Raw genomic sequence first — 72089 nt, 5'->3', positions numbered from 1 at the left:
AGGGGGAAAACCCTAGACCTCTCTTGAACCCTATCTTCCAAAACCATGGTTGAGAGGGGGGAAAGAATAAGCAAATGTGCAACCATGAGTTAATCTTTAACCAAACCTTGAGTAACTTTATAACCAGCAATTGTAGGAAGGAAATGTTGCAAAAAGACCCCTGGAGAAACCCCAAACCCATTCCCTAAGTAGAGAGAGAGCTAGAGCTCTCTAATTTTCTCTAAGTCAAAAACTACACCTACACTAAAGATCAATCGTGTTCACCTCGAAGCTGGCACCAAAACCACCTATGTTCTATAACAAAAATGTGGCATACCACCTAGGGCACCCACTGGAAAAAGCTGAGCCCGAGACCTTGACGTTTGACATGCCTTGGCATGGTTTTTGTCGCGAGGTGGGCAGAGTGACATACCTGATTTGGCGACCGAAGATCTCCCTACCTAGGCCATATCTGCCATGGCAACTCACAGATGAGAGACAGCCCTAGGTGCCAAGAAAAGACTCGCGCCGGATTTTTGCCAAGATTCGCACGTTTGCGACTTGGGTGAGCTGTGGAACACGGGCAGAAGAAAAGCTCCACGTGTTCGACGCGCTCTGTGTGCGCCAGAGCACGCCCACGCGTGCCCCGCGTCGCGCCAATGGCCAGCCGATGCCATGGCCCGCGCCCGCGCCTATAAAGCCCACTCAGGCGTCGACCACACTCTTTCGCACACGCTCAAACCTCACCGAAGCTCAGCTCACCGTCGTTTGCCCGAGCACGGCGTGTCCGCGGCCACCCGAGCCCCTGCCGCCGTAGACCGGCCAGCCCAGCCTTTCCCAACCCCGTCCGACCCTCGAAGACGAGCGAGCACACCTTGGTGAAGCTCCCCGAGCGAGGAATCGAAGCCTGCTTCGCCGGAGAGGCCAGTCCACGGTCGCCGGAGTTCACAACCCCGCCGGAGTGCGTGGACCGGGTAATCAACCGAACCAATTTCCGATTCCTTGTGCACACAGTCTCTACGTCACCCCGTGGAGCTCACCGTGGCCTTGGATTGAACCAGATCGCCGTGATTTGGCCGGCACACCCGCCGCCGACGAGGACACCCGCCTGCGCTCGTGGACCGAGCGATTCCGGCCGTCCCCGCCGTCGAGCCGTACATCGCTGTGACCGCCAGAGCCTCCCCGAGCCAACCCCGCCCCTCGCCGGACCTATCTCGCCGCCGGTAAGCCGCACCACCCTTTCTTTCTTGCGGGCACTGTTTAAACCTAGGGAAGGACCGCGGGGGAGAAGGAAAGAAGTCTGGGGGGTTTTGTGAAATGTCAGTGACTCAAATGAATAGTAGCGCGGGGGTATAACTGAGAGAGTTAGTTTGGAAATAACCCAGGGTCCTCGGTGTAAACTGTTTTTCCAGAAAACCTTTATTAAATCTGATTTTAAATTTGAACAGAAACTTTAATAATTCATAACTTCTATTTAGTTCATCCAAATTTAGTCAAACCAATTTTGTCAGACTCTAAATGATGTAAACTACTTAGGAAAAATATAAAACCCCTATGTACTACAGAAAACTTTAGGGTTCTGATTTAATTGTTGTTTTGACCAAAAGCTAAATAATAGGGATAAAAATAGTTGCACTATTTGACTAAGGTTAGAAAAATTTGGAAAAGATTATATCCACCTACTGACCTGTTTAAAAATGTTAAACCTCTCTGTCCAACCCATTAAGTTAGCTTTTGCCATTTAATTTACAATATGCTTAAGGTTAAGAAAAATAGAAAAGGTGATTTAAATAATAAACCAGAGGGCACCTTTATTTTTGTTAGAGTACTTATTCAATGTAGTTTACTAGAAAAATCTATTATACCCTGGTTTAGTATGAAATAAGTAGGATCCCTTTTATTTCAAGAAAACAACAAAAACTTAGAAAAACCCTACAAAAATAACCCCAAGGTGAAAGCACCCCAACCCTTGGGATAATTAATGTTTGGTTATTAAGAACTTAGGAAAAATATGAAATCTGCTGTTTGACATTTTTCAAATGATGATGTAGTAGAAAGTGCCTTTTTGGCATTTAACTTTAGAAAATCATAGCTAAATGACCACCCCTTAGCTTTCTGTGATTTTTGGCACAGAAGCCCATTATTACTGTTAGATGCCAACAAAAATAACCCTTAGGGCAGAACTCACCTCTAATTAAGAGATGTAGTGCAAAGTGGCCCATTTTACACAACTTTTGTTATTTTTGTCTAAAGCATAGTCTTTTTATTTTAAACCTCAAATTCCTAGAACAGGCTATAATGACCAATGGCAACCCACTGTAATTTTTACAGAATTTTTGGAAAATATTAAACCACTGTCATAGTTCAAACCTACACTAGAAACCATAAATAGAGAATAAAGAAAGGGAAATATGAATAATAGAAAATTAGTGTCATCCTAAAAATCTTTATAACTTGTCCACTGAAATATATAAAGGCAATACCTAGACCTAGAAGTGATAAGCATAAACCATTAAAAGCCACATATGACCCGGAAACCCTAAGTTACTCATTAACTTAGTTTTTCTTCTCTTAGCATAATGTTATTAAATCCTGCATAATCATGACATACATGTTCATTGCATTTCTATAGACTGTAACCTTGCTGACGGAGAGTACGTCCTCGTGCCGGAGCAAGGAGCTGCTCAGGAGGTAGCCCCAGATCCAGCACCAGAGCCTGCACCAGAGGACCTGCCTGCCACTGCTTTGGAAGGCAAGCCCCAGTTTTATGCATAATCTGCTATTTATACTATTTTACTATACTTAATTATTGTAGGTTTGATTGTGCACTTAAGTGTAGGAGTTGTTTGAAACCCTAGTTGCATGATCTCAGGAATCCCATTGAGATGAATACTAGCATGCTAAGTCGAGTAGCTGCTTTATTAATTAGGATCTCGGTAGAAGTCGAGTGATTTTTCTAGCACTCGCGCGAGGTCAGGAATTGGCTGTATCCACTTTCTTATCATACTGATGTTGGTTTGTGGGCAACAATCCATGGGGATTGGTTGTCTACGGGATAAACTTGGAATAAGGATTAAGGTGTGGTACCGTGTGTCAAGCGTTTGAACGTACTAAACACATAGAGAGAAATATGGTAAATCGGTAAGCCTAGTACCTGAGTGAACCTGCCCGCAGACTTTGCCCCTCACGTGACCTGAGACGTGGTCTCCCATTCCGGTTATGGTGGGTACAAGTGCGGTCACTGCACGACGGCAGTCGGGGTCAGTGAGGCATTGTACGCCAAGGCGGTGAGCCCTGATCTGTTGCCAGGGAATCGATGGGGACGGTTGATGTGTGTGGGGACGGAGTGCCTCGCCATGTCGTGTGTTTAGGTTTACCTTGCAAGGATAAAAAACTCGATTCGAATCGTCTGCTTCTCGCAGCTAATGAGACTGCTTGATCCATGCTGCTACATTGAGTAACAAGTGGAATTGTGATGAGATGATACAAAATGTTGATTGCTAAAAATGTTTGCTACCATGTATGAGTAGATAGTACATCTTTAGCCTTAAGAGAGTCACACTTAATTTGACAAAGTTAAAAACTTGATTTAGAAACTCGGCTAGTGCTTTTGGCAACCAAACCCCACAGCCAAACAGCTGCATGTCTAGAGGTAGAGGAGTAGACTCCTCACACCGGGTAAGTCTAGCTGAGTATTAGTATACTCAGCCTTGCTTGTGGCACAATTTTTACAGGTTCCTTGGAGGACATGGTTGCTGGAGTGACTTGGTCGTCCATCTTGCCACCGGGTTGGACTGTCGAGTGGGACCCCACCTCGGCTGAGGAGGAGCATGAGGAGTGATGGGACAGGCTTCCCCATCTCTCTGTTTATTTACCGTTAGTTTTATTCCGCTGCACTTCGAACAATGATGACTACTTTTGCAAAACTTCGATGATGATGTAATAATTTAATACTCTTTAATGCATGGTTTTATGCTTTATTGTATTTGCTCTGTGACTCACCATCGAGTGAGATTGTGGTACTTGATCCTGTCAGTGGCCTTGTCGGACTAGATCCGAGGAATTGACGGGTTATTCCCATTTAAGTGTGGTCTAGCCTCTGAGGTGGGACTTAGGCACTTAAGTTGGAATAATTCGGGCAGTTCCGCCACAGCTGGTATCGGAGCTTGTACCACCACAGAGGAATCAATAAAATATAAATACCATCCTTTTCGAAGTAAAACTTGATAGAAACAAATGTTGGATAGATCGTAGGACGATCAGGATAGACCTAGGACCTGAAGCCTTAGGATGATAGAGGGGTAGTTAGGTGGCTAAGTGATTAGGCCCTACAGGCCACTTTAAAGGATGGGAGTTCTTCCCTATTCCCTTTACAATGTTGTGAGGTCGTTCAGGACGAGCATGCATGCATTTTCAATTAAACAAATGGAAAATTTAGTAAGGACTTAAATTATTACCAACTAAAGTTCCCCAGTACCATTTTGTTTTAATTAGAGAGGAGCTGAGTCTTATTTTTTCTTGTTCTTTTTATAATTCTTTTCTTTTACTTACGCTTAACCGTACACAGATGGCTTCCCACGGATCCTCAGACGACGGAAATGCACTATCCCACACTGACGGGCTTGCACGAGAGGGCTTTCCCCGCATTTTGTGGGAGGTACTTCAGGGGGCCGGATACACGACACCCCCTCAGTATGCGGTGCAGCAGTTCGAGAAGCACCGAGTGCCCCGCTGTAGGGTGAGGATGACTCTGGAGCCTCATCCCCTACAGCCAGGCTGGCATTCATTGGACTCTGAGTCTTTTGGATACCGGGCTGAGGACACGATAGAGGCGATTGCTCTGCACGGGTTGACCACTTTCTGCGGATTCCATCCCTTGGAGCTGGCTACCCACCCCATTGGCTTGTTCCCCGCTGAAAGGGAGGACGACCCAATGTGGAAGGATCGGGTGGAGCATGCCAAGGACATCTGGGCCATCTACCCAGGTCAGACTGCGCACGTGACTGTACGGTGCATGAATGCTCTGTACCGTCTGCAAGTGATGCGCGGTGAGGCGATGTCCCATCCGATGGCATTGTTGGAGGCAACAAAGATCACCCTGGACAACAGAGAGGAGCTCGTGGTTGATTTGTCCACTGAGATGGTGGAAAAGGATTTGCAGGTGGAGCAGCTATCCAATGAGATCCAAGAGCTGGAGGAATTAGTGGGTACCAGGGAGAACACCATCGAGGTTCTCGAGGATCAGCTCCTTAACACTCAGCAGCAGCTGGCTGATGCTAATGAGCACCTGGATATGCATCACCAGGAGATCCAGGATATGGAGGCCAACGAGGACGTCGACATCGAGGGAGGAGAGGAGCCTGCCTCCAGCGTGGACACTGCTAGCTCCGGGAGACCACCTTCCCCTGAGTCGAGTGTTGCCTCGTTCGCTCACTAGGTGTCAGGGATAGCGTTAGAAGTTGGTGATAGTAGGACTCCTCGCCGCTAGCTTAGCTTTTGCACCCTTAGGGTACTAGGCTAGGTAGAGTTGAGTCTTTTTGGGACCATTGATGTAACCGTGATAAACTCTTTTGGAAGTTTGGTGGATGGATGATGTCAGTTTTAAATTTGGACGAAAAGTTTATGCTTTTTGGTTTATGTCGGAATCTATCAATTTGCTTTTGACTCTTTCGCTGCGATTAAACCGTGAACTTGAAGATGTGTATTAAGTATATATGTGATTTTTCAGATGGCCGGGAGACAGCGTCGCGGTCAGAATGAGCGCGCTCCTCCACCGCCGCCACCGCCTCCCACTCTGCAGGAGCTAATGGCTCAGCAGAATGAGATCTTGAGGCAGCTAGCTCAGCGTCAGCCACCACCTCAACACTATGGTGGTAGAGACCATCAACGTCACCCCGCGACAGCTACCTACCAGGAGTTCCTCAGTACTCAGCCTCCATTGTTCACGAGGGCAGAGGACCCACTTGATGCAGATGTGTGGTTGAGAGTAGTGGAATCCAAATTCCCGCTACTCCATGGAGCTTGTTCAGAGGTCACTAAAGTCAGGTTTGCCACCCAGCAACTTCGCGGACCCGCAAGGACTTGGTGGGACCATTTCCTTTCCATGCAGCCAGAGGATCGAGAGGTGGAATGGAGAGAGTTCAAGGTAGCCTTCCGGGGACACCACATACCAGCCGGGATTATGGATCGAAAGCTCAACGAATTTCTGGCACTCACTCAGGGCAACAGGACCATATTGCAGTATGCTCAGGCTTTTAATGACCTGTGCCAGTATGCTGGGTATCATGCAGATACAGACGAGAAGAAGAGAGACAGGTTCAGGAGGGGGCTCAGCACTAAGCTCCGTGACCGTCTCAACACCGTCAGGGCCAACAGCTACAATGAGTTGGTCAACATGGCTATCTCCCAGGAGGACTGCATTACAGCTCGACAGGCAGAAAAAAAGAGGAAGACCCCTGTGGCAGGACCCTCAGCTCAGCCACAGCGCTTCAGGATTGTGTCTGACACTCAGAACAGGGGCCCCCAGCAGCAGCAAGGGCGATGGGTGATCCGACCACAGCAGCAGCAGCAGGCACCCAACCGCACCCAGTTTCCAGCTCAGAGGAACAATCAGCAGCAGCAGCAGTATCGCCAGACAAATGACAACAGGTGTTTCACATGCGGCAACACCGAACATTATGCCAAGAATTGCCCCAGGAACCAGCAGAGACAGGGGCAAAATGTTAATCAGAATCAAGGCAAGAGACAGAAGGTGCAAGTGAGGCAGGGCAGGCTAAACTTCACCACCATGGCTGATATTCCAGAGGGAGCACCCGTCTTGACTGGTATCTTTACAGTTTTGAATTATCCTGCTATTGTTCTTTTTGATTCTGGTGCATCACACAGTTTTATCAGTACCAAATTTAGTGCCAAGTGTCAGTTGCCTTTTCACCACACCAATGGGGGTATTACAATCTCAACACCAGGAGGCAGGGTTGCCACCTATCAGATCAATAGACACGTACCAATTAAGCTGGGTAGTTTCATTTTCAAAACCACTCTCTTGATAATGGGATTGGATAGTGTGGATATCATCCTAGGGACTGATTGGTTATCACGAAACCACGCGGTGATTGATGTCGCAGCCAGAGCCATAGAAATTCACTCCCCTTTGGATGGCGAGATCACCTTATATCTACCCGACCAGGGTTGTACCCGTTCTTGTGCCTTCGTTATGATAGAATCCCCAGTGGAAAAGATCCCAGTGGTCTGTGACTACCCAGATGTTTTCCCAGATGAATTGCCAGGGATGCCACCTGACCGAGACATCGAGTTCGCAATCGAATTGCAACCCGGGACTGCTCCTATCTCCAAGAGACCCTATAGGATGCCTCCTGCGGAGTTGGCAGAACTAAAAAAGCAATTGCAAGAATTGTTGGACAAGGGGTTTATTCGCCCAAGTACTTCGCCTTGGGGATGTCCCGCCTTGTTCGTGAAGAAAAAGGATGAGAGTTTGAGAATGTGTGTTGACTACCGCCCTCTCAATGCAGTGACCATCAAGAACAAATACCCACTGCCCCGTATTGATGTTCTGTTTGATCAGTTAGTGGGAGCCAAAGTGTTCTCCAAGATAGATCTTCGCTCAGGTTACCACCAGATCAAGATCCGAACCAGTGATATTCCCAAGACGGCCTTCTCGACCAGATATGGGCTTTATGAGTTTTTGGTGATGTCTTTTGGGCTGACCAATGCCCCGACTTATTTTATGTACCTAATGAACTCAGTATTCATGCCAGAGTTGGACAAATTTGTGGTCGTTTTCATTGATGATATTCTGGTTTATTCTAAGAATGAAGTCGAGCACACCAAACATTTGCATACTGTACTTCAGAGACTGCGTGACCATCAGTTGTATGCAAAATTGTCTAAATGTGAATTCTGGCTGAAAGAGATTAAATTCTTGGGTCACACAATTTCTCAGGATGGGATATCAGTTGATCCTGAGAAGGTACAGGAGGTGATGAATTGGAAACCCCCGACTACAGTGAGGCAGATTCGGAGTTTTCTGGGATTGGCAGGGTATTATCGACGATTTATTCCGGATTTCTCCAGAATTGCCAAACCAATGACTGAACTATTGAAGAAGGGAGTCAAGTATGATTGGAGCCAAAAGTGCGAGGATGCCTTTCATACTTTGAGGCAACATTTGACAACAGCCCCGGTGCTGGCTCAACCTGACAACACCAAGCCATTTGAAGTTTATTGTGATGCTTCTGGTACGGGATTGGGATGTGTCTTGATGCAAGATAACAGAGTCATTGCTTATGCTTCCCGAGCACTCAGACCCCATGAGCAGAACTACCCTACACATGATCTGGAATTGGCAGCTGTGGTTCATGCTCTTAAGATATGGAGACACTACTTGATGGGAGTTCACTGTAACATCTACACTAATCACAAGAGTCTCAAATACATCTTCACTCAGGCAGATCTGAACATGAGGCAGAGGAGATGGTTGGAGTTAATCAAGGACTATGATTTGGAAGTGCATTACCATCCTAGCAAAGCCAATGTTGTAGCAGATGCCTTGAGCAGAAAGGCCCAGTGCAATTGTATGAACATGGATGCAAGAGTTACCACCCTGTGTGATGAGTTGTGCAAGTTGAACCTGGAAGTCGTTTCTTTAGGTGCCTTAAGTTATATCTCGGTAGAGCCCACATTGCAAGAGCAAATAGTCAGGGCACAAATTGAGGATAAGGGAGTTCAGGTTATCAAAGACATGATCAAGCAGAAGGCAGAGAAATACAAGTGCTTCCGTCAGGACAACAAGGGAATTCTATGGTTTGGAGATCGATTGGTTGTTCCCAAGGACCCTGAGCTCAGAAAGAAGATATTGGATGAAGCTCACCTTTCAAAATTCTCCATGCACCCTGGTAGCAACAAAATGTATCATGATCTCAGATCTTTATATTGGTGGACCAGAATGAAAAGGGAAATTGCAAAGTACATATCCGAGTGTGACACCTGCCAGAGAATCAAAGCTAGTCATTTGAAGGCAGCAGGCCCCTTGCAACCCCTTCCCATACCATCTTGGAAATCAGAGGACATTTGCATGGACTTTATCGTAGGATTGCCCAATACCTCCAGGCACCATGATTCCATTTGGGTTATTGTGGACAGATTGACCAAGACTGCTCATTTCTTGCCAGTGCACACCACCCACAGGACAGAGAAGTATGCAGAGATCTACATTGACCAGATAGTTCGTCTGCATGGAATTCCAAAGACTATAGTCTCAGACAGAGGAGCACCATTTGTGGCATGGTTTTGGGAACAATTGCAGGAATCACTTGGGACCCATGTCATACGAAGCTCAGCATACCATCCCCAAACCGATGGCCAGACAGAAAGGGTAAACCAGATTTTGGAAGATATGCTAAGGGCATGTGTACTGTACTACGGAAAAGATTGGGACAAGTGTCTTTCCTTGGCTGAGTTTTCCTATAATAACAGCTATCAGTCCAGTCTAAAGATGGCACCTTTTGAAGCTTTATATGGGAGAAGATGCAGAACCCCGCTGAATTGGTCTCAAGCAGGAGAGAGGGAAATTTTTGGGCCAGATTTGGTACTTGAAGCAGAGGCAAAGGTCAGAATCATCAAGAAGAACTTAGAAGCTGCTCAGGCCAGGCAAAAGAGCTATCATGACAAGAGGCGGAAGCCTCTGTAGTTCGAGGTGGGAGATCATGTTTATCTTAAGGTATCACCCACCAAGGGTGTCCAGAGATTCGGAATTAAGGGCAAGTTAGCTCCTCGCTACATTGGACCCTACGAGATCAAGGAAGCTTGTGGACCCGTAGCCTATCAATTGGAATTGCCACCTCACATGTCAGCAGTTCACAATGTGTTCCATGTATCTCAGCCGCGGAAATGTGTTCGCCTACCCACTGAAGTGCTACCGGAACCAGATATTGAGATAGAACCAGACTTGTCCTATCAAGAGTACCCCATCAAGGTCTTGGATCAGAAGGAGAGATCCACACGGGCCAGATCAATCAGAATGTATAAAGTTCAGTGGAGTCACCATTCAGCAGAAGAAGCTACATGGGAGACCGAGGATTTTCTACGCTCCCACTTCCCCGACTTTCTGCCCAAAGGAGCCGGTACGTAACCCCAAAACCCCACCCCACCTGCCCTTTGAATACAATTATAAGAAAAACTTAGATAACAAGGATAGTCTAAGTTGTGGATTTAGCTTAAAAAGGGCTTCCTTCTGAAGTTGCAAAGAGAATGACATTCGAAGAGCAGTTAACAAGAGAAACTTGAATATAAGAAAGAGTAGCACACCAGCGTGCCTCGTAGCACCCTCTAGAGGACTTTGCCTAAAATCTCGGGACGAGATTCCTTTAAGGGGGGAGGGCTATAACACCTCAGGTGTTACCATGGCTAGAGCACACCTTGGTGCTAAGGACTGTGATCACATGTGGTAATAACTTAAGGAGAACATAAGAACCTTGGAGACCATGTGTTAACCAAGATTTGCTAATGACCTAAAAAGTATCACTCAAACCTTTGTGCACTTACTACCTTGGGCAAGAAGGGGGAAAACCCTAGACCTCTCTTGAACCCTATCTTCCAAAACCATGGTTGAGAGGGGGGAAAGAATAAGCAAATGTGCAACCATGAGTTAATCTTTAACCAAACCTTGAGTAACTTTATAACCAGCAATTGTAGGAAGGAAATGTTGCAAAAAGACCCCTGGAGAAACCCCAAACCCATTCCCTAAGTAGAGAGATAGCTAGAGCTCTCTAATTTTCTCTAAGTCAAAAACTACACCTACACTAAAGATCAACCGTGTTCACCTCGAAGCTGGCACCAAAACCACCTAAGTTCTATACCAAAAATGTGGCATACCACCTAGGGCACCCACTAGAAAAAGCTGAGCCCAAGACCTTGATGTTTGACATGCCTTGGCATGGTTTTTGTCGCGAGGTGGGCAGAGTGACATACCTGATTTGGCGACCGAAGATCTCCCTACCTAGGCCATTTCTGCCATGGCAACTCACAGATGAGAGACAGCCCTAGGTGCCAGGAAAAGACTCGCGCCGGATTTTTGCCAAGATTCGCACGTTTGCGACTTGGGTGAGCTGTGGAACACGGGCAGAAGAAAAGCTCCACGTGTTCGACGCGCTCTGTGTGCGCCAGAGCACGCCCGCGCGTGCCCCGCGTCGCGCCAACGGCCAGCCGATGCCATGGCCCGCGCCCGCGCCTATAAAGCCCACTCAGGCGTCGACCACACTCTTCTGCGCACGCTCAAACCTCACCGGATCTCAGCTCACCGTCATTTGCCCGTGCACGGCGTGTCCGCGGCCACCCGAGCCCCTGCCGCCGTAGACCGGCCAGCCCAGCCTTTCCCAACCCCGTCCGACCCTCAGAGACGAGCGAGCACACCTCGGTGAAGCTCTCCGAGCGAGGAATCGAAGCCTGCTTCGCCGGAGAGGCCAGTCCACGGTCGCCGGAGTTCACAACCCCGCCGGAGTGCGTGGACCGGGTAATCCACTGAACCAATTTCTGATTCCTTGTGCACACAGTCTCTACGTCACCCCGTGGAGCTCACCGTGCCCTTGGATTGAACCAGATCGCCGTGATTTGGCCGGCACACCCGCCGCCGACGAGGACACCCGCCTGCGCTCGTGGACCGAGCGATTCCGGTCGTCCCCACCATCGAGCCGTACATCGCTGTGGCCGCTAGAGCCTCCCTGAGCCAACCCTGCCCCTCGCCGGACCTATCTCGCCGCTGGTAAGCCGCGCCACCCTTTTCTTTCTTGCGGGCACTGTTTAAACCTAGGGAAGGACCGCGGGGGAGAAGGAAAGAAGTCTGGGGGGTTTTGTAAAATGTCAGTGACTCAAATGAATAGTAGCGCGGGGGTATAACTAAGAGAGTTAGTTTGGAAATAACCCAGGGTCCTCGGTGTAAACTGCTTTTCCAGAAAACCTTTATTAAATCTGATTTTAAATTTGAACAGAAACTTTAATAACTCATAACTTCTGTTTAGTTCATCCAAATTTAGTCAAACCAATTTTTTCAGACTCTAAATGATGTAAACTACTTAGGAAAAATATAAAACCCCTATGTACTACAGAAAACTTTAGGGTTCTGATTTAATTGTTGTTTTGACCAAAAGCTAAATAATAGGGATAAAAATAGTTGCACTATTTGACTAGGGTTAGAAAAATTTGGAAAAGATTATATCCACCTACTGACCTGTTTAAAAATGCTAAACCTCTCTGTCCAACCCATTAAGTTAGCTTTTGCCATTTAATTTACAATATGCTTAAGGTTAAGAAAAATAGAAAAGGTGATTTAAATAATAAACCAGAGGGCACCCCTATTTTTGTTAGAGTACTTATTCAATGTAGTTTACTAGAAAAATCTATTATACCCTGGTTTAGTATGAAATAAGTAGGATCCCTTTTATTTCAAGAAAATAAGAAAAACTTAGAAAAACCCTAAAAAAATAACCCCAAGGTGAAAGCACCCCAATCCTTGGGATAATTAATGTTTGGTTATTAAGAACTTAGGAAAAATATGAAATCTGCTGTTTGACATTTTTCAAATGATGATGTAGTAGAAAGTGCCTTTTTGGCATTTAACTTTAGAAAATCATAGCTAAATGACCACCCCTTAGCTTTCTGTGATTTTTGGCACAGAAGCCCATTATTACTGTTAGATGCCAACAAAAATAACCCTTAGGGCAGAACTCACCTCTAATTAAGAGATGTAGTGCAAAGTGGCCCATTTTACACAACTTATGTTATTTTTGTCTAAAGCATAGTCTTTTTATTTTAAACCTCAAATTCCTAGAACAGGCTATAATGACCAATGGCAACCCACTGTAATTTTTATAGAATTTTTGGAAAATATTAAACCACTGTCGTAGTTCAAACCTACACTAGAAACCATAAATAGAGAATAAAGAAAGGGAAATATGAATAATAGAAAATTAGTGTCATCCTAAAAATCTTTATAACTTGTCCACTGAAATATATAAAGGCAATACCTAGACCTAGAAGTGATAAGCATAAACCATTAAAAGCCACATATGACCCGGAAACCCTAAGTTACTCATTAACTTAGTTTTTCTTCTCTTAGCATAATGTTATTAAATCCTGCATAATCATGACATACATGTTCATTGCATTTCTATAGACTGTAACCTTGCTGACGGAGAGTACGTCCTCGTGCCGGAGCAAGGAGCTGCTCAGGAGGTAGCCCCAGATCCAGCACCAAAGCCTGCACCAGAGGACCTGCCTGCCACTGCTTTGCAAGGCAAGCCCCGATTTTATGCATAACCTGCTATTTATACTATTTTACTATACTTAATGATTGTAGGTTTGATTGTGCACTTAAGTGTAGGAGTTGTTTGAAACCCTAGTTGCATGATCTCAGGAATCCCATTGAGATGAATACTAGCATGCTAAGTCGAGTAGCTGCTTTATTAATTAGGATCTCGGTAGAAGTCGAGTGATTTTTCTAGCACTCGCGCGAGGTCAGGAATTGGCTGTATCCACTTTCTTATCATACTGATGTTGGTTTGTGGGCAACAATCCATGGGGATTGGTTGTCTACGGGATAAACTTGGAATAAGGATTAAGGTGTGGTACCGTGTGTCAAGCGTTTGAACGTACTAAACACATACCGAGAAATATGGTAAATCGGTAAGCCTAGTACCTAAGTGAACCTGCCCGCAGACTTTGCCCCTCACGCGACCTGAGACATGGTCTCCCATTTCGGTTATGGTGGGTACAAGTACGGTCACTGCACGACGGCAGTCGGGGTCAGTGAGGCATTGTATGCCAAGGCGGTGAGCCCTGATCTGTTGCCAGGGAATCGATGGGGATGGTTGATGTGTGTGGGGACGGAGTGCCTCGCCATGTCGTGTATTTAGGTTTACCTTGCAAGGATAAAAAAACTCGATTCGAATCGTCTGCTTCTCGCAGCTAATGAGACTGCTTGATCCATGCTGCTACATTGAGTAACAAGTGGAATTGTGATGATATGATACAAAATGTTGATTGCTAAAAATGTTTGCTACCATGTATGAGTAGATAGTACATCTTTAGCCTTAAGAGAGTCACACTTAATTTGACAAAGTTAAAAACTTGATTTAGAAACTCGGCTAGTGCTTTTGGCAACCAAACCCCACAGCCAAACAGCTGCATGTCTAGAGGTAGAGGAGTAGACTCCTCACACCGGGTAAGTCTAGCTGAGTATTAGTATACTCAGCCTTGCTTGTGGCACAATTTTTACAGGTTCCTTGGAGGACATGGTTGCTGGAGTGACTTGGCCGTCCATCTTGCCACCGGGTTGGACTGTCGAGTGGGACCCCACCTCGGCTGAGGAGGAGCATGAGGAGTGATGGGACAGGCTTCCCCATCTCTCTGTTTATTTACCGTTAGTTTTATTCCGCTGCACTTCGAACAATGATGACTACTTTTGCAAAACTTCGATGATGATGTAATAATTTAATACTCTTTAATGCATGGTTTTATGCTTTATTGTATTTGCTCTGTGACTCGCCATCGAGTGAGATTGTGGTACTTGATCCTGTCAGTGGCCTTGTCGGACTAGATCTGAGGAATTGACGGGTTATTCCCATTTAAGTGTGGTCTAGCCTCTGAGGTGGGACTTAGGCACTTAAGTTGGAATAATTCGGGCAGTTCCGCCACAAGAGCCTCGTACTCAGCCACGTTGTTGGACGCCGGGAAATGGAGGCGCAACACGTAGCGGAGGTGCTTCCCGAGGGGCGAGATGAAGAGCAGGCCCGCGCCTGCCCCTATTTTCATCAGCGACCCGTCGAAAAACATGGTCAAGAGTTCCGGTTGGATCGGAACTGCCGGGAGATGGGTGTCGACCCATTCAGCCACAAAGTCCGTCAAGACTTGGGACTTGATGGCCTTTCGAGGGGCGAACGAGATTGTCTCGCCCATGATTTCCACCACCCACTTTGCAATCCTACCCGAGGCCTCTCGGCACTGGATGATCTCCCCCAGGGGGAAGGATGACACCACAGTCACCGGATGAGACTCGAAGTAGTGTCGCAACTTCCGCCGCGTCGGAATCACCACGTACAACAGCTTCTGAATTTGTGGGTAGCGGATCTTGGTCTCAGACAGTACCTCACTGATGAAGTAGACCGGCCTCTGGACGGGCAAAGTATGCCCTTCTTCTCGTCTCTCAACCACGATCACAGCGCTGACCACCTGAGTGGTAGCGGCGACGTAGATCAAGATGGCTTCTCCGACAGCGGGGGGCACCAAGATGGGCGCGTTCGTGAGGAGCGCCTTCAGGTTCCCGAGGGCTTCCTCGGCCTCAGGGGTCCAAGTGAAGCACTCGGCCTTTCTTAAGAGGCGGTACAGGGGTAGGCCTCTTTCGTCGAGGCGCGAGATGAAGCGGCTCAGAGCCGCAAGGCATCCCATGACCCTCTGTACGCCTTTCAAGTCCTTGATGGGCCCCATGTTGGTGATGGCCGCGATTTTCTCCGGGTTGGCCTCGATGCCCCGCTCGAAGACGATGAACCCCAAGAGCATGCCTCGGGGGACTCTGAAGACACACTTCTCGGGATTGAGTTTTACGCCTTTCGCCTTGAGACACCGGAATGTCGTTTCAAGGTCGGAAAGGAGGTCGGAGGCTTTCCTCGTCTTGACTACGATGTCATCGACGTAAGCCTCGACCGTTCGACCAATGTGTTCGCCGAACACATGGTTCATGCACCTTTGGTACGTCGCACCCGCATTCCTCAAACCAAATGGCATAGTAACGTAGCAGTACATGCCAAAAGGTGTGATGAAAGAAGTTGTGAGCTGGTCAGACTCTTTCATTCTGATTTGGTGATACCCTGAGTAGGCATCGAGGAAAGACAGGGTTTCGCACCCAGCAGTGGAATCCATGATTTGATCGATGCGAGGCAGAGGGTAGGGAACCTTCGGACATGCTTTGTTTAGACCAGTGTAGTCTACACACATCCGCCATTTCCCTCCTTTCTTTCTTACAAGCACAGGGTTGGCAAGCCATTCAGGATGGAATACCTCTTTGATGAACCCTGCAGCCATCAGCTTGTGGATCTCCTCGCCTATGGCTTTGCGCTTTTCTTCGTCGAATCGGTGCAGAGGCTGCTTCACGGGTCAGGCTCTAGCTCGGATGTCCAGCGAGTGCTCGGCGACTTCCCTCGGTATGCCGGGCATGTCCGAGGGACTCCACGCGAAGACTTCGACGTTTGCGCGGAGAAAGTCGACGAGCACTGCTTGCTATTTGGGGTCGAGCTCGGAGCCGATCCGGATCTGCTTGGAGACGTCGTTGCTGGGGTCGAGAGGGACGGACTTAACCGTCTCTGCTGGCTCGAAATTGCCGGCATGACGCTTCACGTCTGGTGCCTCCTTGGAGAGGCTCTCTAGGTCGGCGATGAGGGCCTCAGATTCGGCGAGGGCCTCGGCGTACTCCATGCACTCCACGTCGCATTTGTACGCGTGTTGGTACGTGGGGCCGACGGTGATGACCCCGTTGGGGCCCGACATCTTGAGCTTGAGGTAGGTGTAGTTGGGGACGACCATGAACTTGGCGTAGCACGGCCTCCCCAGCACTGCGTGGTAGGTTCCTCGGAACCAGACCACCTCGAACGTGAGGGTTTCCCTTCGGAAGTTGGAGGGAGTCCCGAAGCAGACGAGTAGATCAAGTTGTCCAAGGGGCTGGACGCGTTTCCCGGGGATGATCCCGTGAAAAGGTGTTGCGCCCGCCCGGACCGAGGACAGATCGATCCGCAGGAGCCTGAGGGTCTCGGCGTAGATGATGTTGAGGCTGCTGCCTCCGTCCATGAGGACCTTGGTGAGCCTAACGTTGCCAATGACGGGGTCGACAACAAGCGGATATTTCCCCGGGCTCGGCACACGGTCGGGGTGGTCGCCCTGGTCGAAGGTGATGGGCTTGTCGGACCAGTCTAGGTAGACTGGCGCCGCCACCTTTACCGAGCAGACCTCTCGACGCTCTTGCTTGCGGTGCCGAGCCGAGGCGTTCGCCACTTGCCCACCGTAGATCATGAAGCAGTCGTGGACCTTGGGGAACTCCTCTGCCTTGTGATCCTCCCTCTTATCGTCGTTGTGGGCCCTGCCACCTTCCATAGGTGGCCCAACCTTGTGAATGTGGCGCCAAAGCATGACGCACTCCTCGAGGGTGTGCTTGATGGGCCCCTGATGATAGGGGCACGACTCCTTGAGCATCTTGTCGAAGAGATTGGCACCCCCGGGAGGTTTCCGAGGATTCTTGTACTCAGCGGCGGCGACAAGGTCCGCGTCGGCGGCATCGCGTTTTGCTTGCGACTTCTTCTTGCCCTTCTTCTTGGTGCCGCGCTAAGTGGACGCCTCGGGGACATCCTCCGGCTGGTGGCCCTGGGGCTGCTTGTCCTTCCGGAAGATGGCCTCAACCGCCTCCTGGCCAGAGGCGAACTTGGTGGCGATATCCATCAGCTCGCTCGCCCTGGTGGGGGTCTTGCGACCCAGCTTGCTCACCAGGTCGCGGCAGGTGGTGCCGGCGAGGAATGCGCCGATGACATCCGAGTCAGTGACGTTGGGCAGCTCGGTGCGCTGCTTCGAGAATCGCCGGATGTAATCCCGGAGAGACTCTCTCGGCTGCTGGCGGCAGCTTCAGAGATCCCAGGAGTTCCCAGGGCGCACGTACGTGCCCTGGAAGTTGCCGGCGAAGGCTTGGACCAGGTCGTCCCAGTTGGAGATCTGCCCCGGAGGCAGGTGCTCCAACTAGGCTCGAGCGGTGTCGGAGAGGAACAGGGGGAGGTTGCGGATGATGAGGTTGTCATCGTCCGTTCCACCCAGTTGGCAGGCCAGCCGGTAGTCCGCGAGCCACAGTTCTGGCCTCGTCTCCCCCGAGTACTTTGTGATAGTAGTCGGGGTTCAGAACCGGGTCGGGAACGGCGCACGTCGTATGGCCCGGCTGAAAGCCTGCGGACCGGGTGGTTCGGGCGAGGGACTCCGATCCTCCCCGCTGTCGTAGCGTCCCCCACGCCTGGGGTGGTAGCCTCGGCGCACCCTCTCGTCGAGGTGGGTTCGACGATTGCGGTGGTGGTGCTCGTTGCCGAGGCAACTCGGGGCCGCAGGCGCTGTGTTGAGCGTGTGCCCGATGTGGACCGAGGCTTCCCGCATGAATCGGGAAGTCGCGGCGCGATGCTCCGAGGGGTATCCCTGCCTTCGGGAGGCAGAGCTTTCGGCCCATCGGACCGTGGCATCCTCCAGGAGATTCTTGAGCTCTCCCTGGATACGCCGCCCCTCGGTTGTTGATGGCTCTGGCATCGCGCGGAGAAGTATTGCCGCTGCAGCCAGGTTCTGGCCGACCCCACTGGAAGCCGGTGGCGGCCTTGCCCTGACGTCGTCGGCAATGCGGTGTTGGGTGCCCTGGGGTAGATGTCGCACTTCTCCGACCGGAGCTTGGTTCGCCCATTCCTACCCGATGTTCCGCCGGAACGGCTCAAGTGTTCCTGCTTCTTCGTCGAGCCTGGCCTGCATCTCGCGGATTTGCTTGAGCTGTGCGTCCTGACCCCCCGCAGGGACTGGGACCACAGCTAGCTCCCGAAGGATGTCAACGCGAGGCGCATGCCTAGGGGGATCACCGTTTTCCGGTATACCAAGATGGTTGCCTTCGCCGGGACCCCCTAGATCGACGTGGAAACATTCACGACTTGGGCCGCAGTCCTCGTCGTCGAAGCTGCGACTACCGTCGGAACAATCAGAAAGGCAGTAGTCGCATGCGGTCATGAAGTCCCGCATGGCACTAGGGTTACCGAGTCTGGAGAAATCCCAACAAAAGTCGGGCTCGTCATCTTCCTCGGAACCCGAGGGTCCGTAGGTCGAGACGGCCGTCAGCCGGTCCCAGGGTGACCGCATATCGTACCCCGGAGGGTTTGGACATGCCTCTATGAAGGCTTCCACTGAAGCGAAGTCGCTTGGTGGGTCGAGGCTGAATCCAAAAGGCACGAGATGGGATTCGGTCGGTACCTCTTGGTCGACGGGCGGTGACGAAGTCGCGTCAGGGGCAGACTGCACCGTCGTCTCAGGTACGAGGGTGACGCCCAGCAAGTCCTTTGCGAGCGTGCTGGCGTCGTCCGTCCGCTTGGAGTTGGCGTGTTGCGGGGAAACGACACTCGTCTTCGTCTCAGACGCGAGGTCGACACCCGACGTGTCCCCCGTTGGGGCGCCGGCGCTGTCGACTCGCTCGACAGCCGACGAGGTGCCGCCTCCTGCTTGGCCTTGGTTGCCCCGCCTCTTCCTCCGTCGGCGGGGGAGGCGACGGGACAAACCCGAATGTTGTTCTTCCGCCGCGTGGGAAAGACGTCGTTGATTCCGCCGCCGGCGGGCGGGTTGTCGGTCGCCATTGTCGCTGTCGCGCGGCGGAGGAAGGAGTATCATGTCGTAACTGCTGTCGAGGGACATGAACTCAAGACTCCCGAAACGGAGCACCGTCCCAGGTCGGAAAGGTTGCTGGAGACTACCCATCTGGAGCTTGACGGGAAGCTGTTCGTCAACACGCAACAGGCCCCTACCTGGCGCGCCAACTATCGGCGTTTCGACCTCAGGGGGGGTCCCTGGACCGACGAGTAAATTGTCGCCACGTGCCCCAGCCCAGATGGGTCGGCGCGAGACAAAGCACGAAGGGGGAAGCTAGAGGGAGAAAGGCGTAAAGGGGAAACCCGCGGCCTTCGTGTTGTCCTGCGCCCAAGTCGGGTGCCCTTGCAGTAGGGGGTTACAAGCGTCCGCGTGGGAGGGGGCGAGAGGCCTGTACGTGCCGCCCCGTCCTCTCCGCGCGGCCAACCTCCTCGTACGAGTGCCCTGGGCCTTCCTTTTGTAGGCGTAAGGAGAGGGCCCAAGTGTACAATAGGAGATGTAGCAGTGTGCTAACGTGTCTAGCAGAGAGAAGCTAGCGCCCTAAGTACATGTCGTCGTGGCAGCCGGGGAGGTTTTGGCACCCTGTTCATGTGATGTCGTGGCCGTCGGAGGAGCGCTGGAGCCTTGCAGAAGGACAGCTGTCAGGGCTGTCGAGTCCTTGCTGACATCTCCTTGCTTCCATAGGGGTTGAGAGCCGCCGTTGTCATGGAGCACGCGGGGCGCCATCATTATTTGTTTACCAGGGCGAGCCAGATGGGACGCCGGTCTTGCCCCCCGTAGCTTGAGCTAGCTAGAGGTAGGGTAATGATGCCCCCCTGTGACGTGGTCGGTCCGAGCCCTGGGTCGGGCGAGGTGGTGGCTCCTCCGAGGTCGAGGTCGAGTCTGTCTTCCGAGGTCGAGGTCGATTCCGAGCCCCGGGTCGGGCGAGGCGGAGACCATTGTCTGAGGCCAAGGCTGAGTCCGAGCCCTGGGGTCGGGCGAGGCGGAGTTCGTCGTCGAGGCCGAGACGGGGGCCGAGCCCTGGGCTCGGGCGAGGTGGAGCTTCCTATGGCGCCCGAAGCCAGACTTGGCTGCTGTCAGCCTCACTCTGTCGAGCGGCACAGCAGTCGGAGTGACGCAGGCGGCGCTGTCCTCTTGTCAGGCCGGTCAGTGGAGCGGCGAAGTGACTGCGGTCACTTCGGCTCTGTCGACTGAAGGGCGCGCGTCAGGATAAGGTGTCAGGCCATCCTTGCATTAAATGCTTCTGCGATACGGTCGGTCGGTGTGGCGATCTGGCCAAGGTTGCTTCTTGGCGAAGACTGGGCCTCGGGCGAGCCGAAGGTGTGTCCGTTGCTTGAGGGGGCCCTCGGGCGAGACGTGAATCCTCCGGGGTCGGCTGCCCTTGCCTGAGGCTGGGCTCGGGCGAGGCGAGATCGTGCCCCTTGAGTGGACCGAGCCTTGACTTAATCGCACCCATCAGGCCTTTGCAGCTTTGTGCTGATGGGGGTTACCAGCTGAGATTAGGAGTCTTGGGGGTACCCCTAATTATGGTCCCCGACAGAAAGGTAAACATATATTACAAGGTATGGACAAAGTTTACACAGTAAAATTTAATTCTCAAGTTACAATATTCTTTATAAAGGTTATTACAAGAATTCTTAGAGTCTTTTCCACAACTATCTATTTAAGCTTCGTCATTATCTATTAAGCTTCGGCTTCGCGCTCTTCAGCTTTGTCAACTTGCTCCTCAGCTTCGTCATCCTGTACATATTTAAGTATTGTAAGAATTATTCAAGTTCAAAGAGAAAGGTAAGCACAAGGTATGATTTTGTTACCGACTTAAGATGACTTCGAGCTTCGTCACCATCTATGCTTCGTCCACCCTTCGTCCATATTAGTTTTATAAACCTGTTTCCTATGCTTCAGGCAAGATTGGGAATATCAACTAGATCTGCTGGTGATAAACTAAAATTGGACCTATTAACAATATTTCCATGTGTGCAACCAGATTTCAGGAAGGCGACAACTGTGCCCCGAGAAGCTACCAGGGCACAGAAGTCACCATGTCCGGCTATGATTTCATCAAGGTCATCAACTTCACCCTCGATATGTTCGAAGGCCCATGGCAGGTCTTCATTCGAAGGGCTAAATTCTTCACAGCTGGCTCCAACCGAATTGAAGATTTGCTTCAGCCGTTGTACACATCGGCTACTGAACTCCAGACATTTATTTTGAAGCTCTGTCAATGATTTTTGCAAACTTGAACTTTTCTCGACCTCTGCCTCAAATTTTGCATTAAACTTCTGTTTTTCCTGTTCGAAGCTTTCTGACTTTGAGAGAAGTTCCGTATTTAACTTTGCAATTTTAGCTTCAGCTTCAGCCAATAAACCTTCTGTTGTCTGAAGCTCGAAATCCTTCTTTTCAAGAGCAACTGCTTGATCTTTTATTTTGCTTTCTAAACCCTCAATTATAACTTCATGTTTTTTATCTTCAAGATCTTGTTGCATTCTTAAAGCTTTACTCAACAGCATACTCTGTGCACAAGTAACCTTCGTTAGAAAACACCTTCGTTGTTTAAAACAATAAAAAATCAAAGAAAAGTTTTTACCTTGAAATTATAATAGAATAAGCTACCGACAAGATGTTGTCGTCGGTAGCGGCTTATGTCGGTTTCAAGCTTCGGGAAACCAATACTCTTTGATAGAGTACCAATAACCTTCGCTCCGGTTTGATCTCGGACGCAACCTAACTTTTCATCATCAACACCACCGAAGAGTAGTGCCCCTAGTTGATATCCACAGGATATGGCATATTCTTTTAACTCTTCTTTCTCAGCCTTCGTCAACTCTTGTCCAACTAAGTTTTGAAAGTTGAAAATTTCCTCTTCCGAAGCATCTTCAACTATTTTCTTCCCCTTCTCAGGTACTGTAGCCATAGTTTCTTCAGTGGCTGCGGCAGCTTCTTCTGTGGCCATGTCTAGAAGTATCTTATCAAGGTTAGAAATTGTGCTTTCTAAATGTACATCTTCGGCCGTGTCAGCTTCGGCAGCTGCAGCTTCAGCAGGTACAGCTTCGGTCGCTGTTGTGCTCTCAACAACTGGTGCCTTCGAAGCCGAAGCTGTTGGTGGTGTCCTTTCAATAACTTATGTCACTGTAGCAATTCTTCGTTTTTTCGGCCCGGTTACCTTCTTCGTTAGCGAGGGCTCCTTTTCCTTCTGAAAAAGCTTCGTCAGATGCGGCCCCAGTGGATTTAGCTTGATAGGCAAAGATTTAGTCATTACCTTTAAGATTTCCTCCACGTCGGTGGCAGAAGGTGTTGCGGCAGTTTCTTCTTCTATATCAGTTGCCTTCTGCTTCGGAGCCGCAACCTTTCTTTTCTTTGAAGCATCTGTCTTCGGCTCAGGCCTCAGCTTTCTCTTTTTCAGTTTTTCTTCATCATCCTTCACCAATTTAGCATCTTCTTTATTCAGGACGCTGGCAACTCTCTTTCTCTCCTGCCCTTCGGTGCCTCGGTCCAGTCGCTCATAGTCAGGATACTCAAAGTTCAGAGCATCCATTACCCAGTTTAACCTTCGCTTCGGACGAGTGCCGAAGGCTGCAGTCATCAGTTGGTCTTCTTTTTTAGAATAATTGCCAAGAATGTCGTTGCACATAACTTCAATTGTGTTTAACCATTCTTGGCAAGGCACTTTGAAATGTTTCTTGAACTTATAATAGTAGGGCAGCCAAACAAGTTCCCCCGTTTTCTTTTCTCCCTTGAGCTTCGGCATGTCCCACTCTTTCAAAGTTGGGAACACTCTAAAAGCCAAGAATTCTTGCACCAGATCCCTAGTGCCAATATGCTCCGCAATAACTCGAAATTCGCCCAGTGCAATTTGGCTTGGACTCTTCGGTGTCATGTTGCACTGGGGCCTAGTTTCTCCGAAGATTAATTCCAGTGGACTTTGGACCAGCTTCTCCTTTTCTTCATCAACTTTGACGTAAAACCATTCGGTCTTCCAGCCAGCTGGCCACTTGGTACGATAGCTGATAACTGGAAACTTTGTATTTTTGTGATAGGCAAAGTTGTAGCAGCCGAAGTTTTCGTGCAACCCATCTTCTCTCGCTTTTGTTTGATAATGAAGCTCATGTCCTCGGCAGAAGCCTTAGGCAAATGGTTCTACCCCCTGGCTTCGGAGGGCCTAGATATAAACACTAAGCCTAACGATGGCGTTAGGAGTTAGTTGATGAAGATAAATTCCAAACTTCTTCAAAACATCAGCAATCATCCCATTCAAAGGAAATCTTAATCCTGCTTTAAAGAAGCTTTTGAACACTACCACCTCATCCTTTCCTGGCTTTGGAGTAATCTCTTCTCCGCCAAAACGAACCAGCTCCTTTTTTGCTTCACTGAAATAGCCCAGCTTCATCAGCTTAGACATATCACCTTCGGTAACGGTGGATTTCCCAAACTCCAAGTGACTGGGTTTAGATGGCACAGCGCTGTAATCATCTTCAGATTCAAGTTCCTCAGCATCAACCTGCTCAGCTTCAGCGGCAGGTGCATCCTCCGATACTACCAGCCCTGACCGTTGCATCACTTCAGAGATTGGAGCGGTTTCGGCACCTTCGGCTTCCTCTCCGTCGTGAGTAACCCTAGCTGTTGAGCGTACCCTAGCCATCTGATGATTGAATTTCTTATTTTTTGATGAGGTTGAATTTTTTTTAACTTTGCCGAAGCTCTTTCTTGTTACGAAGCTTGAGCAAAATGAATAGCTTCGGTTGACGATGCAGTAAGCAAGCTTCGGCTATGGTCAAATTTTTGGCAGCAAAACAGTGCAATAGCAATGAATGCTATGGTAACTTCACACCTACCCGTCTGTTTATATAGTGCCGCAGGTGGGAAGGTAAATCGTCAACTCTTCCACACCAGATAAATAGCCGCCCGCACCCACTGAACGGTGGGCCACAGAGCCCGAGAAGGTGAATCGCCAGGACGCGTGTAACTGCTGCATGGCGGGGCCACCTCGCGCTCGGATTATTTTAATCGTTTCTCGGCAACGAGCTCAGGGAAGGTGTTTTTTGGATCTTCGGCATCCCGAAGCCTAAGAGACTTTTTTTTCACGGATCAAGCTCGTTACGAAAAACGATCTAGCACCGCGAAGGGCTACTGTTGGGGGTATGCTTCATAGCCGAAGATCCTGAAGAAAGAAACACCTTCAGCGGATCCTCTCAAAAGCAAGGACGAAACTATCACCTATAAAGCTTCGGCACAGTGACTTGTCTCAAGACGAAGGAGTGAACCGACCTAAAGATGAAATGACCAATAAACCCTGGATAGTTTGTGTCATGATTGTAATCGATTGTGGAGGGCATAAATGTAATTTCACACAGGCTGCGCCCCGTGCCTATAAATAGATGAACAGTACCCCTGTACTGTTCACGCTATCTTGTAATCGCTCGCGCACAACACTTGGATTTTTGCCTTCTATCAAGCCAAAGGTATAAATGTAATTAAATATCATATTTAAATATTCAAGTTTGTATAATGATAATATATGAATGATATTATGACATGCTTATTTGTGTTTATCTTTCATGTTTTATATGTTTCATCTTTCATTTTCCTATAACCGTGATGATGAAGGTACGTCCTTCATAACCTTCGTCCGAAGATCATTATATCCTAAGGGAAATAATGCTTCGAAGGACGAAGGACATTAACATTTAATATTTCGTGTTGCCTTGTTCTTGACTCTTAGCATTTGAGAATAAGTCCCCAACAGCTATGATTGCGGAGGCTTGTTCCGCTTTTCTCTGTTAGATTTCAATAATAAGTCTGTGAACCATATTTGTGCTAATGTTGATGATCTTGCGAGTATTTGGCATTCTCGTTTGTGTCATATTAATTTTGGCTCTATGTCTCGGCTTGCAACCATGAGTTTAATTCCAAATATCACCATAGTCAAAGGTTCTAAGTGCCATAGTTGTGTGCAGTCGAAGCAACCTCGAAAGCCTCACAAGGCTGCTGAGGAGAGACACCTGGCACCTCTAGAACTCATACATTCTGATCTTTGTGAGATGAATGGTGTGTTGACAAAGGGTGGCAAGAGATACTTCATAACATTGATTGATGATGCGTCTAGATTTTGCTATGTATACTTGCTAAAAACTAAAGATGAGGCTTTAGACTACTTTAAAATCTATAAGGCTGAAGTTGAAAACCAACTAGAGAGAAAGATCAAACGTCTTAGATCAGATCGTGGTGGCGAATTTTTTCTCCAAAGTCTTTGATGATTTCTATACAGAACATGGCATTATTCATGAGAGGACGCCTCCCTATTCACCCGAATCAAACGGGATTGCTGAAAGGAAAAACTGTACGTTGACTGATCCGGTGAATGTCATGTTAGACACTTGTGGTTTATCTAAGGCATGGTGGGGGGAGGTAGTCTTGACTTCATGTCATGTTCTGAATAGAATTCCTATGGGCAAAGAAGAGAAAACCCCTTATGAGAAGTGGGTTGGGAGAAAACCATCACTTTCATACTTGCGCACTTGGGGGTGCATGGCGAAAGTGAATGTACCAATTAATAAAAAGCGCAAGCTTGGTCCAAGGACAGTGGATTGTGTCTTTCTTGGATATGCTTCGTGTAGCATAGCATATAGATTTTTAGTAGTTAAATCTGAAGTTCCTGATGTGTATGTTGATACTATTATGGAATCACGTGCTGCTACTTTCTTTGAACACATATTTCCAATGAAAGACATTCATAGCAATTCTAGATACTCTTATGAGATAACTCCTGAACATAGTACATCTGTTGAGAGTTCTGAACAGCCACATGAAATTGTCCTAGAGGAGGATGACAATGATGCTCCTAAAAGAAGCAAGAGACAAAGGGTTGAAAAATCCTTTGGTGATGATTTCATTGTGTACCTTGTGAATGATACTCCTACTACCATTGCAAAAGCATTTGCATCTCTAGATGCAGATGATTGGAAAGAAGCAGTTCATAATGAGATGGACTCCATTCTTTCAAATGGTACGTGGGAAGTCACTGATCGACCTTATGGATGCAAATCTGTGGGTTGTAAGTGGGTGTTTAAGAAGAAGCTCAAGCCTGATGGTACAATTGAGAAGTACAAGGCTAGGCTTGTGGCTAAAGGCTATACTCAGAAAGAAGGAGAAGACTTCTTTTATACTTACTCACCTGTTGCTAGAATGACTACTATTCGAGTACTACTTTCCTTGGCTGCCTCGTATGGTCTCCTTGTTCATCAGATGGATGTAAAGACAACTTTTCTTAATGGAGAGCTGGACGAGGAAATCTATATGGAACAACCTGATGGATTTGTAGTAAAGGGTCAAGAAAGCAAGGTGTGCAAGTTATTGAAATCTTTGTATGGTCTGAAGCAAGCACCAAAGCAGTGCATGAGAAGTTTGACACGACTCTAACGTCTGCAGGCTTTGCCATTAATGAGGCAGATAGGTGTGTATATTATCGCTGTGGTGGGGGCGAAGAAGTTATATTGTGCTTATATGTTGATGATATACTGATATTTGGCACAAACAATGATGTGATCAATGAAGTCAAGTCTTTTCTATCAAAGAGTTTTGATATGAAAGATTTGGGGGAAGCTGATGTGATTCTAAACATCAAGCTGATTAAGGCAGATGGTGGGATTACTCTCTCGCAATCTCACTATGTTGAAAAGGTTTTGAAGCGATTTGGCTTCTCTGAGTGCAAACCTTCTCCAACACCTTATGATCCCAGAGTGACACTGCGAAAGAACAAGAGAATTGGTTTAGACCAATTGAGATACTCTCAGATTGTCAGTTCACTCATGTATCTTGCTGGTGCAACAAGGCCCGATATTTCTTTTACTGTGAGCAAATTAAGTAGGTTCATGTCAAACCCCGGGACTGATCATTGGCATGCACTTGAGCGGGTTATGCGCTACCTGCAAGGTACAATGAGTTATGGAATTCACTATTCTGGTCAGCATGCAGTACTTGAAGGATATAGTGATTCAAACTGGATATCTGATGTAGACGAGCTTTATGCCACCAGTGGTTATGTCTTTACTATTGGTGGAGGTGCGGTATCATGGAGGTCATGCAAGCAGACCATCTTGACGAGGTCAACCATGGAAGCCGATCTAGCTACACTTGACACAGCAACCGTTGAGGCAGAATGGTTGCGTGAATTCTTGATGGACTTGCCGGTGGTTGAGAAACCAATACCAGCTATCCTTATGAACTGTGACAATCAGACAGTGATTGCTAAAGTGATAAGTTCTAAGGACAGTGGGAAGTCATCAAGACATGTCAAAAGACGATTGAAGTATGTCATAAAGTTGAGAAACTCCAAAGTTATAAGTGTGACTTATATTTCAACAGATAAAAATCTGGCAGATCCTTTTACCAAGGGACTACCACGTAATGTGATAGAAATTGCATCAAGAGAGATGGGTATGAGACCCATATAAGTTTCCATGGTGGAAACCCAGTCTATGTGATCGGAGATCCCGTGAATTAGGTCCTAGGAAGAACAAGCCATTGGTGAACTGAGGAGAGTAACTTTTGACCCTCTCTAAGTAAAGATGCAATACTCTCAATTGTTGTAAGGCAGGTTGGCTTTGTTCCTTAATGTGTTTTGTTGGCTTGTATTAGCGAACATGTTGTCCTGCAGAACATTCTTAAAAGAACACACCTATATGAGTTAGACTGTCTAACGTCACAGTCTATGAGATCTGGATGATCTCTAGTAAACTCATGAAGAGACCTTGGAGTACGACGCATATGCTCCACCCGAGAAGGGGACTACTGGTAGCCAAGTGCTGGTCATGACTTCAAGTGAAACCCATTCACGCAAAACTTGCAATTCAAGGCATAGTCCATTATCCAAGTTGTGGGTTGGTGTAGCTTGGAGTTCTAGGCGGAAGTTCAACTTAACAGTCTCTGATGAAACACTAGTATATTAAACAATAGTGAACAGTGGCGAAAACTACAGATGGGCATTTGAGATCTGGTGGGGGATTGTTAGGATTTATGGGCTAGGCCCATTTGAGAAATTCAAATAAATCCCAAAAAATCACAAAAGCCCATATAAGTGTATGGCTAGGGAATGGTGGAACCAATAGCACCATATTGCTAGTTCTAGTGGAGTAGAGCTAGCTTAATAATGGAAGCCACACTCACTCACCAAGTCATGGATGACAGGAGAGAGTGTGGAGAGCCACACGCGCGCGCGCGCTCGCTCGCCTCGCCTCGTCTAGCCTGGCCGGGGCGGGGCGAAGGGCGCGGGCGCACGACATGCGCGTGAATGGTCCACCGAAATCCGGCCCCTTGCCTTGCGGGGGCGCGACTTCCTTTTGCCGTTTGAATTTTTGGTTACTTGGCTGTTAAGTTTAGAATCCTAACCGATCGCTATAAAATCTAAACTGAACGCGAGATTTTCGCGGGCGGATAAGATCGAAGATAGCTATCTGGTCGCGGACTCGGCCCTATAAAAGGAGCCTGGCAGCCATCATCTAGATCATCCTAGTTTCGCTTTCGCCTCTCTTCATAGCTGAGCCGCCTTCCAGTTCTCTTCATCCCGACCGCAGACGGGCATCTGCGATCAGGAGAGCAGGTCTCCGGAACCCTTTGTCTTCTAGATCCTGCACCAGGAGAGGGCGAATAAGGTTTTTGGGAAGCGTCCTCACGCGACTGCTCGTGATCTTCTGACCTTGTCGACCCTGCTGATTTCGCTGCTTCAACGTCGTCAACCCTGCTGATTCCGGCTCATGCCATCAACCAGTATGTCTGATCAGTACGCATCATCTGATTTGACTTTTTACTTTAGTTATTCTGATTTGGTCATGATTTATATTCAGAATTTAATCTGGAATTTGTCTAATTATTCAACATGTATGTACCAGGATCAGAACTCACATACACAATGATTACATAAATGACTCATCGTCGCACAATGCTTCAAATAATCATAAAGAGTAACCTGAGTCATAAACATCATTTATATTAAAGTGCACATAATAGAAACGTAGCCAACATAAATAAACCCACCATAGACAGTGGACTGGGGGAGATCGCTAGCCTAATCCTCGAACTTGTCGAAGTTCTAGAACTTCTGGGATCCGCCTCATTGCCTTCTTCTTCACCCGAGCATCGGTTGCATCGAGATTCGAGAGTAACCTGGTGTTTGTGTGAAACGATGAAAATAAGGGTGAGTACATATCAATGTACTCAGCTAATGCCCCGTTTGGCTAAAGTGGACTAGCTTTATATTGGGTTAGGCTACCAATAGTTGTTTTTAATTTGTCAAGTATTTATTATTAGTAGAAGCCAAGTTTTAACATAATCTCATCAACCACATCCTCCTCGAGGAACATCATTACCATCATCATAACCAAATCCATAAATATAACCATAGTATCTCGAATCATCTATATCTCTAATCAGTGGAGCTCCCTAGGCCACTCTTAACCATGAACACGACTAATATATCGGTTTCATTCCCCCACGAAGGTCGCACACTTTACCCATGAGTCGTGATTCCCTTTCTGCCCAGAGTTCTCGACTCCCCATTGATCACTTTCTAGGTGATCCGGTAGGGTGTCACTACGTAGCCTTTACAAAGGTTCCCCAAAGGTTTAGCCTCCCATTAGGCTTGTTAGAGTTTTATAAACACACTACCTCGCCCCAAGGGGGTGACTAATAAAAGCAAACGAAAGAATCACTACACCCAGCCTTAGCAGAGCAAGCAGTATGCCCTAGACCCCATTGACGGCATGACGATAAAGCAAGTTATACCTCAGGTTCCTCTAATTAATTAGCTAAGTACGTCACATACCACCCTCATAGTGAAAGTCGCCTAGAGGGGGTTGAATAGGCGGAAACTGAAATTTATAAACTTAAAGCACAACTACAAGCCGAGGTTAGCGTTAGAAATAAATCTGAGTCCGAAAGAGACGGAAAACAAATCAACCAAATAAATAGAGCGGATGACACGGTGATTTGTTTTACCGAGGTTCAGTTCTAAAGAACCTAATCCCCGTTGAGGTGGTCACAAAGACCGGGTCTTTTTCAACCCTTTCCCTCTCTCAAACGGTCACCTAGACCGAGTGAGCTTTCTCCTTAATCAAACGGGTCACTTAGACCCCACAAGGACCACCACACAATTGGTGTATCTTGCTTTGATTACAAGTGCTTTGAAGAACAAGAATGAGTAAGAAGAAAGCGGTCCAAGAACAAGAGCTCAAAGAACACGAGCAAAACTCTATCTCTAGTCACTAGGTGTTTGGAGTGTGTTTGAGACTTGGAGAGGTTTTGATTCTTTTGAATTGTGTCTTGTATTGATTGCACTAGCTCTTGTATTGAATGGGATGTCTGAAAAGCTTGGATGCTTGAAGTGGTGGTGGTTGGGGGTATTTATAGCCCCAACCACCAAACCAACCGTTGAGGAGGTTGTCTGTCGATGGGCGCACCGGACAGTCCGGTGCGCCACCGGACACTATCCGGTGCGCCAGCCATGTCACCCAACCATTAGGGTTCTGACGGTTTCAACCGTTGGAGCTCTGACTTCTTGGGGCACCGGACAGGCACTGTTCATTGTCCGGTGCACCTCCTGGCGCTGCTCTGACTCTGCGCGAACTGTCCGCGCACTGTTCACGTTGTAGGCGACCGTTGCGCTCGATAGCCGTTGCTCCGCTGGCACACAGGATAGTCTAGTGAATTATAGCGGGGCAGCTCTCCAGAAACCCGAAGGTGAAGAGTTTGAGTTGATCGTCCCTGGTGCACCGGACACTGTCCGGTGCGCAAGTCCAGGGTTCTCTTCGGTTTCTTTTGCTCCTTTCTTTTTGAACCCTAACTTTGATCTTTTTATTGGTTTGTGTTGAACCTTTGGTACCTGTAGAATATATAATCTAGAGCAAACTAGTTAGTCCAATTATTTGTGTTGGGCATTTCAACCACCAAAAACATTTAGGAAAAGGTTTGACCCTATTTCCCTTTCAATCTCCCCCTTTTTGGTGATTGATGCCAACACAAACCAAAGCAAATATATAAGTGCAGAATTTGAACTAGTTTGCATAAGGCAAGTGCAAAGGTTACTTGGAATTAAACCAATTTATAGTTTCACTAGATGTGCATGGATTGCTTTCTTTCTTTTAACATTTTAGACCACATTTGCGCCACTTGTTTTGTTTTTGCAAATTCTTTTGGAAAATCTTTTCAAAGTTTTTTTTGCAAATAGTCAAAGGTACATGAATAAGATTTCGAGAAGCATTTTCAAGATTTGAAAATTTTCTCCCCCTGTTTCAAATGCTTTTCCTTTGACCTTGTTGGGGGCCTTCGTCTTCCGAAGGTCCTCAAAAACATGATTTAACAATGTTTCCGGAGTTGTAATACATGAACAGGTACCTTCGGACTCGGATCAGAACCACAGTGGGAGAAGCACGAACAATACGAAGATTGATGCAGCGCCGAAGCTACAAGGGAGCTTTGGCATGACAGCAGGAAAGGGAACCGACTTAAAGGGGAAAAGGATATTTGGACCTCGATGAATTACCTTATTGTCATTAGCAAATGTAAAGGGCATGGATGTAATTTCACATGGGCTGCGTCCCATGCCTATAAATAGATGAACAGTACCCCCGTACTGTTCAGGCTGACTTGCATTGGCTCGTGCATCACACTTGTACTTTTACCTTCTATCAAGCCGAAAGTACATTTGTAATTTGATATCATTTCTATTTTTCCATGATAATAAAATAGAAATGAGCTGATAATGTTACATAATTGTTCATGTTATCTCTTACATTCCATATGATTCTCCTTTTATTATCGTATACTACAATGATGAAGGTATGTCCTTCATGACCTTCGTCTGAAGATCATTATATCGTAAGGGAAATAATGTCTCGGAGGATGAAGGGCATTAACATTTAACATTTTTTGTGTTACCTTGTTCTTAACTCATAGCATTTGAGAACAAGTCTCCAACAGACCTAAACAAAACTCCCCCTGGATGAAATTCTCCTCTTAGTGCTCAAGAGGGTTTTACCAATATGAAAAAGATTTAAATACCAATTGAAAAATCCTCCTTTAAATATAGATACCAATTGAAAACATTATTTCGAAAAATTTAAAATTGGTGGTGGTGCGGTCCTTTTGCTTTGGGCTAATACTCTCTCCCCCTTTGGCATTAATCGCCAAAAAGGAGACTTTGTGAGGCCTTTATCTCTCCCATTGGTACAAGTAAATATGAGTGAAGATTATACCAAAGTGAGAGTGATGTGGAGTGATGGCGAAGGGTAAATGATACCGATAGAGTGGAGTGGAAGCCTTGTCTTCGCCGAATTATCCATTTCCCTTTCAATCTACGACTTATCATAGAAATAATTTGAAAGCACATTAGTCGTAGACATAAAAGAAAAGTGATCAAAAGTATATAAATGAGCTATGTGTGCAAAGTTTCAATCAAAATTCCTAGAATCAAGAATGTTTAGCTCATTCCTAAGTTTGGTAAATGTTTTCTCATCTAAAGGTTTGGTAAAGATATCGGCTAATTGTTCTTTTGTGCTAACATAGGCAATCTCGATATCCCCCTTTGTTGGTGATCCCTCAAAAAGTGATACCGAATGGCTATGTGCTTAGTGCGGTTGTGTTCAACGAGATTATCCGCCATGTGGATTGCACTCTCATTGTCACATAGGAGAGGGACTTTGCTCAATTTGTAGCCATAGTCCCTTAGGGTTTGCCTCATCCAAAGTAATTGCGCACAACAATGACCCGCGGCAATGTACTCGGCTTCGGTGGTAGAAAGAGCTACTGAGTTTTGTTTCTTTGAAGCCCAAGACACCAAGGATCTTCCGAAAAACTGACAAGTCCCTGATGTGCTATTCCTATCAATTTTACATCCTGCACAATCAGCATCTGAATATCCTATTAAATCAAAGGTGGATCCCTTGGGGTACCAGAGACCAAACTTAGGAGTGTAAACTAAATATCTCATGACTCTTTTCACGACCCTAAGGTGAACTTTCTTAGGATCGGCTTGGAACCTTGCACACATGCATACGGAAAGCATAATATCCAGTCGAGATGCACATAAATAGAGTAAGGATCCTATCATCGACCAGTATACCTTTTGATCTACGGATTTACCTCCCGTGTCGAGGTCGAGATGCCCATTGGATCCCATGGGTGTCTTGATGGGCTTGGCATCCTTCATTCCAAACTTGGTAAGTATATCTTGAATGTACTTGGTTTGGCTGATGAAGGTGCCCTCTTGGAGTTGCTTGACTTGAAATCCTAGATAATACTTCAACTCCCCCATCATAGATGAAGCGCCCCAGATCCTCTGGGACTCAAATGTGATACAATTACTAGTCCCAGAAGGCTAGTAAACACATTTATACATCAGATGATTACATATCTGCTTAAACGAGACAAACCTATAAAGGTGGCGATCAACTTTAAGAGTTGGTCCACAACTCGGGACATATCATCAGAGTGGGGCTGAAGCAGCCCGATATACGCAGCGAAGCAATTCAGCGGTCCAACAGCCACAGGCAAGGTTGGGAACAGTCGTAACACTTACCTGATCTCCTTTTCTGAAAAACAACAAATAAGCAAGGGTGAGTACAAACGTACTCAGCAGCCCACCTTCACCCGCGGAATGGGGAAATCAGATATAATGCATGGAATATGCGGAGCTCAGGATATTTTGCAGAAACAACAATATTTTATGCAGAGTTGTTTTGTAAACATTTTGTATTTTTCAAAGCGCATCCTCTCCCAAAGGAGCAGGAAGTTTTTCAATATAGAACAAAATCCCCTGGACTAAACCATCCGGGTATCTCAGCAGTTTCCCACTGGTTTTCATTTTAAAAAACAGCCACTGGACTTCCCGTCCACCATAGCTCACGGCTCAACCGTCGGACCTTTTAAAAAATCACTTTTCTCAAAAGCACCGTTTTGAAAAAAACAAAACACTAATTGTCATACCTCACCAGACTCGTCCATTCCTGTGGACACAGACTATTCGAATAGGTTTGAACTCTGCGCAGAGGTGTACACTTTACCCACTAGTCCGGCTCCGCGATCTCATAGCTAGTGACACCCGAATCCGAATCTCTTTCTTTCCTCACACGTCCCTACCTTAACGGTTATACCGGAAGGAGTCAGGCCACCGCCATGCCCAAACCGGACAAAACATTCCCCCTCCTTATCCCCCGGTGCTCCCCAGCCTTCATAACCCTGGGTTTGAACCGTACGAGTTCAGATTGAGTGACTGCCCACACAGTCTTGAGTGGTTGTAATTATCATGAGTACATGTAGTGAAGGATGACAAATCGGTCCTTATATGAGGGGACAATCCTTCTGCTCACGCCTAAACAGCTGAGCCATCATCTTAGGCCCTCCCCTAAACCAGGGAGTCCCTGATCATCCCTACTCAAAGGTGATAAGGCTGAAAACCCTTCATCATACACATTTTGAAAAGCATTTTCTTTTGAAAACGCACACCTTTTCTCAAATCATTTGGAACAAATATATCAAGAATTGATTGCGGCAAGCGGCTGGGTGGCCATAATAACTTGTCTCAAAATCATATCATGCATAAAATAACAGGCTGAGGGTTGTGGTTGAAAAATCATAGGTAATTTATGCATCAAAGGGATCCAGTGAGCTTGCCATGCTTAACCGGCGAAGGGGGAAGGAGAGCTCGCAGAACTGGGTTCTGGCTCCACCGCCTAGCGTAGACTTGCAGATCTGGCCTTCACGAGATGACACGAACGCTCCGATAACTATGCAACATGAACAAGCAAACATACAAACCAGCAAGTATACCAACAAATATTTAGTATAGTGGTCAGAATAGCGATATATGGATGGGTAGAGTCTTGAGTAGAATTTGTTTCATGGTGTTGTGATATTACTGGTGGTGGAGCGGAGGTGCTTACCAGGAGGGTGGACTGGAGGCGAAGCGACACTATGCGTGTAGCCGGCAGAGCGGAGTAACTGAGTGGGTGGGGATTTTGCCTTGGCTGAGGTTGTTGAGTGTGTGTGGAGAGGGAGAGGGTAGCTGGGTGTATTTATAGCTGAGTGTATGTGGTGTAGCACAGTGAAGTTCACTGTTTGTGAGAATAGTGACGAATGAATCATTTGACTTAGTATGAACAAGAGAGTTATAGGCAGAATATGGGACAAGCGTATTTTGGGAGTTTTCTAGAATATGGACCATGCTTAAGGGATGACATGGTTGGATAGGGAATAGATTGATAAGAATTTAGAAACAAGAATTATTGGGATCTGAGATTGGAAGCCTGGTTCAAAGGAATCTCAAAGTTAAGCATGCTCAACTTGAAGAAACCTAGGACAGGTGACCAAATGGGAGGTTCCCTACTGGAAGGAAAATCACAGTCACCGGAGTTCGTATGACTGGAATATGGTCTTAGGTGGACTGGACAACATGATGGATGAGTAGTTGAAATTTGGGGTGATCGGATGATCGATGAATAGTAATGATGAATAGTGATGGCGAAAAAGCAATTATAGATATTATCGATGAATAGTAACGATGATGAATAGTGTCGGTGAATAGTAACGATGAATAGTAACGGTGAATAGTGATGTGCATAGTTTGTATGAATGAACGATGAATAATGACGACGAACGAACGATGAATGATGAATAAGAACTATGAACGAGCGATGAACGATGAATAGGAACTATGAACGAACGAACGATCGAATGATCAGACGAATGAACGATCGGAATTTTGGCAGCATAATGGCAGGACACAGATTATCTGGACGAACGATGAATAGGGACTATGAACGAATGATGAACGATGAATTGGAATTATGAATGAACGATGAACGATCGAACGATCGGAATTTCGGCAGCATAACGGCTGAACAAAGATTATTTGGACGAACGAACCATGAACGATCGGACGAACGATCGAACGATCGAACGAACGAACAAACTAAGAACAGGTGGACGAACGATCGAAGAACGACCGAACGATCCTTGTGCTAGTGTGTGCTTGTGTGGAACATGGAGTGGATGTGTGTGTGGGGAGGGAAGAGAGTTGCCATGAAATGGCTTGGGGTGGGATGAGAGGAGGCCCTTGCCCCACTATTTATAGCCATGGTGGGGGATTAGGGGGAGGGATGAGAGGATTAATGGGAGGATGAGAGGATTAGTGGGAGATTAGCATGTATTTGTCTTGTGTAAGTGAGATTAGCTTGTAGAGCTCACCGTATGACACTGGAGGCATACATATACATATGAGCATGAGGAAAGTTATGAAGAAAATATTTATAGGGACTTGAAAAATGATTCTGAAGGTATTTCTCAAGAGGAAGATACTTGGAGATATATCGGTGGAATATTTGGACAGTATTTCTAGAAAGAACTTGAAGGGGATTACTCGGGAAATATCTGGGCGGTATTTCTAGAAAGAATTCGAGGGTGATCACTGGGGAAATATCTGGGTAGTATTTCTGGAAGAATTTGAGGGGGATCACTGGAGAAATATCTGGGCAGTATTTCTGAAAAGAATTTGAGAGTGATCACTAGGGAAATATTTGTAGGATATTTTGAGGAGGATTTTGGAGAGAATAAAGACCACTATAATTAATTTGTTGATATCAACTTGCAAACAAACATTTTGAAATGAAATTTGAAATTCATTTTGAATTTAGAGCAGGTTTGAGAAAATTTCAGGATTTGAATTTTTAGGATACTACAAATCTACCCCACTTAAAATGAATCTCGTCCCCGAGATTTGGCTTAGAAGGGTTATGGGTATAGCTTTACTTCAGCTACATATCTTCACTTTGTAAATGCTTCGAGGAGATGGAGCTTCAACAAAATCTGGCCTTTGAGGAGCATCTGGTTGCCGATTGCAAACGCTGATTCTGGCTACTCAAAGATCATCTTCAGGCTTCTAGGTTTCGCTTGGCAGCTAGCTTATTGAAGAAGCATCGATGCCAACACGCAAACCTTTCTCTTGCGAACTCCCACATGGATTCCTTCCTTGATTAGTCTTCTGGTGCTTCATCAACGGAACTTGGGTGATGAAGCGTCCCGGTCCTCTGGGACTCAAATGTGATACAATTACTAGCCCAGGAGGCTAGTAAACACATTTATACATCAGATAGTTCTAGACCCGCTTAAACGAGACAAACCTATAAATGTGGCGATCAAATTTAAGAGTTGGTCCACAACTCGGGACATATCATCAGAGTGGGGCTGAAGCAGCCCGATATACGCAGCGAAGCAAATCAGCGGTCCAGCATGCACAGGCAAGGTTGGGAACAGGCGTAACTCTTACCCGATCTCCTTTTTCTGAAAAACAACAAATAAGCAAGGGTGAGTACAAACGTACTCAGCGGCCCACCTTCACCCACGGAATGGGGAAATCAGATATAATGCATGGAATATGTGGAGCTCAGGATATTTTGCAGAAACAACAATATTTTATGCAGGGTTGTTTTGTAAAACATTTTGTATTTTTCAAAGCGCATCCTCTCCCAAAGGAGCAGGAAGTTTTTCAATATAGAATAAAATCCCCTGGACTAAACCATCCAGGTATCTCAGCAGTTTCCCACCGGTTTTCATTTTCAAAAACAGCTACTGGACTTCCCGTCCACCATAGCTCAGCTCAACCGCCGGACCTTTTAAAAACCACTTTTCTCAAACGCATCCTTTTTTTTGAAAACAAAACACTAATTGCCATAACACACCAGACTCGTCCATTCCTGTGGACACAGACTATTCGAATAGGTTTGCAAACTCTGCGCAGAGGTGTACACTTTACCCACTAGTCTGGCTATGCGATCCCATGGCCAATGAGATCCGAATCCGAATCTCTTTCTTCCCTTGCACGTCCTAACCTTAACGGTTATACCGGAAGGAGTCAGACCACCGCCATGTCCAAACCGGACAAAACATTCCCCCTCCTTATCCTCCCGGTGCTCCCCAGCCTTCATAACCCTGGGGTTGGACCGTACGGGTTCAGATTGAGTGACTGCCCACACAGTCTCAAGTGGTTGTACTTATCATGAGTACAGGTAGTGAAAGATGACAAACCGGTCCTTATATGAGGGGATAATCCTTCTGCTCATGCCTAAACCAGTTGAGCCTTCACCTTAGGCCCTCCTCTAAACCAGGGAGTCCCTGATCATCCCTACTCAAAGGTGATAAGGGTGAAAACCCTTCATCATACACATTTTTGAAAAGCATTTTATTTTGAAAACTCACACCTTTTCTCAAATCATTTGGAACAAATATATCAAGGATTGATTGCGGCAAGCGGCTAGGTGGCCATAATAACTTGTCTCAAAATCATATCATGCATAAAATAACAGGCTAAGGGGTTGTGGTTGAAAAATCATAGGTAATTTATGCATCAAAGGGATCCAGTGAGCTTGCCGTGCTTATCCGGCGAAAGGGAGGGAGAGCTCGCGGAACTAGCTTCTGGCTCCACCGCCTGGCGTAGACTTGCAGATCTGGCCTCCACGAGACGGCACGAACGCTCCGATAACTATGCAACATGAACAAGCAAACATACAAACCAGCAAGTATACCAACAAACATTTAGTATAGTGGTCAGAATAGCGATATATGGATGGGTAGAGTCGTGAGTAGAATCTGTGTCATGTGATGTTGTGATATTACTGGTGGTGGAGCGAAGGTGCTTACCAGGAGGGTGGACTGGAGGCGAAGCGACACTATGCGTGTAGCGGGCAGAGCGGAGTAACTGAGTGGGTGGGGTGTTTGCCTTGGCTGAGGGTGTTGAGTGTGTGTGTAGAGGGAGAGGGTAGCTGGGTGTATTTATAGCTGAGTGTATGTGGTGTAGCACAGTGAAGTTCACTGTTGGTGAGAATAGTGACGAATGAATCGTTTGACTTAGTATGAACAGGAGAGTTATAGGCAGAATATGGGACAAGAGTATTTTGGGAGTTTTCTGGAATATGAACCATGCTTAAGGGATGACATGGTTGGATAGGGAATAGTTTGATAAGAATTTAGAAACAAGAATTATTGGAATTAGAGTTTGGAAGCCTGGTTCGAAGGAATCTCAAAGTTAAGCGTGCTCAACTTAGAGAAACCTAGGATGGGTGACCAGATGGGAGGTTCCCTACTGGAAGGAAAATCACAGTCATCGGAGTTCATATGACTGGAATATGGTCTTAGGTGGACTGGACAACATGATGGATGAGTAGTTGAAATTTGGGGTGATCGGATGATCGATGAATAGTAACGATGAATAGTAACGGCGAAAAAGTAATTATAGATATCATCGATGAATAGTAACAATGATGAATAGTGGCGGTGAATAGTGATGGTGAATAGTCGTATGAACGAACGATGAACGATGAATAGTGACGATGAACGAACGATGAACGATGAATAGGAACTATGAACGAATGATCGGACGAACGAACGATCGAAATTTCGGCAGCATAACGACATGACACAGATTATCTGGACGAACAATGAATAGGGACTATGAACGAACGATGAACGATGAATATGAACTATGAACGAACGATGAACGATCGAATGATCGGAATTTCGGCAGCATAACGGCTGAACAAAGATTATCTGAACGAACAAACTAAGAACAGGGGATGAACGATCGAAGAACGACCGAACGATCCTTGTGCTAGTGTGTGCTTGTGTGGGAAGTGGAGTGGGCGTGTGTGGGGGAGGAGAGTTGCCATGAAATGGCTTGGGGTGGGATGAGAGGAGGCCCTTGCCCCTCTATTTATAGCCATGGTGGGGGGATTAGGGGGAGGGATGAGAGGATTAGTGGGTGGATGAGAGGATTAGTGGGAGATTAGCATGGATTTGTCTTATATGAGTGTAATTAGCTTGTAGAGCTCAACGTATGACACCGGAGGCATACGTATACGTATGAGCATGAGAAAAGTTATGAAGAAAATATTTGTGGGGACTTGAAAAATGATTTTGAAGGTATTTCTCAGGAGGAAAATATCTGGAGATATATCGGTGAAATATTTGGGCAGTATTTCTGGAAAGAATCAGAGGGGATCACTTGGGAAATATTTGGACAATATTTCTGGAAAGAATTTGAGGGTGATCATTGGGCAAAAATTTGTAGGATATTTTGAGGTGGGTTTTGGAGAGAATATAGACCACTATATTTTATTTGTTGATATCAACTCACAAACAAACATTTTGAAATAAAATTTGAAATTCATTTTGAATTTAGAGCGAGTTTGAGAAATTTTCAAGATTTGAATTTTTGGGATGCTACAAATCTACCCCACTTAAAATGAATCTCGTCCTCGAGATTCGGCTCGGAAGGGTTATAGGTATAGCTTTACTTCAGCTACATATCTTCACTTTGCAAACTCTTCAAGGAGATGGAAATTCAACAAAATCTGGCCTTGAGGAGCATCTGGTTGCCGATTGCAAACGCTGATTCTGGCTACTCAAAGATCATCTTCAGGCTTCTAGCTTTCGCTTGGCAACTAGCTTATTGAAGAAGCATCGATGCCAACACACAAACCTTTCTCTTGCGAACTCCCACATGGATTTCTTCCTTGATTGGTCTTCTGGTGCTTCATCAACGAGACTTGGGTGACCACTTCTCATCCAGAAACTTATACGCTTGGATGATCTGGTCTTCCACAAGCTTGCTACAGGCCTTCTTTTTCTCCATAGCAGGAACCTTATTGGAACACTATCCCACTTAAAAGAATGAGGATATAACTCTTTAATCTTGGGGATTTGAACTCCTTGAAGTACCTCATAACAAGGGTGTTACGGGGCCTTCTTTTGCTATTGTTGCTTGAGCAGGCTGCGAAGAAATGACTGACACAAGGTTGATTCTGGGAGAACCTTCTTCTCATCTTGTCTTCACAATCTTCTTTTCACTGAACCTTTTGTTTCTCTTTGCTCTTCCCACTGGAGGATTCTATCAAAGAGTATTACCATCATACAGAGGAGGAAACCAAAGACTATGAACTATGTACAACAGTCTTCAACCCAAGAATCACCAAGCATTGTGATCTTAGGGGCGAGGGAGTGGAAAATGGAGTTGCTTGCGATTTGGTAGAGGGGATTTATCTGAAGTGTGCTTTGCTTTGAGAGAGATGGGAGTTGAGGGAGCTGGTGGGGGGGGGGGGGGGGGGGGGTTTATAGGCGAGCGGGGTGCTCGGGGGGGTGTGGAGTGGTAGTGATGGAGCAGGTGACACGAGGCAGCAGATGCGACAAGGGGAAGGGGGGCCTGTTGCCGGCGACGATGGCGGTGGGTGTGCTGCAAAAGGGGGCGTGGGTGGCGGTAGTGCGCTGCAAAGGGGGCGTGGGGTGGTGGTAGTAGGCCTGGGCAAAAAGAACCGGAACCGAGGAACCGAACCGAAATAACCGAGAACCGAGACCGAACTAACCGAACCGAAAGAACCGATATAAAATTCGGTTCTGGTTATTTGAGAACCGAAATAAATGAGTTATTTTCGGTTCTCCACCCTAAAGAACCGAAATACCCGAAAAAACCGAAAGTAAAAAGCCCAACAAGCAACCGGCCTGGCCCACGCCAAGTCCCAAACCAAATGAACCCTAGGTTACGCACACAACAGTCAGCAGGTCAGCAGCCACTCCACTCGCCCACTCCCAAGTCCCATCGGCGCCAACGCGCCATCGCCTCCCAGGCTCCCAGCTGGGCAGCTCCTCCCAGCCTCCCAGGTCGCAGACGCCCACCGCCGGCCACCGCGGCACCGCGGCCACCGCCCGTCCGCCCCCACCCAGGCACCCAGCCGGCCATCCCCAGGCGAGGCCCCCAGCCCCCAAGCACCAGCCGCACTGCCGCAGCCGGCCACGGCGACCGCGACAGCCGCCCACGCCCAGCCAGCCACCGCGACAGCCGCCCACACCCAGCCGGCCACCGCGACCGCGACACCGCCCGGCCACCGCGACACAGCCCGCGCCCAGCTGCCCAGGCACCCACTGCCACCGGCCACCGCAAGTCCGTGACACCAGGCCACCAGACCACCGGCTCGACAGCACTAGGGACAGCCGCATTCGATCGACGGACGGCGGTCACCGCCTCACCGGATTCAACTCCCACGACGGCTACATCGGTTGCTTCGTGCAGTGTAAGTGCTCCATATCAAAGTCACTTAGCCTAAGTTAGCCAGATCTGTATGTTTAGTGAATATGTGATGATTCTCTAGGGTTCATGCTTCATTAGTTCATTGCATAACACAGATGTCTCAGTCGTCCGAGGAAGACATTGAGGAACAAATTAGATATTGGAATGATACCAATGTGCTTGAGATTGAAGAGGAGGAGGCTCGACAGGCTGCTGCCACTACGGACATGGACAAGGAAATCATTGACTGTGATGTCGATGAAGGCGATGTGAAGAAGAGGAAGGATATTCCAAAAAGAAGCGATATATGGGAGCACTTCACTGAAGTCAAGGATGAACACAATGTGGTGATCAAAGGCAAGTGCAAGTATTGTAAGCATGACATCCAAGCACATTCAGTAAATAATGGTACGTCTGCAATGCGAAAGCATTTCAATAATTGCAAGCATAATCCTCATAGAGGTCATTTGAAGCAAGGTGTTTTGCAACATAAAGATGGAAGTAGTGTAGAAACTTGGAGGTTTGACCCTGAATCACTTAGGGCTGCCTTTTCTGAAATGGTTATAGAAGATGAGCTACCATTTGCATTTGGTGAAAAGTCTGGCTTTAGGAAGTTTATGGCTCTTGCTTGCCCACGGTTCAACTTACCTTCTAGAAGGACATGCACTAGGGACACTGTCGCATTATACTTTGAGAAAAAAGCAAAGCTAAAAATATTTTTACAGCAGCATTGCCATAGAGTTTCTCTAACTACTGACGGTTGGACATCACAGCAGCAAGACAGTTATATGACTGTGACAGCCCACTTTATTGATAATGATTGGTGCTTGCATAAGAAAATAATTAGTTTTTTTAAGGTCAAAAGTAAAAAGGGGGATGATATTGGGAAGCATTTGCAGAAAGTATTGCTTGATTGGGGGTTGGATAAAGTTATGACTGTGACCGTTGACAATGCTAGTGCAAATGATAGTGGCATTAACTACTTGAGGAGGCAGATGAATAGTTTGAAAACTAATATTGCACTAGGCAAGTACCTTCACATGAGATGTGCTGCTCACATAATTAACTTGATTGTGCAAGATGGTTTGAAAGAAGTAGACATTTCCATTAAACGTGTTCGTGCAGCAGTGAGATTTATCAAGAATGGTACATCTAGATTAGTCAAATTTAAAGAGTGTGCTGCTTTGGAGAAGGTGGACATGAAGGCATTCTTGAGCCTTGATGTTTGCACGAGGTGGAACTCCACGTATGATATGTTGAAAGCTGCATGTGCATACGAAAAGGTGTTCACAAGGTATGCAGAGGAGGATCCATATTACACAATTGAATTGATTAGTGATAAGGGTCCAGGTGTTCCCGATGAGCATGATTGGGACAATGCAAAGAAAATGGCTGGATTCTTAGGTCATTTTGCTGATATAACTAAACGAGTTTCTGCATCACTAAGTGTCACTGCTCACACAATGTTTCATGAGATTGGAGAGGTCAATATTTTGGTGAATGATTGGATGAACAACAATGATGTGGTTCAAGCAGCAATGGGGAAAAGAATGAAAGAGAAGTTTGATAAGTATTGGGGGCAGTGGCATGACATTGTGGAGAATGAAAATGAGAATGATAAGGGGAAGGGAAAAGGGAAGGAGAAGGAGAACATGAACTTATTGATTTTTGTGGCTGTTGTTCTTGATCCTAGGTACAAGCTTTCAGAGTATACTGAACTTGTCATTCAAGAAATTTATGGTGAGGGTCCTGGACATAAATTGTGGGCTGCACTTAACAAGTGCTTGCATGGCATGTTTGAAGAATATAGGGCCATCTATTCAAGTGATCGTGCCCCCCAAAAAAGTGAGTCAGCACAACCTACACAAGGGGGAGGGAGCACTAGAATGATGAAGTCCGTAGTTGCCAAGAGAATGAGGCTCAATAATAGCTCAAGTAGTTACAGTAGGGGCATTAGGACAGAATTAGACAAGTACTTGGCTGAAGAGTGTGAAGATGAAGTAAAAGTTTTTGACATTCTTGCTTGGTGGAAAGGGCAGTCCTCTAGATTTCCCATACTATCTAGATTGGCCCGAGATGTGCTGGCCATTCCAATTTCAACAGTTGCAAGTGAATCTGCATTTAGCACAAGTGGGCGTATACTAGATGATTTTAGAACTTCCCTCACTCCATTTATGGTCGAAGCTCTTGTATGCACAAATGATTGGGTTAGGAGGGCTACACCAATCAATGTTGCTGAGAATACTGAAGAGTTGGCTAAGTTAGAAGAAGGTGATTCAATAAACCATCTCTTTTATTTATTGTTTGTGTTGACAAATAAATTATTTATTGCTTTCATTTCTCTCATTTCAGAGCTGATACATGAGTTTAAGGATAAAGAAATAAATGAAAACAATGCTTCCAAGTCACAGGTTCTAGGAAGCAAGAGCAAGACCAAGGCCACCACCACTAGCACTAAGACGAAGTCACATTCTAAGCAATCTTCAAAAACAAGCAAAAGCAAACCGTCCAACTCAAAGGCTACATGATTATGTATTTATGTGAGTTATTCTTTTGTGCATTTATAATCTAATCAGCAATTCAACATGCCTAAACTTATTGATTTTCATAAATTGTATTTCAGGACTGCTGTGCTGGCTGAATTGGAGACCTGGCTGGTGCCTGGCTGGCTGGCTGCCTGCTGCCGCTGGTGGCTGGTGCTGGGCAGTGGGTGCTGGCAGGCTGCTGGCTGCCGCTGGGCGCTGCTGCCTGCTAGCCGCTGGGCGCTGCTGCCTGCTGGGCTGCTGGCTGCCGCTGCTGCCTGCTGGGCTGCTGTGCTGGACTGCTGGCTGCCTACTTAGTTTTATTATGCTATTGTTTCATTTGTAATTGACTATTTGTGTTGGCTACTCATTGCATTTGTGCTACTGTTGCTGCCTATTATCTATTGAGTGTCAAAACTTGTGGTTTTTTAAGGGAAGATGCTGCTGAAATTTCAATTTTTGTAACAGCTACTTTGTCTAGTCTCTAACAGTTACAATTCGGTTAGAACCGAGGAACCGAACCGAAGAACCGAGAACCGAACTAGTCGGTTCTGATTCCTTTGTACTGCTATTTCGGTTCTAGTTTTTGAAGAACCGAACTCATACAAGAACCGAGGAACCGAACCGAACCGAAGAACCGAACGCCCAGGCCTAGGTGGTAGTGCGCATGGAGGCGGGCACGCGTGCGAGGGGCACGAGTGAGTGGTGGGGTCAACGACCCTGATGTTTGTGGTCTCTGGTTCGAAGAATCTTTGCCTCTATGTATGGTAATAACTCCTTTTGTCCTCTTTTTTTGTTTACTTTGACTCAGGGGTAGTGCTTTGATTCTCACGGTCGGTCCTTTTGACTGATTGACTGGATAGGTTCCTCTGTAGCTTATTCCATGCTTCAAGGGTAAGCTTCCCGGTATCTTCTTGGGTAAGGTGTTTTTCTCTTGAGATGGGTTAAGATGAGAATGGAAGCATAAGGTGAGGATTAGCTCTAATTTGTGATCTATGTTTTTAGAGAAAACATTTCTTAAAAAGAAAGAAAACACACAAGCTCAACAATGATAAGCACAAACAATTCAAATGTTTTGAATAAGGGAAGAATAGAGTTTTTCCAAAGCACGGACTACTCAGATTCGGGGGCTAAGCATAACTACTATTGCTTGGCTCCTGAATTGAGAACTATGCTAAATGCAACTTATGAGCACTAACGTTAAAGCATCACATATGCACTCAAAAGGGGAGAAAACATCAAGCAAAATTCATTTTGAAATGCCCTAGGGGACCACACAATTAGAGTTTTGCAAAACACGAGGCTACACGTTTATCTCTCATACATGCAGGGCTCTAGCCAAAGTGAAGAAAAACTTCACTACCCAATGCATGCAGAGGACTAGGCATAACTAACACAGACCAGGCAGCTTCTCTTCTGGCAAGGCTTGCACACAACTTCAATCTGAGACACCTCTTGGATGGGTCAAGAGGGAGCTGATGTTGATGACTTCTTCTGGCGTCGACTGAGATGGCAACACGGGGTTGAACTCTTCTTCAAGCAGGACCGGCTCTTGTAGCTCCTCAGAGGGCGGCGTTGCTGGCGGGGTGCTTGCAGCTTCTTTTTTTATCTCACGGGACGGTGCTGGAATCTTCTTCATGGTGAGGGGCTCAAATAACTCTGGCGGGGGATCTTGGGAGGACTCGAGGTGCTCTTGCTTATTCATAGCCTGAGGGAAGACTAGAATTCCTTCCAAGACTATGGCTCCTTCCGGGAGTTCCCAAGCCTTCTTTTCTCCTCTGGTAGATACCGGGTGACCTTCAAGAATCTGGGGATCTTCAGCTCTCCTGGGTTGAACTGGGTTGGATGAAGCGGGCTCTTGGATCCGCAGGGCTCTACGCTGGTTATGGGTTACCAAGTAGGCCTCTATCAGCTTCTGGACGTGCTCATCCTTGGCTTGCTTCAGGGCTTCAACCGCAATGACTTCACGACTTTCCAATGCAGTTGCACGGGCTTGAGCTGTGGTGAGATCCACATGGAGCTGACGATTGCGCTTCTCTGCATCTTCTGCTCGGGCAATCATCTGACGGTGGTGCCGAGCCAAGAAATCATACTGTGCATCTAGGGTGAGCAGGTATGCAGTGAGGTACACGACTGAGGGGTCGTTCTCAAGCAGCTGCTGCCCTACCAATGCACACATCCTGGCCATCCAAACTGGACGGTTTCTCTGAAAGGGCGGAAAGAATCTGAGCGGGGTGTCAGCTACTTCTTCATAGATCTGACACAGGGCCCTCAATGCCTTGCGAGCGACGACTTGGCAGGTGTCTTTGAATCTGTTCCCAGCAGCAGTGACACTCCATTCCACATGGTGCGGACTGGATCCAATGTATACAGTCACGACACACTTCTCTGTGCCATGCTCGATGAATTCACGACCATCATACTCTGGCTGGCTCCTGATTCCAAGGCGAACTGTGCATGCTCTTAGCAACTTGGGGAAACCATCTTCATTATGGCAAAAGCTGGTTTGGCAGCGAACCTCCATCTGACTTCTGAGAGAAGGAAAGGGGGGAAGCATTTTTGAAATGAAGGGATGAGAGCAAGAATTTTTTTAAGAAAATAGTTTTGACACAAAAACTTTTGGATCAGGCTAAGGGTTACGTCCTGTGGCCAACCTAACAGCTCTGATACCACCTGAAGCGTCCCGGTCCTCTGGGACTCAAATGAGATACAATTACTAGTCCCAGGAGGCTAGTAAACACATTTATACATCAGATAGTTCTAGATCTGCTTAAACGAGACAAACCTATAAATGTGGCGATCAACTTTAAGAGTTGGTCCACAACTCGGGACATATCATCAGAGTGGGGCTGAAGCAGCCTGATATACGCAGCGAAGCAAATCAGCGGTCTAACAGGCACAGGCAAGGTTGGGAACAGGCGTAACTCTTACCCGATCTCCTTTTTCTGAAAAACAACAAATAAGCAAGGGTGAGTACAAACATACTCAGCAGCCCACCTTGACCCACGGAATGGGGAAATCAGATATAATGCATGGAATATGTGGAGCTCAGGATATTTTGCAGGAACAACAATATTTTATGCAGGGTTGTTTTGTAAAACATTTTGTATTTTTCAAAGCGCATTCTCTCCCAAAGGAGCAGGAAGTTTTTCAATATAGAATAAAATCCCCTGGACAAAACCATCCAAGTATCTCAGCAGTTTCCCACTGGTTTTCATTTTCAAAAACAGCTATTGGACTTCTCGTCCACCATAGCTCACAGCTCAACCGCCGGACCTTTTAGAAACCACTTTTCTCAAACACACCTTTTTTTGAAAACAAAACACTAATTGCCATACCACATCAGACTCGTCCATTCCTGTGGACACAGACTATTCGAATAGATTTGCAAACTTTGCGCAGAGGTGTACACTTTACCCACTAGTCCGGCTCTGCGATCCCATGGCCAATGAGATCCGAATCCGAATCTCTTTCTTCCCTCGCACGTCCTAACCTTAACGGTTATACCAGAAGGAGTCAGGCCACCGCCATGTCCAAACCGGACAAAACATTCCCCCTCCTTATCCTCCCGGTGCTCCCCAGCCTTCATAACCCTGGGGTTGGACCGTACGGGTTCAGATTGAGTGACTGCCCACACAGTCTTGAGTGGTTGTACTTATCATGAGTACAGGTAGTGAAAGATGACAAACCGGTCCTTATATGAGTGGACAATCCTTCTGCTCACGCCTAAACCAGCTGAGCCATCACCTTAGGCCCTCCCCTAAACCAGGGAGTCCCTGATCATCCCTACTCAAAGGTGATAAGGGTGAAAACCCTTCATCATACACATTTTGAAAAGCATTTTCTTTTGAAAACTCACACCTTTTCTCAAATCATTTGGAACAAATATATCAAGGATTGATTGTGGCAAGCGGCTGGGTGGCCATAATAACTTGTCTCAAAATCATATCATGCATAAAATAACAGGCTAAGGGGTTGTGGTTGAAAAATCATAGGTAATTTATGCATCAAAGGGATCCAGTGAGCTTGCCGTGCTAATCCAGCGAAAGGGAGGGAGAGCTCGCGAAACTGGCTTCTGGCTCCACCGCCTGGCGTAGACTTGCAGATCTGGCCTCCACGAGACGGCACGAATGCTCCGATAACTATGCAACATGAAAAAGCAAACATACAAACCAGCAAGTATACCAACAAATATCTAGTATAGTGGTCAGAATAGCGATATATGGATGGGTAGAGTCTTGAGTAGAATCTGTGTCATGTGGTGTTGTGATATTACTGGTGGTGGAGCGGAGGTGCTTACCAGGAGGGTGGACTGGAGGCGAAGCGACACTATGCATGTAGCGGGCAGAGCGGAGTAATTGAGTGGGTGGGGTGTTTGCCTTAGCTGAGGGTGTTGAGTGTGTGTGGAGAGGGAGAGGGTAACTGGGTGTATTTATAGCTGAGTGTATGTGGTGTAGCACAGTGAAGTTCACTGTTGGTGAGAATAGTGACGAATGAATCGTCTGACTTAGTATGAACAGGAGAGTTATAGGCAGAATATGGGACAAGAGTATTTTGGGAGTTTTCTGGAATATGAACCATGCTTAAGGGATGACATGGTTGGATAGGGAATAGTTTGATAAGAATTTAGAAATAAGAATTATTGGAATCGGAGTTTGGAAGCCTGGTTCGAAGGAATCTCAAAGTTAAGCGTGCTGAACTCGGAGAAACCTAGGATGGGTGACCAGATGGGAGGTTCCCTAGTGGAAGGAAAATCACAGTTACCGGAGTTCGTATGACTGGAATATGGTCTTAGGTGGACTGGACAACATGATGGATGAGTAGTTGAAATTTGGGGTGATCGGATGATCGATGAATAGTAACAGTGAATAGTAATGATGAATAGTGACGACAAAAAACAATTATAGATATTATTGATGAATAGTAACGATGATGAATAGTGTCGGTGAATAGTAACGATGAATAGTAATGGTGAATAGTGATGTTGAATAGTCGTATGAACGAACGATGAACGATGAATAGGAACTATGAACGAACGAACGAAGGATCGGAATTTCGGTAGCATAACGACAGGACACAGATTATCTAGACGAACGATGAATAGGGACTATGAACGAACGATGAACGATGAATAGGAACTATGAACGAACGATGAACGATCGAACGATCAGAATTTTGGCAACATAACGGCTGAACAAAGGTTATCTGGACGAATGAACGGACGAACAAACTAAGAACAGGGGACGAACGATCGAAGAACGATCGAACGATCCTTGTGCTAGTGTGTGCTTGTGTGGGAAGTGGAGTGGGCGTGTGGGGGGGGGAGGAGAGTTGCCATGAAATGGCTTGGGGTGGGATGAGAGGAGGCCCTTGCCCCTCTATTTATAGCCATGGTGGGGGGATTAGGGGGAGGGATGAGAGGATTAGTGGGAGATTAGCATGGATTTGTCTTATATGCTTGTAATTAGCTTGTAGATCTCAACTTATGACACCGGAGGCATACATATACGTATGAGCATGAGGAAAGTTATGAAGAAAATATTTGTGGGGACTTGAAAAATGATTTTGAAGGTATTTCTCAGGAGAAAAATATCTGGAGATATATCGATGGAATATTTGGGCAGTATTTCTGGAAAGAATCAGAGGGGATCACTTGGGAAATATTTGGACAATATTTCTGGGAAGAATTTGAGGGTGATCACTGGGGAAATATTTGTAGGATATTTGAGGAGGATTTTGGAGAGAATATAGACCACTATATTTTATTTGTTAATATCAACTCGCAAACAAACATTTTGAAATGAAATTTGAAATTCATTTTGAATTTAGAGCGAGTTTGAGAAATTTTCAAGATTTGAATTTTTGGGATGCTACAGGTGACCACTTCTCATCTAGAAACTTATAAGCTTCGATGATCTGGTCCTCCACAAGCTTGCTACAGGCCTTCTTCTTTTTCTCCACATCAGGAACCTTACTGGAACACTACCCCACTTAAAAAGAATGAGGGTAGAACTCTTGAATCTTGGGGATTTGAACTCCTTGAAGTACCTCATAACAAGGGTGTTACGGGGCCTTCTTCTACTGTTGCTACTTGAGCAGGCTGCGGAGAAATGACTGACACAGGGTTGATTCTGGGACAACCTTCTTCTCATCTTCTCTTCACTATCTTCTTTTCACTGCCCCTTTCTTTCTCTTTGCTCTTCCCACTAGAGGATTATATCAAAGAGTATTACCATCATACAGAGGAGGAAACCAAAGACTATGAACCATGTACAACAGTCTTCAACCCAAGAATCACCAAGCATTGTGATCTTAGGGGCGAGGGAGTGGAAAATGGAGTTGCTTGCGATTTGGCAGAGGGGATTTATCTGGAGTGTGCTTTACTTTGAGCGAGATGGGAGTTGAGGGAGCTGGTGGGGGGGTTTATAGGCGAGCGGGGGTGCTGGGAGGTGTGGAGTGGTAGTGATGGAGTAGGTGACACGAGGCAGCAGGTGCGACAAGGGGAAGGGGGGCCTGTTGCCGGCGACGATGGTGGTGGGTGCGCTGCAAAAGGGGGCGTGGGTGGCGGTAGTGCACTACAAAGGGGGCGTGGGGCGGTGGTAGTGCGCATGGAGGCGGGCACGCGTGCGAGGGGCACGGGTGAGTGGTGGGGTCAATGACCCTGATGTTTGTGGTCTCTGGTTCCAAGAATCTTTGCCTCTCTGTATGGTAATAACTCCTTTTGTCCTCTTTTTCTGTTTACTTTGTCTCAGAGGTAGTGCTTTGATTCTCACGGTCGGTCCTTTTGACTGAGCGACTGGATAGGTTCCTTTGTAGCTTATTCCATGCTTCAAGGGTAAGCTTCCCGGTATCTTCTTGGGTAAGTTGCTTTTCTCTTGAGATGGGTTAAGGGGAGAATGGAAGCATAAGATGAGGATTAGCTCTAATTTGTGATCTATGTTTTTAGAGAAAACCTTTCTTAAAAAGAGAGAAAACACACAAGCTCAGCAATGATAAGCACAAACAAATCAAATGTTTTGAATAAGGGAGGAATAGAGTTTTCCAAATCATGAACTACTTGGATTCAGGGGCTAAGCATGACTACTATTGCTCAGCTCCTGAATTGAGAACTATGCTAAATGTGACTTATGAGCACTAACGTTAAAGCATCACATATGCACTCAAAAGAGGAGAAAACATCAAGCGAAATTCATTTTGATATGCCCTAGGGGGCCACACAACTAGAGTTTTGCAAAACACGAGTCTACACGATTACCTCTCATACATGCAAGGCTCTGGCCAAAGTAAAGAAAAACTTCACTACCCAATGCATGCAGAGGACTGGGCATAACTAACTCAGATCTAGCAGCTTCTCTTCTAGCGAGCCTGACACACAACTTCAATCTGAGACATCTCCTGGATGGGTTAAGAGGGAGCTGATATTGATGAATTCTTCTGGCGGCGACTGAGATGGCAACACGGGGTCAAACTCTTCTTCAAGTGGGACTGGCTCTTGTAGCTCCTCAGAGGGCGGCGGTGCTGGCGAGGTGCTTGCAGCTTCTTCCTTGACTTCAAAGGATGGTGCTGGAATCTTCTTCATGGTGAGGGGCTCAAATAACTCCGGCGGGGGATCTTGGGAGGATTCAGGGTGCTCTTGCTTATCCATAGCCTGAGGGAAGACTGGAATTCCTTCCAAGACTATGGCTCCTTTCGGGAGTTCCCAAGCCTTCTTCTCTCCTCTGATAGAGATCGGGTGACCTTCAAGAATATGGGGATCTTTAGCTCTCATGGGTTGAACAAGGTTGGATGGAGCGGACTCTTGGATCCGCAGGGCTCTACGTTGGTTGTGGGTTACCAAGTAGGCCTCTATCAGCTTCTGGACGTGCTCATCCTTGGCTTGCTTTAGGGCTTCAACCGCAATGACTTCAGGACTTTCCAATGCAGTTGCACGGGCTTGAGCTGTGGTGAGATCCACATGGAGCTGACGGTTGCGCTTCTCTGCATCTTCTGCTCGGGCAATCATCTGACGGTGGTGCCGAGCCAAGAAATCATATTGTGCATCCAGGGTGAGCAGGTATGCAGTGAGGTACACGACTGTGGGGTCATCCTCAAGCAACTGCTTCCCTTCCAATGCACGCATCCTGGCCATCCAAACTGGACGGTCTCTCTGAAAGGGCGGAAAGAATCTGAGCGGTGTGTCAGCCACTTCTTCTTCATAGATCTGACACAGGGCCCTCAATGCCTTGCGGGCGACGACTTGGCAGGTGTCTTTAAATCTGTGCCCAGCAGTAGTGACACTCCATTCCACATGGTGCAGACTGGATCCAATGTATACAGTCATGACACACTTCTCTGTGCCATGCTCGATGAATTCACGACCATCATACTCTGGCTGGCTCCTGATTCCGAGGCGAACTGTGCATGCTCTCAACAACTTGGGGAAACCATCTTCATTCTGGCAAAAGCTGGTTTTGGCAACGGACCTCCATCTGACTTCTGAGAGAAGGAAAAGGGGAAAAACATTTTTGAAATGAAGGGATGAGAGCAAGATTTTTTTAAGAAAATAGTTTTGACTCAAAAACTTTTGGATCAGGCTAAGGGTTACGTCCTGCGGCCAACCTAACAGCTTCGATACCACCTGAAGTGCCCTAGATCCTCTAGGACTCAAATGTCATACAATTACTAGTCCTAGGAGGCTAGTAAACACATTTATACATCAGATGATTACATATCTGCTTAAACAAGACAAACCTATAAAGGTGGCGATCAACTTTAAGAGTTGGTCCACAACTCGGGACATATCATCAGAGTGGGGCTGAAGCAGCCCGATATATGCAGCAAAGCAAATCAGCGGTCCAACAGCGACAAGCAAGGTTGGGAACAGTCGTAACTCTTACCCGATCTCCTTTTCTGAAAACAACAAATAAGCATGGGTGAGTACAAACGTACTCAGCAGCCCACCTTCACCCGCGGAATGGGGAAATCAGACATAATGCATGGAATATGTGGAGCTCAGGATATTTTGCAGAAACAGCAATATTTTATGCAGGGTTTTTTGTAAACATTTTGTATTTTTCAAAGCGCATCCTCTCCCGAAGGAGCAGGAAGTTTTTCAATATAGAACAAAATCCCCTGGACTAAACCATCCATGTATCTCAGCAGTTTCCCACTGGTTTTCATTTTCAACAACAGCCACTGGACTTCCCATCCACCATAGCTCACGGCTCAACCGTCGGACCTTTTAAAAATCACTTTTCTCAAAAGCACCCTTTTTCTTAAAAAAACAAAACACTAATTGTCATACCACACCAGACTCGTCCATTCCTGTGGACACGGACTATTTGAATAGGTTTGAACTCTACGCAGAGGTGTACACTTTACCCACTAGTCTGGCTCTGCGATCTCATAGCTAGTGAGACCCGAATCCGAATCTCTTTCTTTCCTCGCACGTCCCTACCTTAACGGTTATACCGGAAGGAGTCAGGCCACCACCATGCCCAAACCGGACAAAGTGGTTGTACTTATCATGAGTACAGGTAGTGATGGATGACAAACCGGTCCTTATATGAGGGGACAATCCTTCTGCTCACGCCTAAACCAGTTGAGCCATCACCTTAGGCCCTCCCCTAAACCAGGGAGTCCCTGATCATCCCTACTCAAAGGTGATAAGGGTGAAAACCCTTCATCATACACATTTTGAAAAGCATTTTCTTTTGAAAACTCACACCTTTTCTCAAATCATTTGGAATAAATATATCAAGGATTGATTGCGGCAAGCGGCTGGGTGGCCATAATAACTTGTCTCAAAATCATATCATGCATAAAATAACAGGCTGAGGGTTGTGGTTGAAAAATCATAGGTAATTTATGCATCAAAGGGATCCAGTGAGCTTGCCGTGCTTATCCGGCGAAGGGGGAAGGAGAGCTCGCGGAACTGGCTTCTGGCTCCACCGCCTGGCGTAGACTTGCAGATCTGGCCTCCACGAGACGGCACGAACGCTCTGATAACTATGCAACATGAACAAGCAAACATACAAACCAGCAAGTATACCAACATTAGTATAGTGGTTAGAATAGCGATATATGGATGGGTAGAGTCTTTAGTAGAATCTGTGTCATGTGGTGTTGTGATATTGCTGGTGGTGGAGCGGAGGTGCTTACCAGGAGGGTGGACTGGAGGCGAAGCGACACTAAGCGTGTAGCCGGCAGAGCGGAGTAACTAAGTGGGTGGGGTGTTTGCCTTGGCTGAGGGTGTTGAGTGTGTGTGGAGAGGGAGAGGGTAGCTGGGTGTATTTATAGCTGAGTGTATGTGGTGTAGCACAGTGAAGTTCACTGTTTGTGAGAATAGTGACGAATGAATCGTTTGACTTAGTATGAACAGGAGAGTTATAGGCAGAATATGGGACAAGAGTATTTTGGGAGTTTTCTGGAATATGGACCATGCTTAAGGGATGACATGGTTGGATAGGGAATAGTTTGATAAGAATTTAGAAACAAGAATTATTGGGATCTGAGTTTGGAAGCCTGGTTCAAAGGAATCTCAAAGTTAAGCATGCTCAACTTGGAGAAACCTAGGATGGGTGACCAGATGGGAGGTTCCCTACTGGAAGGAAAATCACAGTCACCGGAGTTCGTTTGACTAGAATATGGTCTTAGGTGGACTGGACAGCATGATGAATGAGTAGTTGAAATTCGGGGTGATCGGATGATCGATGAATAGTAACGATGCATAGTGACGACGAAAAAGTAATTATAGATATCATCGATGAATAGTAACGATGATGAATAGTGTTGGTGGATAGTAACGATGAATAGTAACGATGAATAGTAATGGTGAATAGTCATACGAACGAACGATGAACGATGAATAGTGACGATGAACGATGAATAGGAACTATGAACGAATGATAAACGATGAATAGGAACTATGAATGAACGAACGAACGATCGAATGATCGGACGAACAAACGATCGAAATTTCGGCAGCATAACGGCAGGACACAGATTATCTGGACGAACGATGAATAGGGACTATGAACGAATGATGAACGATGAATAGGAATTATGAACGAACGATGAACAATCGAACGATCGGAATTTCGGCATTATAACGGCTGAACAAAGATTATTTGGACGAACGAACGGATGAACGATCGAACGATCGGACGAACGGACGAACGAACCATGAACGATTGGACAAACGATCGAACGATCGGACGAACGAACGAACGAACAAACTAAGAATAGGTGGACGAACGATCAAAGAACGACCGAACGATCCTTGTGCTAGTGTGTGCTTGTGTGGAACATGGAGTGGGTGTGTGTGGGGGGGGAGAGTTGCCATGAAATGGCTTGGGGTGGGATGAGAGGAGGCCCTTGCCCCTCTATTTATAGCCATGGTGGGGGATTAGGGGGAGGGATGAGAGGGTTAGTGGGAGGATGAGAGGATTAGTGGGAGATTAGCATGTATTTGTCTTGTGTAAGTGAGATTAGCTTGTAGAGCTCACCGTATGACACTGGAGGCATACGTATACGTATGAGCATGAGGAAAGTTATGAAGAAAATATTTATAGGGACTTGAAAAATGATTCCGAAGGTATTTCTCAAGAGGAAGATACTTGGAGATATATCGGTGGAATATTTGGACAGTATTTCTGGAAAGAACTTGAAGGGGATTACTCGGGAAATATCTAGGTGGTATTTCTGGAAAAAATTCGAGGGTGATCACCGGGGAAATATCTGGGTAGTATTTCTGGAAGAATTTGAGGGGGATCACTAGAGAAATATCTGGGCAGTATTTCTGAAAATAATTTGAGGGTGATCACTGGGGAAATATTTGTAGGATATTTTGAGGAGGATTTTGGAGAGAATATAGACCACTATAATTTATTTGTTGATATCAACTTGCAAACAAACATTTTGAATGAAATTTGAAATTCATTTTGAATTTAGAGCAGGTTTGAGAAAATTTCAGGATTTGAATTTTTGGGATGCTACAATAGACATCTCGAATTTTTGAATCATAATCCTACTAAACTCTTCACATGTAGATTTGTTAGTAGACCCAAATATGATATCATCAACATAAATTTGGCATATAAACAAATCATTTGTAATGGTTTTAGTAAAGAGTGTAGGATCGACTTTTCCGACTTTGAAGCCATTAGTGATAAGAAATTCTCTTAGGCATTCATACCATGCTCTTTGGGCTTGCTTGAGCCCATAAAGCGCCTTAGAGAGTTTATACACATGGTTAGGGTACTCACCATCTTCAAAGTCAGGAGGTTGCTCAACATAGACTTCTTCCATGATTGGTCCATTGAGGAAGGCACTTTTCACGTCCATTTGATAGAGCTTAAAGCCATGGTAAGTAGCATAGGCAAGTAATATACGAATTGACTCAAGCCTAGCTACGGGTGCATAGGTTTCACCGAAATCCAAACCTTCGACTTGTGAATATCCCTTGGCCACAAGTCGGGCTTTGTTCCTTGTCACCACACCATGCTCATCTTGCTTGTTGCGGAATACCCACTTGGTTCCTACAACATTTTGGTTTGGACGTGGAACTAAATGCCATACCTCATTCCTCGTGAAGTTGTTGAGCTCCTCTTGCATTGCCAACACCCAATCCGAGTCTCTTAGTGCATCCTCTACCCTGTATGGCTCAATAGAGGAAACAAAAGAGTAATGTTCACAAAAATGAGCGACTCGAGATGAGTTGTTACCCCCTTATGAATGTCGCCAAGGATGGAGTTCACGGGGTGATCTCTTTGAATTGCTTGATGGACTCTTGGGTGTGGCGGTCTTTGATCCTGTACTTCTTGATCATTGTTATCTCCCCCTTGATCATTGTCCACCTCTTGAGGTGGCTCATCCTCTTGATCTTCATTTTCATCACCTTGAGCTTGATCCTCATCTTGGGTTGGTGGAGATGCTTGCATGGAAGATGACGGTTGATCTTGTGCATTAGTGGGCTCTTCGGATTCCTAAGGACACACATCCCCAATGGACATGTTCCTTAGCGCGACGCATGGAGCCTCTTCATCATCTAGCTCATCAAGATCAACTTGCTCCACTTGGGACCCATTAGTCTCATCAAACACAATGTCACAAGAAACCTCAACTAATCCAGTGGATTTGTTGAAGACTCTATATGCCCTTGTGTTTGAGTCATAACCAAGTAAAAAGCCTTCTACAGCCTTAGGAGCAAATTTGGATTTTCTACCTCTTTTAACAAGAATAAAGCATTTGCTACCAAAGACTCTAAAATATGAAACATTGGGCTTTTTATCGGTGAGGAGTTCATATGATGTCTTCTTGAGGATTCGATGAAGGTAGAGCCAGTTGATGGAGTAGCAGACAGTGTTAATCGCCTCAGTCCAAAACCGGTCCAGAGTCTTGTACTCATCAAGCATGGTCCTCGCCATGTCTAGTAGAGTTCTATTCTTCCTCTCCACTACACCATTTTGCTGAGGTGTGTAGGGAGAAGAGAACTCATGCTTGATGCCCTCATCCTCAAGGAAGCCTTCGATTTGTGAGTTCTTGAACTCCATCCCGTTGTCGCTCCTTATTTTCTTGATCCCTAATCCGAACTCATTTTGAGCCCATCTCAAGAATCCTTTTAAGGTCTCTTGGAATTGTGATTTTTCCTGCAAAAAGAATACCCAAGTGAAGCGAGAATAATCATCCACGATAACTAGATAGTACTTACTCCCGCAGATGCCTATGTAAGCTATCGGGCCGAATAGATCCATGTGGAGTAGCTCAAGTGGCCTGTCGGTCGTCATTATGTTCTTGTGTGGATGATGGGAGCCAACTTGCTTTTCGACTTGACATGCGCTACAAACCCTGTTGTTGGGGGCCTTCGTCTTCCGAAGGTCCTCAAAAACATGATTTAACAATGTTTCCGGAGTGTAATACATGAACAGGTACCTTCAGACTCGGATCAGAACCACAGTGTGATAAGCACAAACAATACGAAGGTTGACGCAGCACCGAAGCTACGCGCAAGGGAGCTTCGGCATGACAGCAGGAAAGGGAACCAACTTAAAGGGGAAAAGACTATTTAGACCTCGATGGATTACCTTATAGTCATTAGCAATTGTAAAGGGCATGGATGTAATTTCACATGGGCTGCACCCCGTGCCTATAAATAGACTGTTCACGCTGACTTGGCATTTGCTTTTGCGTCACGCTCGTACCTTTGTTTTCTGTCAAGCTGAAGGTACCAAATGTAATTCAATATTGTTCTTATATTGACTTACTATTATATACTGAGAAATATATATAATAATGTTATTGTTCACATTGTTTCTTATGCTTTACATGCTCCATTCGTTGTTAATATTTATACATGTATGTATGTTGAGATGATGAAGGTATGTCCTTCATGACCTTCGTCCGAAGATCATTATATCCTTGGGGAAATAATGCTTCGAAGGACGAAGGGCATTAACAAGTAACCTGTTTTGGTGTTGCCTTGTTCTCAATTTATAACATTTGAGAGCAAGTCCACAACATTGGCGCCCACCTACGGTGAACCCTTTTCGACCACCTTCGGCAAGCACTGACCTTCGTCATGCCACCGAAGAAAGCTTCAGCGACAGGGGCTGCCGCTCTGTAGCCACTGGACCCAAATCAGGAGACCCTTTCTCTTCGAGAGGCCTGAAGCCAGAAGAGGAAGGCCACTAGTCCAACACTCCAAGAGGAAGAGTTGGACCAAGAAATCAGAAACATGGAGATGATCCATCAGCAAGTGCAAAGGAAGAAGGAGAAGATGGCCCGACTGGCTGATCTTCAAAGGCAAATCGACGAAGCCACTGAAGAAGTACGCCATCTTGCTCAAGACGAGCAAGATCGAAGGCCCCAACACAGGGAGCTTCATCAAGAGGGCTTGTTCAACGACGATGGATGGTATGATGATTTTAATCATGATACCTTTACTTTTGATGATGTTTCTCCCTTGGCAGCAGAACTGTAGGCTATCCCATGGCCCCATCATACAAGCCACCTCAGCTCCCCATGTATGATGGGCATTCAGACACGAAGCAGTTTTTGATGAGTTATGAAGCAACTATATCTTCACACGGAGGCAATGCAGCTGTCATGGCCAAGTCCTTCGTCATGGCAGTTCGGAATGTGGCCCAAACGTGGTATTCTTCTCTTCGGCCAGGAACTATTACTTCATGGCAGAAGCTCAAGGATATGCTAGTGACAAGTTTCCAGGGTTTTCAGACGAAGCCAGTCACAACTGAAGCTCTGTTTCAATGCACGCAAGATCATGAGGAGTATCTCCACGCATACGTCCGAAGGTTCTTGCGTCTGAGAGCACAAGCGCCTACAGTGCCCAATGAAATTGTCATTGAGGCCATGATCAAGGGGCTTCGTCCAGGACCTATTGCCTAGTATTTTGCTAGAAAGCCTCCACAGACTTTGGAGAAGCTGCTCTAGAAGATGGATGAGTACATCCGAGCTGATAATGACTTCCGCCAAAGAAGGGAGGAAGCATATAGGTTCTCTGAAATGACCAGGGGCTTCGAAGGAAGAATCCACCCGAGGCACGTCAGGTCAATTCACAACTCTACTCAGAGTGATGATAGAGGAAGTCAACAATAGAGGCCACAGTATTCCTAGCAAGCTTCGGGGCACAACAAAGCTCTTTCTGGACGCCAGCTCCAAGAGGCAGAGGCGCCAGGGGCTTTGGAGGAAGGTTTGGGGATCAGCCTAGAAAAATTTATTGCTTATTCTATGGTGAGGACAAGGGCCATACTACAAAGATGTGCCATGTCACCATTCAGAAACAAAAGGAAATATCAGAAGCCGCAGCTCAGTAGAACCAGCCGAAGCAGGTCATGCATACTGCTTCGTATCACTCACCCTACATACCAGAGTATGTGGGTAACCATCCTGCAGCTTCTGTTGCTTCGGCTAGCCAGCCACAGGCATCTTGGCCACAGCCTCCACCTCTGCCACCACTACAACCTGCATATTCACGAGTCCAACAGCCAGAAGGGAGCCAACAGACCCATCACCAGCGAGATTTCAGGGAGGAGTCCGAAGCTCGCACAGTCAACAGTACTATGCCAGAATCGAAACATATCTATTTAGAGATATCCTACCCCTGAAACAGTTTTTACATTCATTGTCATTTTCTTTTTTAATAAGGAACAATTATTGTAAACCTAGTTTTCCTGCCATTTTCAATTTCTTGTAATAGCTTCGTTCTTGCCACAGTGAAATATATCTTCTCCACAGACTCACGAAGTCCAAAAATTGTTGAAGCTCAAAAGTCATTCCTAAGGGAATGCGGGGCTAAAAATCACATTGCAAGTATCACCGAAGCTACAAAAAGTCGTTCCTAAGGAACGCAGCGTAAGTTTGTCGAAGCTACAAAAAGTCGTTCCTAAGGGAGCGCAGTGTAAGTTTTCTGCTCAAAAGTAATTCCAAAGGGAATGTAGAGCCAAATACCACCTAAATATAAGGCGAAGCGCGAAAAGTCAACGCGAATACCACCGAAATAGAAGGCGAAGAAGTTCAAAAGACGTTCCTTAGGGAATGCAGTACTTACAGCGAAAAGTCAGCGCTGATACATCGAAAAATAAGCAGTGAAGCCGAAAAATAAGCGGCAAAGAGATTGTGTATTCCACTATGGGGGTGTGAGTGTGTGTCTTCGGCATAAACATCATTTCGCATAATATAACATCATCACATCATTTCGCATAACATAACATCATATTGCATCAATGGCACAAGAAGGGGATACAATGTTGATCTTCGGAGAATGCTTAGAAAAAATGAAATTGTGCTAAGTTTTGAAGAGGTACAGCTTCATTAGCTCTAATGTGGAGGAAGAAATCTATTGTTTACGAAGCATTAATGTTTTTACGACGCTTGGATTTTCTTTACGAAGTATGAATATTCCCACAGGACATAAAAGTTTTTCTTCACGAAGCATGAAAAGAAGGGAAGGTGTTTTTTCGTCGAAGGCTCAAAAACGGTATGTACGTAAAGTTTCATGCATCGTAAAGGACTGAATTACAAACAATTTACATATTACATTCAAAGATACAAACATCAAATATTACAGACTTAGTTCAGCAAATATTACATTAATATTTTAGAAATGTTTTTGCAATAGCTGCTATTCTTCCTTTAGAACTTTTTCAGCAACTTCGTTAATAAGCTTGGTAACAACTTCGTCTACAATAGCTTCGGCCATATTAATAATTTCTATTGCCTTCTTTGTCTCTAGGTCGGCCAGTGGATTGAATAGCTCTAGGGGAGGAGATAGTTCAGCTGCGGTAGAAGACATAAATTAGTTCGAAGTCACAAAAATAAACAACAAAGTTAAAAGCCATTAAGTAATACATATCCGTCTTTCGAGTTCCGCAACTTTTTCAACTGCTTTCGTTGCTTCTCGAGCGTCATGAGTATCTTTTTCGCTTTTCTTTATTATTTCATGGGCCATTCCTCGGCCACCATTTTCCCAGATGTCAGTGAAAAATTTTCCACCTATTGAGCTTGCTTCGTCCGAGGGGTCCTTCGTATCATCGATGGAGAAGGCAGCTTCAGCCTGAGCCAAGGTTTTAACATGTTCGCAACCTGACTTCTCCAGAATGGCTGCAACTCCCCTCGCGCCAGAGAAGGCACATACGTCCCCGCGGTCACTCAAAATCTCTTCAAAGGCTTCGGCTTCACCGCTGATCCACTCGATTACGCTCTCAGGATCGCCCAGTATGAAGTTGTCTTCACTTGAGTATGCGCCCACGTTGGCGAAGCTAGTCTTTTTCTTTTTTACACATTTCACAGATTTTCAAAACATCTTTCTTTTGATGAGTGAAGTTCTGCAACTGTTTTTTCACAATAATTTTTCTAGTAATCACTGGCATCTCGTTCAGCTTCGGCAACAGCGCATTTTAATTTGGCTTCAGCTAGTTGCTTTTGAAGGTTTTCAATCTCATTCCTTTGGATTTCAGATTGAGCCTTGAAGTTAGCTTCATCTCCCTTTACTTTGCCCACCAATGTAAGTAGGATTTTGTCTTTTTCCAAGGCTTTGTTTCTTAGCCTGATAACCTCTGTTCGAAGGTTGTTGAGAACAATAGTGCAGCTCTCGTCTTCAGCATTCTTTTGCGCCCTTAAGGCGTTGCTAAGTATTAAGCTCTACATGAAAGAATGAATGGATTAATATAAGAACAAAAGACTAATTCAAAATTCATAAACTTCCGAATTCACAATTTTCGTACCTTCAGACTGTTGTATGCAAGGCTATTCGCAAGATCGTCCTTCGTCATGGCACAGAGGCCAACTTCGAGCTTCGGAAAGCCCATACTTCTGGTCATCTCCCGGCAGACGAATAATTCTTTGTTGTCTGGGAGGCAATACAAGAAGTCATCTTCATTCGTACCATTAAACACTAGGGCCCCTTTCAGGTACTTCAGTTCTTGGGCATAGTGTATAGCTTCAAAAATTTCTTCCTCAGATAATCTTTTTCCCGAAGCATGTCGAATGATATAATCAGGATATTCAGAAGGTGCTTCGGGAGCAGGGGATTCAGCTTCTTTGCCCATATTTCTCTCAAAAGCTATGTCAGTACTTGGAGGTACTTCTTCGGCCCCTTGCTCGACTGTGGCAAGCTTCGTCTCAACAGGCACTGTGGGTTCGACTTCGGTCCCAGCCTCAATTGCTGCAGTTTTACCTTTTATTTGCCTAGTATCAGCTTCAGCCTGTGCCTCGGCACTTTCGGCAACCTTCTTTATGGAAGAGGGGCGTTTGGAGTCTGTTGTTTCCAAAATGTCTAAAACATTTTCCATCCTTTTCCTTCTAGGGGTTATCGCAGAACTTTTTTCTGCCTTCAGCACTGTTGCTTCTGCTGAAGGACTTAGAATCTTGGGCATCTTTGCTGCTTCTTTAGTTTTTGATCTTTCACCCTTACCTTTGTCAACCCTTGTTTCAATAAGCTTAGTCGAAGGCGCCTTCGGCATTGCAGTCGGCTCTTCAGTCTTCTGCGTGGGAGGAGCAGCTTCTTTTGCTTCAGTAACTGAAGAAGTTTCCCCGCCAAACTCAGGCACTACGGCCGGTTCAATATAGCGTGGTCGGTGGGTAAGGACCTTCAATGTTTTCCTCTTCGGCGCAGGCTCGCTTGGAGCAGCCGAAGCAGCAACCTTTCCAGAAGTTGCACCCTTTCTTTTCTGCCCCCGTGGTGGGTAGCGATAGTCAGGATACACAAATCCAATAGCATCAAAAACCCTATTTAATCTTTTCTTTTTTTGGCTCCCGAAGGCCGCAGATAGTGCATTATCTTCAGACTTGGAATATGCTCCAAGTAACTCATCACTAGTATTTTCAACACACTTCAGCCAGTCGTCATCTGGTTCGACCAACTGGTCTCCAAACCTGAAGGTGTATTTCAATCAAACCAAATCACCTTCGCTAGGGTTAGTGATGGTTTCTTTTGGCATTTCCCAGCTGTCTATCAGTGGCCATATCCTAAAGGCTACGTGTTCTTGAATTAAGTCTCTTGTCCCAATGAAAGAGCGAACTGTGCTGAAGGCCCTTCGGCATGCTTCGGCTGCCTCATCAATTTCTACCTTCGGCTTTCGGAGACTGAAGCGAGACCAAATGGGGCGCATGATGATTTCTTTAATGTCCTCTCTCGCCTTCAAATCATTTTTCACGTAGAACCACTCTTCCATCCAGGCCCCGGGCCATCTCTTCCGAAACGTTGGCACTGGGTAGCTTGCACCAGAGCGAGCAACGAAGCTATAGCAACCAAAATTGTTATGATATTGTTCTTTACCCCAGGGCTTCGTATCATACGAAAGTTCATGCATACTGCAAAAACATCTTGCACTTGGCTCTAGACCTTGACTTCTCACATTCCAGACAAAGATCCCCATTCTAATAACTGCTTCGGGAGTAATCTGGTGAAGGAAAATCTGGTATGTCTTTAAAACTTCGACCACAAATCTGCTTAACGGGAACCGAAGTCCAGCTTTGAAGAAGCTTCGGAAGATCACAACTTCGTTTTCTTCGGGAGCAGGAATGGCCCTGTCTATGTCAGCCCTCACAATAGACATATCTCGAAAATACCTTCCTCTCATATACTCAAGATGACTCTGTTTGATAGTTGATTTCCCGAAGACTGCATGACTTGGTCGCCAAGGCCGATCTTCAGAATCTTTGCCTCCACTCTTCACATCATAGTTGTCGCTATCATCGGTATCTTCAGACAAGCCTTCCAGTATCTCTTTGGTAATCTTCTTTGTATTTGTTTTCAATATTGACTCAACAAATCCAGCAGTTTTCTCCTCAAGAAGCTTCTCCTCCTCACTTAGCTTCGTCTCACCAACTGTCTTCTTGTCTTGAGACATCTTGTCTTCGGAAACGTCGAAAACGTGTCCTTCAAACCGAAGCTCAAAAGCTTGAAAGCTACCAAGCGCTAGTAAGCACAAGTTGTAAAACTGAGAAAACAAGGCAAATGGCACAAGCAGTGTATCAAGTGCAGTCAGTGTGAGTTCCTATTTATACGCCCAGTGTGCTCCAAATTGGAGGGCCCCGTCTGTCATTGACTGTTGCTATTCTAGCAAGGGGAAGGTGTTTTTTCGGACCTTCGGCTTAGGGCCTTCGTCCATATCGCAATCTGAATTCGTTATTCTGAAAAATTAATATTGTGAGGGGCTACTGTTGGGGGCCTTCGTCTTCCGAAGGTCCTAAAAAACATGATTTAACAATGTTTCCGGAGTGTAATACATGAATAGGTACCTTCAGACTCGAATCAGAACCACAGTGTGAGAAGCACGAACAATACGAAGGTTGACGCAGCACCGAAGCTACGCGCAAGGGAGCTTCGGCATGACAGCAGGAAAGGGAACCGACTTAAAGGGGAAAAGACTATTTAGACCTCGGTGGATTACCTTATAGTCATTAGCAAATGTAAAGAGCATGGATGTAATTTCACATGGACTGCGCCTCGTGCCTATAAATAGATGAACACACACTGACTTGGCATTTTCTTTTGCGTCACGCTCGTACCTTTGTTTTCTGTCAAGCCGAAGGTACCAAATGTAATTCAATATTGTTCTTATATTGACTTACTATTATATACTGAGAAATATATATAATAATGTTATTGTTCACATAGTTTCTTATGCTTTACATGCTCCATTCGTTGTTAATATTTATACATATATGTATGTTGAGATGATGAAGGTATGTCCTTCATGACCTTCGTCCGAAGATCATTATATCCTTGGGGAAATAATGCTTCGAAGGACGAAGGGCATTAACAAGTAACGTGTGGCGGAACTGCCCGAATTATTCCAACTTAAGTGCCTAATCCCCGCCTTAAAGGCTAGACCACACTTAAATGGGAATAACCCGTCAATCCCTCGGATCTAGTCCGACACGGCCACTGACAGGATCAAGTACCACAATCTCACTCGATGGTGAGTCACAGAGCAAATACAATAAAGCATAAAACCATACATGTCAGAGTATTAAATTATTACATCATCATCATCATCATCGGAGTTTTTGCAAAGTAACCATCATTGTTCGGAGTGCAGCGGAAATAAACTAACGGTAAATAAATAGAGAGATGAGGAAGCATGTCCCATCACTCCTCATGCTCCTCCTCAGCCGAGGCAGGGTCCCACTCGACAGTCCAACCCGGTGGCAAGGTGGACGGCCAAGTTATCCCAGCAACCATCTCCTCCAGAGAACCCGTAAAAAATTATGCCACAAGCAAGGCTGAGTATACTAATACTTAGCTAGACTTACCCGGTGTGAGGAGTCTACTCCTCTACCTCTAGACATGCAACTGTTTGGCTGTGGGGTTTGGTTGCCAAAAGCACTAGCTGAGTTTCTAAATCAAGATTTTAACTTAGTCAAAGTTAAGTGTGACTCTCTTAAGGCTAAAAATGAACTATCTATTCATACAAAGTAGCAAACATTTTAGCAATCAATATCTTGTATCATCTCCGCATCATTCCACTTGTTACTCAATGTAGCAGCATGGATCAAGCAGTCTCATTAGCTGCGAGAAGCAGACGATTCGAATCGAGTTTTTATCCTTGCAAGGTAAACCTAAACACACGACATGCAGGGGCACTCCGGCCCCACACACATCAACCGTCCCCATCGATTCCCCGTCAACAGAGAGGGGCTCACCGCCTTGGCGTACAATGCCTCACTGACCCTGACTGGCCGTCGTGCAGTGACCGCACTTGTACCCACCATAACCGGAATGGGAGACCTCGTCTCAGGTCGCATGAGGAGGGCAATCTGCTGCCGGGTTCAATTAGGTACTAGGCTTACCGATTTACCATATTTCTCGGCATGTGCTTAGTACGTTCAAAGGCTTGACTCACGGTACCACACCTTAATCCTTACTCAAATTTTATCCCGTGGACAACCAATCCCCATGGATTGTTGCCCACAACCAACATTAGTACGATATGAAAGTGGGTACAATCAATGTCCTGACCTCGCGCGAGTGCTAGAAAAATCACTCGTCTTCTACCGAGATCCTACTTAATAAAGCAACTACTCGACCTGTCATACTAGTATTCATCTCAAAAGGATTCCTGAGATCATGCAACTAGGGTTTCAAACAATTCCTACACTTAAGTTCACAATCAATCCTACAAGCATTAAGTGAAGTAAAATAGCATAATAACAGGTTATGCATAAAACCGGGGCTTGCCTTCCAAAGCAGTGGCAGGCAGGTTCTCTGATGCAGGCTCGGGTGCTGGATCTGGGGCTACCTCCTGAGCAGCTCCTTGCTCCGGCACGAGGATGTACTCTCCGTCAGCAAGATTACAGTCTATCGAAATGCAATGAACATGTATGTCATGATTATGCAAGATTTAAGAACATTACTAAAGAAACTAAGTTAAGAATTAACTTAGGGTTTCCTGGTTCTGTGGGGCTTCTAGTGGTATACATAGATATAGACTTATTACCTTTTAAGCTTAGGTTTCCTTTTAGGATAACCTAGTGGATTTGTATTGTCTTTATAGACTTCAGTGGACAATTTTATAAAGGTTTTAGGATGACATTAATTTACATTATTCCTCTTCCTTTCTTAAATTTCCAATTTAGGGTTTCTAGTGTAGGTTGAACTACGACAGTGTTTTAATAATTTCCAAAAATTCTGTAAAAATTACAGTGGGTTGTCATTTGCTATTCTAACTTGTTTTAAGAAGTTGAGGCTTTAAGTACAAAGGCTAGGCTTTAAACAAAAATAACAATAGTTAGGCAAAATGGGCCACTTTACACTACATCTCTTAGTTAGGGTTAGGTTCTGTCCTAAAGGTTATTTTTGCTGGCATCCCATAGTAATAATAGGCCTCTGTGCTAAAAATCACAGAAAACTAAGGGGTGGTTATTTAGTTATGACTTTCTAAAGTTTAATGTCAAAAAGGCACTTTCTACTACATTATTATTTGAAAAATGTCAAACAACAGGTTTCATATTTTTCCTAAGTTCCCATTAATAAAACATTAGTTATCCCAAGGGTGGGGGTGTTTTTACCTTGGGGTTATTTTTGTAGAGTTTTTCTAAGTTTCACTTGTTTTATTAAGATAAAAGGGATCCTACTTATTTTACACTAAAACAGGGTATGATATATTTTTCCAGTGAACTATATTGAATAAGTAACCTAACAAAAATAGAGGTACTCTCTGGTTCATTAATTAAATTACCTTTTCTATTTTCCTTATCCTTAAGCATATCATAGAATAAGGGGTAAAACTAATTTAAATGGAGTAGACAGAGAGGTTTAACATTTTTACTTGGTCTAGTAGGTAGATATAAGTTTCTCAAAATTTTTCTAACCCTGGTCAAACAATATTCCTATTTTTCCTTCTAATATTGAGTTTTGAGGAGTTTTCTTATTTAATTCAAAACTTCAGAAAGAAATACAGAAGCCATGGGTTCTATTATTTTTATCTGATAGTTCATAAATTCCAGAATCTAGCAAAATTGGTTTGAACAGTTTTGGATGATTATTCTTCAAGTTATGCATTTATTTAGCTATCTGTTATAACAAAAAGAAAAGAAATTCGAAAATGGAAAAGAAAACAAGTTTACGCTGAGGCCCCTAGGGTTTATCCTTTTCTTTTCTCACAAAACGGCCCTTGGTTCACTATTGGTTTGGGTCACTGACATTGCGCAAAGCCCCCTGGACTTAACTGAAATCTAACCCGCGCTCCCTGACCGGCTTAAACAGTACCCGCGGCATAGATTACGGCGGTGGGGCTTACCGGCGGCAGTAGAGCTCCGGCGGGGTGGTCAGTGACGTCCGGGAGGTCGCGACGGTCACGTCGGTGTGCGGGTCGGTGTCGGAGGTGGTCGGAGTTACCCTGGCCACGAGCACAGGCGGCGGGGGTCGTCGGCGGCTCCTGCTCCGGCCAAACCACGGCGGTATAGTTCAATTAAGGTGCACGAGGAGCTTCACGGGGTGACACAGAGGCCATGCGCGCAACGAATTTGAAAACGGTGCAGGGGCTTACCCGGTCCACGTGCGCCGGCGGGTTCTTGAACTCCGGTGAGCACGATTGGGCTATTCCGGTGACGAGGGTCCCCGGGTCAAGCTTGAGCAAGTCCCACAGCCTCACCAGGAAGCTATCTGAGGGCTTGGATCGAACGGAGGAGGACGGGAGAGGGGCTGGCCACAGTGGTTGCTCTCGGGCGGCACTGGCGGGTCGTGGGGAGGTCGCCGGAGCTAATGGCTGGCTCGGGCAAGTCAGGCGAGGTACGGAGGAGGCAACGGGGAAGGCAGCCAAGCACTGGGGCGGGCTTTATAGCCGTGGCGCGGGCGTGGTCACGGGCGGCCGCGGGCGCGCGGGGGTTCGCGCACGGGCGTGCTCTGAGCGCGCCCCCGGATGTCAGCTCGCGTCGAACACGTGGAAGCTTGCTTCTGCCATGGTTCAACGACCGATTAGAGCGCCATAGCGTGCGTATCTTGGCAAAGTCACTGTGTACGGTCGCTTCTCTACTCCAAATCCTATCTTTTCGCTGTGAGTTCCAAGTCGAGATATGGTCGGGGTAGGGAGATAGAGAGGGGAGAAGTTTGCTGTGTCAGCCAAGCCCGAACCGAGACAAAAGGGGTGTCAAGTCGTGTCTAGCGCCCTAGGGTAGGTGTCATCTCTTTTCAGGGTGTTCTAGGGTTAATTTGGCACCATTTTGTCAATTGGGTCGAAGGGTTTTGAAAAGGGGATTAAGGTGAACATGTGGAGTCTTTGTGCAAGGGTTAGTTTTCGTACTTAGGCAAAAACTGAATTCTCCCTTGTGCTGAATCTTAGGTGAACTGTTTAGGGATTTTCTGAAAACTTTTTGGGGGTACTTCCTTACTATTAATTGTAGGTTATTAAGTGTATTACAACTTTTATATTTGGCCCAAACCATGATCATAAGGTTTACATGATCTTTTGATCATGGCTTCAATTAGGGTTCCCATTGCCCATGGGGGGTTTGCTTTAGGGTTTTTGGGAAAATCCCCACTTAGATTGCATGACAAGCTAGGGCATGACATCCAAGATAGTTGCATTTGGTTAAGACCTTGAATTTAATGTTTGAGGTACTTTGCCCATACAAGACTTCATGTGATAATGGGTTAACAAGGGGTAACCCTGGGGTGGACACCCTGGGTAACACCTGGGGTGTTACAGCCCTCCCCCCTTAAAGGAATCTCGCCCCGAGATTTCAGATAGAGTCCCTTGGAGGGATGCTTGAAGGTGTGCTGGTGTTGTTTTCCCCTTTACACTTAAGTTTCTCTTGTTTACTGGTCTTCGAATGTCATCCTCTTTGCAACTTCAGAAGGAAGCCCTTCTTAAGTTAAATCCACAACTTAGGCTATCCTTGTTATCTAAGTTTTTCTTATAATTGAATTCAAAGGGCAGGTGGGGGTGGGGTTTTGGGGTTACATACCGACTCCTTTGGGTAGAAAGTCGGGGAAGCGAGAGCGTAGAAAATCCTCAGTCTCCCATGTAGCTTCTTCGGCTGAATGGTGACTCCACTGAACCTTGCACATTCTGACCGACCTTGCCCGAGTTGATCTTTCCTTTTGATCTAATACCTTGACAGGGTACTCTTGGTAGGACAAGTCTGGTTCTATCTCAATATCTGGTTCCGGTAGTACTTCAGTGGGTAGACGAACGCATTTCCGCAGCTGAGATACATGGAACACATTGTGAACTGCTGACATGCGAGGTGGCAATTCCACTTGATAGGCTACGGGTCCACAAGCCTCCTTGATCTTGTAGGGTCCAATATAGCGAGGAGCTAACTTGCCCTTGATCCCGAATCTCTGAACACCCTTGGTGGGTGACACCTTAAGATAGACATGATCTCCCACCTCAAACTGTAGGGGCTTCCGCCTCTTGTCATGATAGCTCTTTTGCCTGGCCTGAGCGGCTTCTAGGTTCTTCTTGATGATTCTGACCTTTGCCTCTGCCTCAAGTACCAAATCTGGCCCAAAAATTTCCCTTTCTCCTGCTTGAGACCAATTCAGTGGGGTCCTACACCGCCTTCCATATAATGCCTCAAAGGGTGCTATCTTCAGACTGGATTCACTACAAGAATATTGACCTTCTATGACATTCTGATGGTATCATAAGCGTCACAGAAGGTGCGTAATTAAAGGTCTTCTCTGACGAAACATAAAAAATTATGATGTTCCTAAGGAGGAATATTCTTAGGAACGTCATTATTTATTCTGATTCGTCACAGAAGACCTTTAATTACGCACCTTCTGTGACGCTTATGATACCATCAAAACGTCATAGAAGGTCAATATTCTTGTAGTGATTGATAACTGTTATTGTAAGAAAACTCCGCCAAAGACAGACACTTGTCCCAATCTTTTCCGTAGTGTAGTGCACATGCTCGCAACATGTCTTCCAAAATTTGATTCACCCTTTCTGTCTGGCCATCTGTTTGGGGGTGGTATGCTGAGCTTCGGATGACATGGGTCCCAAGTGATTCTTGCAATTGTTCCCAAAATCGTGCCACAAATGGTGCTCCTCTGTCAGATATAATGGTTTTGGGAATACCATGCAACCTTACTATCTGATCAACATAAATTTCAG

The sequence above is a fragment of the Zea mays genome, chromosome 8 (genome assembly GCF_902167145.1).
Source record: "Zea mays cultivar B73 chromosome 8, Zm-B73-REFERENCE-NAM-5.0, whole genome shotgun sequence".
NCBI classification, from domain to species: Eukaryota; Viridiplantae; Streptophyta; class Magnoliopsida; order Poales; family Poaceae; genus Zea; species Zea mays.
This window is presented reverse-complemented; position numbering follows the sequence as displayed.